The sequence below is a fragment of the Salvelinus namaycush genome, chromosome 5 (genome assembly GCF_016432855.1).
Source record: "Salvelinus namaycush isolate Seneca chromosome 5, SaNama_1.0, whole genome shotgun sequence".
In the NCBI taxonomy this organism is placed as follows: domain Eukaryota; kingdom Metazoa; phylum Chordata; class Actinopteri; order Salmoniformes; family Salmonidae; genus Salvelinus; species Salvelinus namaycush.
In genome coordinates, this window is record NC_052311.1 from 42907154 (window position 1) to 42974824 (window position 67671).

General features: G+C 42.9%; 8 protein-coding genes across 12 annotated transcripts in view; 3 read left to right on the top strand and 5 right to left on the bottom strand.

Annotated features, from left to right (window-relative positions):
* Positions 1–3710: 3710 nt before the first annotated feature.
* Positions 3711–16232, top strand: LOC120048284 (platelet-activating factor acetylhydrolase IB subunit beta-like). The gene is made up of 13 exons (XM_038994136.1): positions 3711–4029; positions 5308–5426; positions 6008–6243; positions 8442–8565; positions 8835–8956; positions 9681–9767; positions 9907–9996; positions 10578–10666; positions 13688–13907; positions 14038–14160; positions 14347–14512; positions 15333–15421; positions 15883–16232. The coding sequence occupies exons 1-13, from the start codon at positions 3934–3936 to the stop codon at positions 15969–15971; spliced, it is 1650 nt and encodes a 549-aa protein (XP_038850064.1). The 5' UTR covers positions 3711–3933; the 3' UTR covers positions 15972–16232.
* A 97-nt stretch (positions 16233–16329) lies between these two features.
* Positions 16330–23317, top strand: LOC120048286. The gene is made up of 5 exons (XM_038994138.1): positions 16330–17266; positions 17505–17920; positions 18536–18614; positions 20712–20855; positions 21814–23317. The coding sequence occupies exons 1-5, from the start codon at positions 17256–17258 to the stop codon at positions 21833–21835; spliced, it is 672 nt and encodes a 223-aa protein (XP_038850066.1). The 5' UTR covers positions 16330–17255; the 3' UTR covers positions 21836–23317.
* Positions 23318–25258: 1941 nt separating this feature from the next.
* LOC120048287 (COP9 signalosome complex subunit 7a-like) lies at positions 25259–34338 on the bottom strand. 2 transcript variants are annotated; one of them, XM_038994140.1, is made up of 8 exons: positions 34240–34338; positions 32738–32860; positions 32497–32572; positions 31393–31481; positions 30069–30271; positions 29561–29666; positions 28567–28736; positions 25259–25847 (listed from the first exon to the last, which is right to left on the bottom strand). In XM_038994140.1, the coding sequence occupies exons 1-8, from the start codon at positions 34336–34338 to the stop codon at positions 25808–25810; spliced, it is 906 nt and encodes a 301-aa protein (XP_038850068.1). In that variant the 3' UTR covers positions 25259–25807. The 2 variants fall into 2 exon arrangements, with proteins under 2 accessions (XP_038850068.1, XP_038850067.1); XM_038994139.1 differs by having other exon boundaries at positions 32738–32929.
* Positions 34339–39284: 4946 nt separating this feature from the next.
* On the bottom strand, positions 39285–41508 carry LOC120048288 (CD209 antigen-like protein E). The gene is made up of 4 exons (XM_038994141.1): positions 41399–41508; positions 40621–40772; positions 40424–40545; positions 39285–40096 (listed from the first exon to the last, which is right to left on the bottom strand). The coding sequence occupies exons 2-4, from the start codon at positions 40696–40698 to the stop codon at positions 39916–39918; spliced, it is 381 nt and encodes a 126-aa protein (XP_038850069.1). The 5' UTR covers positions 40699–40772; positions 41399–41508; the 3' UTR covers positions 39285–39915.
* Positions 41509–43646: 2138 nt separating this feature from the next.
* On the bottom strand, positions 43647–48349 carry LOC120048289 (CD209 antigen-like protein C). 2 transcript variants are annotated; one of them, XM_038994143.1, is made up of 6 exons: positions 47892–48349; positions 47222–47332; positions 45764–45895; positions 44984–45135; positions 44787–44908; positions 43647–44459 (listed from the first exon to the last, which is right to left on the bottom strand). In XM_038994143.1, the coding sequence occupies exons 1-6, from the start codon at positions 47974–47976 to the stop codon at positions 44297–44299; spliced, it is 765 nt and encodes a 254-aa protein (XP_038850071.1). In that variant the 5' UTR covers positions 47977–48349; the 3' UTR covers positions 43647–44296. The 2 variants fall into 2 exon arrangements, with proteins under 2 accessions (XP_038850071.1, XP_038850072.1); XM_038994144.1 differs by lacking the exon at positions 47222–47332.
* A 637-nt stretch (positions 48350–48986) lies between these two features.
* Positions 48987–52013, top strand: LOC120048290 (CD209 antigen-like protein E). The gene is made up of 5 exons (XM_038994145.1): positions 48987–49124; positions 49506–49754; positions 50258–50415; positions 50576–50697; positions 51509–52013. The coding sequence occupies exons 1-5, from the start codon at positions 49100–49102 to the stop codon at positions 51675–51677; spliced, it is 723 nt and encodes a 240-aa protein (XP_038850073.1). The 5' UTR covers positions 48987–49099; the 3' UTR covers positions 51678–52013.
* Positions 52014–53472: 1459 nt separating this feature from the next.
* LOC120048291 (COP9 signalosome complex subunit 7b-like) lies at positions 53473–58477 on the bottom strand. 2 transcript variants are annotated; one of them, XM_038994147.1, is made up of 7 exons: positions 58375–58477; positions 56873–56995; positions 56639–56714; positions 55535–55623; positions 54432–54538; positions 54255–54304; positions 53473–53861 (listed from the first exon to the last, which is right to left on the bottom strand). In XM_038994147.1, exons 1-6 carry the CDS (start codon positions 58471–58473, stop codon positions 54298–54300), a joined length of 501 nt encoding a protein of 166 aa, XP_038850075.1. In that variant the 5' UTR covers positions 58474–58477; the 3' UTR covers positions 53473–53861; positions 54255–54297. The 2 variants fall into 2 exon arrangements, with proteins under 2 accessions (XP_038850075.1, XP_038850074.1); XM_038994146.1 differs by having other exon boundaries at positions 56873–57064; positions 58375–58476.
* Positions 58478–63425: 4948 nt separating this feature from the next.
* The window catches only part of LOC120048292 (CD209 antigen-like protein C), a 4763-nt gene continuing 517 nt past the window's right edge, over positions 63426–67671 (bottom strand). The window contains exons 2-6 of one of the 2 annotated variants that reach the window (XM_038994148.1): positions 67004–67114; positions 65535–65687; positions 64755–64906; positions 64558–64679; positions 63426–64238 (exon numbers count right to left, since the gene is read on the bottom strand). In XM_038994148.1, the coding sequence (XP_038850076.1) occupies positions 64076–64238; positions 64558–64679; positions 64755–64906; positions 65535–65687; positions 67004–67114 (701 nt within the window). In that variant the 3' untranslated portion in view covers positions 63426–64075. The remainder of the gene's footprint in view (positions 64239–64557; positions 64680–64754; positions 64907–65534; positions 65688–67003; positions 67115–67671) is intronic. The other variant, XM_038994149.1, reaches the window with a different exon arrangement.

Genomic DNA, 67671 nt, shown 5'->3' on the forward strand with positions numbered 1-67671 from the left:
ATGTGTAACTATTTGTAATTTTGAAGTGTTTTTTGTAGATGTAAATACCACCACAATTCAAGAACGACCCATAAAGGGTTCTTCGGCTGTCCCAGAGAACCCTGTTTGGTTCTAGGTAGAATATTATCACCAAAGGGTTCTTAAAAGGTTATACGATGGTTAGTTGGGTAAGTTGGGTTCTACATCGGTTCTACATCTGATCTACATGGAGCCAAAAAGGGTTATCCTACAGGGACAGCAGAATAAGCTTTTATGGTTCTAGGTAGCCCCTTTTCTAAGAGTGTAGAAATTCAGTTCCTTCTCTTGCTCTCTCTCTTCCCTCTATCTTCTCTGTAGGCAATCGGGGGCAAGCACCCTGACTCTTCCGTTTTTGCTGCAGTTGGGGCTGATGGTTGCACCTGCCTGACTTCAGACTCTGCTGTAGCACTTGGTATGCTCTCCTTGCACAAGACTCTGCAGAACTTCTGCAACAACAGTGGCAACAACATAAGAATAGCTTCAATGACTAGGCCTACTATATTTACCGGTGCTGTAGACCTAGCTGACCCGTTTCCATGATTGAACACCATGAAAGACTTAACCCAAATGATCTTGTAATAATCATACAGATACAGAAATAAAGTTGTGTATCTACACTCTTATTGATATTTTCTTTCTCTGTCTGATAAATGGAGCCTTATGAAGACTATGCCCATGACGTATTGTGGGCTAGGGATAGGCTAGGCATTAGCCTTGGAAAAATGACAAAACGTTGATAGTGCCAGAAAATGCACAGCAGGACATAGAAGAGAAATGATGTCGAATGGAAAGCAATACCTCCACCTGTTTTCAAAAATGCTTTCACACATACAATGCCTATAGAAAGTCTATACCCCCTTGAACTTTTTTGGGGCATTACAAAGTGGGATTGAATTATATTTAATTGTAATTTTTTGCCATTGATCTACACAAAATACTCCATAATGTCAAAGGGAGAAGAAAATTCTACACATTTGTACAAATTAATAGAAAATGTATAACTAAACTATAGTTGTCGCATAAGTGTTTACCTCCTTCGTTTAGGCAATCCTAAATTAGTTTCGAAGTAACATTTGGGGCTACTCCCGAGTGGTGCATCTGTCTAAGGCACTGCTTGAGTGCCTTACTACAGACCCGGGTTCGATCCCAGCCTGTGTCACAACCGGCCGTGACCGGGAGTTCCAAAGTCCCAGTGTTGTCCGGGTTAGGGGAGGGTTTGGCTGGGGGGGCTTTACTTGGCTCATCGCGCTCTAGCGACTCTTTGTACCGGGCCGGGTACCTGAAGGCTGACTTCAGTCGTCAGTTGAACAGTGTTTCCTCCGACACATTCTTCTGGGTTAAGCAGCCGGGTGTTAAGGAGCGCGGTTTGGCGGGTCATGTTTCGGAGGACGCATGACTTGACCTTCGCCTCTCCCGAACCCGTTGGGGAGTTGCTGTGATGAGACAAGATCGTAATTGGATATGATGAAATTGGGGAGAAAAGTAAGTAAAATGTAACAAATCACATAAGTTATATGGACTCACTCTGTGTGAATAATAGAGGTTGAAATGATTTTTGAATGACTAACCCTTCCTCTGTCCCCCATACATACAACATCTATAAGGTCCCTCAGTCAAGTATTGAATTTCAAGCACATATTAAACTAAAAAGACCAGGGACCTTTTCGAAAGCCTCATAAAGAAAGGCAGTGATTGGTAGTGTTACGATCGTCGACGGAAGAATGGTCGGACCAAGATGCAGCATGGTATAGGTTAATCATATTTATTAATGATAACCAGCAACAAAACAAGAAAGAGAAACCAAAGAAACGTACAGCCTTGTAGGGCTCAACAGCAACAATACAAAAACAAGATCCCACAAACTAAGGTGGAAAAAAGGCTACCTAAGTATGATCCCCAATCAGAGACAACGATAGACAGCTGCCTCTGATTGGGAACCATACCAGGCCAACATAGAAATACAACATAGATTGCCCACCCTAGTCACACCCTGACCTAACCAAATAGAGAATAAAAAGGCTCTCTAAGGTCAGGGCGTGACAGGTAGATGGGTAACAATAACGAATCAGACATTAAATATATCTTTAAGCATGGTCCAGTTAATTATTATGCTGTGGATGATGTATTAAACTACTTAGACACATCAAAGATGCAGTCTTCCTTATGTCACTGTGAGGCCGTTGGTGATTTTAAAACAGCTACAGTGTTCAATGGCTGTGATGGTAAAAAAAATGAGGATGGATCAACAGCGTTGTAGTTACCTAATTTACAGAGTGAAAAGAATAATACAAATATACAGAAAAAAATATTCCAAAACATGCATATGTATGCAACAAGGCACTAAAGTAATACTGCAAAAAAAATACACTGCAAAGGAATAAACATTTTGGCCTAAATGCAAAGCCTTATGTTTGAGGCAAATCCAACACAACACATCACTCAGTAACTGCCTCCTTATTTTCAAGCATGGTGGTGGCTGCATCATGGTATGTGTACGCTTGACATCGACAAAGACTGCAGAGTTTTTCAGGATGACAATAAATGTGATGGAGCTAAACACAGGCAAACTCCTAGAGAAAAACCTGCTTCAGTCTGCTTTACCCCAGACTGGGAAAGGAATTCACTTTTCAAGAGGACATTAACCAACAACACAAATCCAAATCTACACTGGCGTTGCTTATCAAGAAGACAGTGAATGTTCCTGAGTGGCCAAGTTACAGGTTTGACTTAAATCTGCTTGGCAAGACTTGAAAATGGCTGTCTAGCTATAATCCCCAACACCTTGACAAAGCTTGAAGAATTTTGAAAAGAATAATGGGCAAATGTGGCACAATACAGGTATACAAAGCTCTTATGAGACTTACCCAGGAAGACTCACAGCTGTAATCACTGCCAAAGGTGTTTCTAACATGTATTGACTGAGGGGGTGTATACTTAACTAATCAAGGTATAGTGGTGTTTTATTTTTCTTCCACTTTGACATTATAGATTATTTCATGTAGATAGTTGCCAAAAAGGAGAATTAGTCTAAATCTATTTGAATCCTACTTTGTAACACAATAAAATGTGAAGAAATCCAAGGGGGGGGGTGTATACTTTTATAGGCACTGTAGACAGACTAGACATATAAATCATGTTTACTATGGAAGTTATTACAACTAATTATAACAAATGGTGCATATTGGCGTTACGGTTGAGCACTTATTTGTTATTGAATTAAATGGCTATTTAAATGTTTTATCTCACAAACTGAATTATTGAAGACCAAGTCCTATTCTCATACACTGAATATAAATGATTATTCAGTTATAACACCAAACATTGTTAGGCTAAAACAAAAGGCACATATTGGCACAGAAATTAAATCTTATCAAATCAGTCACTATAGGGGAGAAGTGAACGAGGGTAGAAATGAGGGAGCACATTTAATAAAAATGAAACGCTGCCTTGGTATTTGAATTTTGTAAATTAAGTTCCTCTCCATTCCACCTAGTGTCACTGTAAACCAGAGCAACGTCTGTAACCGTCCGGGAGACCAGAGAAGAAGTTAATAAAGCGCCTGTGCTTGTTTGAGATCTACTACATTGCAGTCAGACTGCGCAGGATCACTGATCTACATAGACCATCTCCTGGGAAAAACAACTGCTCGTTATGTGGTGAAGATTAGCGAATTTGCGCAGATCCTTGCTCAAACGTATCCCCTCAAACACGCTCACACAGGCTATCCACCATTGTTGTCATCAGCGATGAGACACGTCTATGGAAACGATTGACTGGACAGAGAAAGGACAACAAACTAGTGAAACACGGTAGAAACACTTAAACATGAATGTCGCATGACCCACAAGCCTAGTGAAACATTGTAGACATAATACTCTGGAACAGTTGTTGGCGCTTGTAGAATAAGGGTTTCAGATGGGGGAGGTGAGAAAACTCCAGAAGAAACTGAGACAGATTGAGAATCTGGAGATCAACATTTCTCAATCTCTCACTCCAGAAGAAAGAGTTAAGGTACAGCACACGACTTCACTTTTAATCTTCAGCCATAGTTTTAATATCAGGCGTGTCATGAGCGCACCGGTGCTTATTCCACAATCCCGAATAGATTTCCCTTGGTACTAATACTCCCGGATATGACTGTACTCGCTCCCAAGAGAGATCTTGATGTAGCACCTTAATCCTCCAATACAATCTTGCAGGTTACATTTTACATTATTACACTCTCGGTCGTGAGTGAGTTCAATTGAGGCCAACCTAGCTGGAGCACACCAAGACTGAACAGCTGATCATGAAATAACGTCACCCATGTGAGATAGAGAATAGGCTCGCTAGATCATAATCTTTAGAAATATAGTGGTAAACAACTTGCGTTCTCATTGGGTTTTGGCCGCGTTTTAGATCAACGTCATCTACACTGGCACTAATTGAATACATCAAATGTAAGCATAACAATGATACCCTTCTCTTGTGTCGAGATGTATCACGCCTTTATAATCTTGATTTCGTGTCATTGTCATTGGGGTTTTGGCAATCTGAATCACCATGTAAAGGGTAGGGAGGGGGTTGCGTTTATAGACCTTGGATTGCTGATGTTGGATTGCTGATGCTATGAGAGGATTTGAAGCCACCGGTCGGCCATATTGGCACTCCCTAGCAGGAGACTTCCATAGGAATGAATGGAATTCTACAGTATTTCAATTAAATGTTTCTAGGACAAAAGTACATGTATTTAAGTATTTTTGTTGTAGAGGGGACAGTAACATTAGTACTTGCAAAAAAAATACTGTGTAGATCTTTATTTAAAAATAATTATGTTTAGCTCACATATCATTTGAAAGTATACATTAAGGTGCCTGTAATAGAATAATTGTGTCAAAAACGAATGTAAACATTAATAAATACATTTCTGTAGCTTCCAAAATATTTTTTTACAATTGAGGAGTGCCAAGATTGCTGCGCGGTGGCTTCAATACAGCACCCCCTGTCAGTCATTCGGGGTTTATACAAATCGTTGGGGGGCACATATCAATAGTCTACCGTGGTCATTTTGTCTCCTTTCCTTCATCTGCTCTGATCTGGAAACATAGTACTATAATGGATGGATGTCTACTCACTGTCTTTTATCAGTCCATCTCTTCTCAGATCAGTCCAGATGAAGGAGGAGCGACGTTGGACTATTGAGACGTACCCAGGGAGATTTCTACGGTCATGCATGTTATTATTAACCTAAATTATGGGCTCAAACAAATCTAAGCCCCCCCCCCCCCCCCCCCCCCCCCCAATCTTCAGATCTCCAGGAAGGCGGAGCTCCGCACCAGATTGGCTGAACTTCTGCTGCAGCTTTCTGGCCCCCAGCAAACTCCGGGGATTGTGGGAGGAGGAAAACATGAGAAGATGAAAAGACAAGTGTAAGGAAAGAGAGAGAGAGGGAGGGAGAGCTAGAGGGAGATAGGGGAGATTAACATCCCTGTTCACAAGCTGTAACATTCACTTTGATGCTTTGATCTGGCTTGAGTCTAGCCGACATAGGTCAAAGTCAGTCAGTCATTCTTTCAAGGCATCCTAATGTATTGGAGTAGCAGAGGGGATAGTACGTCATGTAGCCATCACTTAGGGATTCTTTCCCCAGAGTTACGACTGGGCACACTCTCCCATGGCTTTGAAATACCAAGGGAAATGTCATTATCACAAAGTAGTATAAAGACACGATAATGAAAATGATAGTGATCATCTGTTAATCAAATATACAACGACAACATCAATCTGTTTTCCACGCCATGCTGTATATTTATGCACTTTGAGATTATACTTGTAATGAAGTGCTATAGAAATGTAATAAAGGATTGTCATTATTTGTAAGCTTGCTTGTGTGTCTATGGCTTAGCCTATGCACTGTTCTGTATGTCTGTGCACATGTTGCCCTGAATGTGACTGCACTGTCAATTCACTCTTGGTGTTTGGTGTGTTCTCTTTTTTTGCTCGGGCACAGTGAAGCCACCTCGGAGGCTCTTCCATCACACAGCCCCTCTGCTACCAAGATCCCCAAGGGAGAAGCAGAGCCAGCAGGCCGACAGAAGAAGACAGGCAGTCAGAAGGAGACGGTAACAAGGGGAGAGACAGGAAGAAAGGAGGAGACGGGAGGACGGAGAGAGACAGGAGCAGGGGGAGAGCAGTCAGAGCCCTGTCTAGCTGTGACCGACACAAGCCCCAAGGAAAACCAGGAAGGTGGGGTTATCTTTAAACTAGGGTTTGTTAGATTATGTCGACACATTCTCAAACTCATTGGTATCTCACAAATGTATTGTGATTGAAGGAAAGAAAATATGGAAACAGCTCGGTAGGCTCCCAGAAATTATATTACAAATAGTTAACGTTTGGATCTGTCCTTCCCTCCTGGGTTGTGTTCATTAGGGTCCACTGTGGGCACACTGTAGCAAAACGCTTCAGAACGACAAACCAAAACAACCATTTCATGAGTTCAGATCGTACCTACCTGTTTCAGACTGTTTTCTTCTGCTTCGTGCCTACTGAACACAAGCCTGATCTGTCTGTACTGTTTGTTTCCTAGAAACAGAATTAGTTTCATGCTCTAGAGCTGACAAATACGTGTATAGTAGTTATTGATCAACTAAGGTTAGAGAAGTGTTGAGTCAACCATGGCTATTATAGTCTCTCCCAGCGTCCCTGATCAGGCCTGTATTCACCAAGTGTCTCAGAATAGGCCCGCTGATCTAGTATTAGTTTAGCCTTTTAGGTCACACTGAATAAGATCGTATAGACAGATTCTAGATCAGCACCTACTCTGAGACGCTTTGTGGATACTTGCCCAATGTCCCTCCCTGTCTTATTCATTATGATATTAAAGGCAAAACGGGATCCTAGATCAGTGTCTGTTTTGACTTCATTTCCTCATAATGCCACCCCCTTTTATGCGCGGTGTAACGATGAATAAGGTCGAGCAACCTGTCGGTTCCAAGTGGAATAAAATCTTTGTTATTTTTTCCAATAGGAATATCACCGTTCTCCATGCACTGTAATTTACACATTGGTAAGAGCTATTGATAAGATCCAGGTAAAGTACGCCGCTTAGATAAGGGGATTGTAAATATGAATAGACAATTGTTTCAGATCTATTTGAACTTCTGATCGCTGGAGACCAATGTGAAACCAGTCATATGGCAGCAAACTAAAGCATATCGACATATCAACTTCCCCACAGAGACTTTTATAGAATGAAGGCCTTATAACTTTGCTAGAATAACATTTGGAGACCCAAGCTATAGGCTTCTGTAGCCATGCGCAAATGAGAGTATAGCGCCAAACCTAGAGAGTCGATTTATGGTTTTCTAGAGTGTTTTAATTATATCTACTTTTTTTCCTGTGTATTTTACAATTTGTATCATGTTAAATATTAGCCACTGTCAGTTATACCCACACATATTTTTAACGGTCACTTTAGTGTTTGTTTCCTTACATTTGGCATCATTCCATTACACGGTTAGTTCACCTTTTTCTTTCCTCTGTCACATTTGTGTGGTTGTTCCCTGAGGATCGCTAGTAATAGTGGATCATATTGGGCTAACGTATTGCAGGTTGTGCAGTCATTTGCGACATGTAGCCTATTGGAATCATTATGGACTGCAGACCATAAATGCAGTGCATGTAGCAGTTTAAACCTGGGGCGTGGCGCACGGTTCACAACGGCTGGACTGTTCTCAACACAGTTCCATGATTAGTGAGGGTTATTAGGGTCGATTTGGAGGACTACTTTTCAACCCCTATTGTACACTTTTCTCACCTTTCAATAGTTCATGGATTGATTAATTGAATATGGCAACTTTCAGGAGGAATCAAACCACTGTATTTTTGATTCACCAATATATTTTTTGTGTAAATGCTCTCCAAACCTTTTTTTTATTTTTTATTCATAAATGCTTTCCTAACCGTAAAAAGATCAAGAGTATTTTTAAGTCGACCAATTGGTGCTGAGAAGGAGACAACTATTTGTGTACTTACATAGCTTTCTTTCATTGATCCCTCATTTTCTGAATAGTTCTCTCAATATATTCTAGTGAGTCTGTCAAACTAAATTCTAATTAAAGGTACACCAAATTTAAAGGGATGGCTTTATATAAATGTACTGAAACCCCTATTGAATGAAAACTCCAGGGGAAATCTGTCGGCCATCAAGTGGAAGGGTTTTCAGCGGTTGATTTAAATGTATTCAGCGCACGCAAGGGAACCACGCCTGCAAAGCCTGTTACGCACCTGCACAAAGCCCGTTACGCACACACATCTGAATACCAACTACTGAGAAGTGCATAAGAAAGGCGTACAAGTCTGAATCTGTCCCTTTGTAAAAAAGTTCACGCAAGACTTGGGTTCTGGGTTCATGGTGATTATGATGGGTCCCTTTTTTTCAGATGCCGAGTTTACATCTCTCAAAGCATCATGGGAGAAAGCCAAGTTTCGCTTGAGGTCGCTGGAGGGTCACAGTGACATCGTCACCTGTGTGGTTGCTGTTGACAACCTGGTGATCTCCGGCAGGTAAGTGAGTCATTCTCCGATTTAATAATAGATCGCATAGCTGTGAATAATTCAATTAATTTCTTTCTCCCTCCTCCTCTCTCTGTAACTCTTGACATGCTAACTTTCTCCTCCTACACAGAGCCATTCTCGCCTGAACAGAGTTATTGTACTTGATCCTTGCCTGCTCTCACTCTCTGTCTCTGTCTGTCTCTCGCTGTCTCACTCTGTCTCACACTCATTTTATCTCTCTCCGTTGTTCTCTCCATCTCTCTCTATTTCTCTCTCAGTCGAGACACAACAGTAAAGGTGTGGCACGTTCCTACGGCAACCGAGCAGCGGAATCTGGGAGGTCACACTGGTGGAGTCACCTGTCTATCTGCCCCACCGCCTGAATACTGTAGGAGACTCGGTAGGGAATGGACACACACACACACACACCTATGTCTTACTATACTAACCCTAACTCCTAACCCTAAACCTTACCCCTAATTCTAACCCCTAAGCCTAAAATAGCCTGTATACAAGTGAGGACCGGTTTACTATTCGTGTGAGGACTGCTGGTACTCACAAATATAGTAAAACATGTACACACACACACACACACACACACACACATACACACACACACACACACACACACACACACACACACACACACACACACACTTATATTTCAGGCAGTGTAATTATAGTTTTAGTTCATCAGGTCAAATCCACAGAGAGAACTAGTAGCAGTAGACACTCTGAGTTACTCTCATTCTGACTGAAGGAGGGATCGTGCCACTACTTGAACTTCTCTGCCCTTTCTGTCTCTCCACCCACGCTCCCCCTCTCCGTATCTCTATCTCACTCTCCAGGTTTTTTCTCTGATTCCATGAGCTACTTTGGCATAAGTCAGGCTTACATTACCAAGACCAGAACTCGGGAACGTATCATATTAAATCAATAACAACATGGATGATAATTATATGCGTACTGACTATGAACTGTACAATGACAACAAATAAAATGATTATTATTCCCTCCCCCACATATTCTCTCAACGCCCCCTTGTCTCTTCCCCTCCTTTCCCCCCCTCTCCTCCCTACTGTCAATCTCTCTCTCTCTCTCTCTCTCTCTCTCTCTCTCTCTAGCCTGGGAACTGTCTCTGGGAGACAAGGAGAGGTTCATCCTGAGTGGTTCAGCGGACTCTTGTGTGAGGATCTGGGCTTTAAGCACGGGTGAGTTCACTACATACATACATACATACACAAACAGTCTGAGCCCTACAGCTTTGTCTGGGTGAGTGCCCTGTGTGCCTACGTAATTCCATGTGGGTGTTGTGGACAATTAAATCAGTGTTCCCCTCTCTCCATCCAGGCCAGTGTGTAAAGTCCATCTACACCTTTAACGCGGTGACTGCTCTCTGCTTTGTGCCTGAAGGCGATGGCTACATCATCACTGGATCAGGTTTGCGTGGATGCAGTTCCTGCGGGGGGGGGGGGGGGGGGGGGGGGGGGTGTACCTATATGTTTGTGTGTCTGTGACTGTGTGGATCAGGGGTGGATCAGGGGTAGGCAACCCTGTTCCTGGGGTGCCGCAGGTACTGAAGGATTTTGTTCCAACTAGCTAATTGATCAGTTCAGTGATTGCCTAAATTCAACACACCTGGTCTTCCATGTTGGTTAAATACAAAACATGGAAGTGCCTGTGGCACTCCAGGACCAGGGTTTCCTAACCCTGCAGTTGACAAAAAGTGTTGTCAGACTGACAGAGGCAGACAAGTGAGGAGACTCAGGCTCACAGGTATTTATGCAAGACATCAGTAATGTCTGCCAGCAACTGTCAACTGTTAACCTCTCTTTCGCTCCCTCTCTCTCTCTCTCTCTCTTGCTCTTTACCATCCCTCCCCTCTCTCTTTTCCCATACTCTCACCCCCCCTCCATCTCTCTCACTCCATCTCGCTCTCTCTCTCTCCCCCTTCACCCCCCTCTCTCTATCAACCTCTCTCCATCACTCACTCTTTACCCCCTCCCTCTCTCTGTCTGCAGATGGGGGTAAAGTCCAGGCCTGGAGCTGGCAAACCATGGACAACTGTCAATCAATCAACGCCCATGAGGAGGCTGTGACCTCCCTACAGGTGGCTGCCATAATCAAGAGCCAATAGTGTCACATTCTAGGCTTTTAAGCTATAGTGCTTCTGTAACTATGGTTGTGTTCAAACGGAAGAAAATGGACTGAAACTGGTCCAATAACAATTGCTAATTTCCTGCCCTAATGAACAAAAACTTGTTTTCATCAAGGCCTTGCTGAAATTAAAGCAAATATTTCCACACCTTTGCCAGATCTGTGTGTGCTTTAGCCAACTTAGTTGTTGTCACGCCAAACAAATTGGCTGAGGCAGAATCAAAAATGGCAGCCTGAAGGACCAAATATCTTGTTCCCCTTATATGCTACACACTTGTAGGCAGTGTGGAAATAAATTATTTAAAATCAATTAAGATATATAGATTCCAAAGAGGTTTAAAAGAGTATTCAGTGATCTTTTCCTCGTTACATCCAAATATAAATACATTATATTTGCGAGGATAGAGGATCAGAAATGGACTACAGTGGCTTGCGAAAGTATTCACCCCCTTGGCATTTTTCCTATTTTGTTGCATTACAACCTGGAATTAAAATGAATATTGTGGGGGTTTGTGATTTACACAACATGCCTACCACTTTGAATATGCAAAATATTTTTGTGTGTGAAACGAACAAGAAATAAGACCAAAAAAAATCAAAACTTGAGCGTGCATAACTATTCACCCCCCCCAAAGTCCTTACTTTGTAGACCACCTTTTACAGCAATTACAGCTGCAAGTCTCTTGGGGTATGTCTCGATAAGCTTGGCATATCTAGCCCCTGGAATTTTTGCCCATTCTTCAAGGCAAAACTGCTCCAGCTCCTTCAAGTTGGATGGGTTCTGCTGGTGTACAGCAATCTTTAAGTCATACCACAGATTCTCAGTTGAATTGAGGTCTGGGCTTTGACTAGGCCGTTCCAAGACATTTAAATGTTTCCCCTTAAACCACTCGGGTGTTGCTTTAGCAGTATGCTTAGGGTCATTGTCCTGCTGGAAGGTGAACCTCCGTCCCAGTCTCAAATCTCTGGAAGACTGAAACAGGTTTCCCTCAAGAATTTCCCAGTATTTAGTACCATCCATCATTCAATTCTGACCAGTTTCTCAGTCCCTGCTGATGAAAAACATCCCCACAGCATGATGCTGCCACCACCATGCTTCACTGTGGGGTTGGTGTTCTCGGGGGGTGATGAGGTGTTGGGTTTGCGCTAGACATGGCGTTTTCCTTGATGGCCAAAAAGCTCAATTTTAGTCTCGTCTGACCAGAGTACCTTCTTCCATATTTTGGGGGAGTTTCCCACATGCCTTTTGGCGAACACCAAACGTGTTTGCTTATTTTTGTCTTTAAGCAAGGGCTTTTTTCTGGCCACTCTTCCGTAAAGCCCAGCTCTGTGGAGTGTACGGCTTAAAGTGGTCCTATGGACAGATACTCCAATCTCCGCTGTGGAGCTTTGGAGTTCCTTCATGGTTATCTTTGGTCTCTTTGTTGCCTCTGATTAATGCCCTCCTTGCCTGGTCTGTGAGTTTTGGTGGGTGGCCCTCTCTTGGCAGGTTTGTTGTGCTGCCATGTTCTTTCCATTTTTTAATAATGGATTTAATGTTGCTCCGTGGGATGTTCAAAGTTTTTGATATTTTTTTATAACCCAACCCTGATCTGTACTTCTCCACAACTTTACCCTGACCTGCTTGGAGAGCTCCTTGGTCTTCATGGTGCTGGTGCTTCTTGGTCTTCGTGGTGCTTCTTGGTCTTCGTGGTGCTTCTTGGTCTTCGTGGTGCTGCTTGGTCTTCGTGGTGCTGCTTGGTCTTCGTGGTGCTGCTTGGTCTTCGTGGTGCTTCTTGGTCTTCGTGGTGCTTCTTGGTCTTCGTGGTGCTTCTTGGTCTTCGTGGTGCTGCTTGGTCTTCGTGGTGCTGCTTGGTCTTCGTGGTGCTGCTTGGTCTTCGTGGTGCTGCTTGGTCTTCGTGGTGCTGCTTGGTCTTTGTGGGGCTTCTTTGTCTTCGTGGTGCTTCTTGCTTAGTGGTGTTGCAGACTCTGGGGCCTTTCAGAACAGGTGTATATATACTGAGATCTATGAGAGATCATGTGACACTTAGATTGCACACAGGTGGACTTTATTTAACTAATTATGTGACTTCTGAAGGTAATTGGTTGCACCAGATCTTATTTAGGGGCTTCATAGCAAAGGGGGGAATACATATGCACGCACCACTTTTCTTTTTTTTTCTTTTTGAAACAAGTTCTTTTTTTCATTTCACTTCACCAATTTGGATTATTCTGTGTATGTCCATTACCTGAAATCCAAATTCAATTTAAATTACAGGTTGTAATGCAACAAAATAGGATAAACGCCAAAGGGGGATGAATACTTTTGCAAGGCACTGTATACATGTTTGGCTAAAATACTTTGTAAGCTGTTTTAATACATAGTTTAAATGTCCAATGCAGCTGGTTTATCTCAATATCAAATCATTTCTTGGTAACAATTAAGTACCTTACTGTGATTGTTTTCAATTAGCAAAGAGCCAATTCTGTCTGGGAGGGGTCTGAGTGGGGAGGGGAAAACTGAAAACTAGCTGTTATTGGTAGAGAGGTTTGGAACTGTCTTTCTTATTGGTCTATTAACTAATTTGATACCAGGCATGCCAAAACGCCATCCCACCAAAACAGGCTGACATTTTCAGCAGCCTTTTCAAAAAGCTCTTACACTAAAAGGGCATTATCATAATTTTGGCAATTTCACAGTATTGTTCCAACATCATAGTGTGGAAATATAAATAAAACACAAGAAAATCACGTTTTTGACTGCCCTGGGCCTTTAAAACTTACATTTGTGTAGTGTTACATGCTCAACACATTTAAGCCAAAGCAGTGAAAGCATCATCCCCACCTTTGTTCATTAACCATGTGAAACCACGCACGCAAGCATGCATGCACGCACAGACACACACATGCACACACACACACACCGTATCCATGCATTGTACTCAGCCACTGCATTCAGTCTCCATGACAACTGCCCCCTATCTATCCTCCACAGTCTCAGGGTCCCCTGGTGTTCAGCAGCTCAGCAGAGGGTGGGGTGTCTGTGTGGGAGGGGCTCTGCACCAACCGCGACCCCCTGCAGCTGTTACATCATTGGGACGCAACGGTAACGGGCTGCGGGAGTCAGGAAGGTCGTCTGACCCTCAGTCCCCGTGGTGACAGGCTCTTCGTTGCCTACGGCAGAGCCAACCTCAGGATTCTCAACTGGAGGACAGGTGAGAAGCGGTGTGTGTGCGTGTGCATGCGTGCACTATATAGAAGAGCCAGCTTAATGTGTTACCATGCTAGACCTTACAGATCTGTGTACTATCTGATGTTTACCGTTCCCCTGTCCAATCACCACAGGCACCGTGTCCAGGCTAACCAATCACAGCAGCATCGCTGGAGTAACAGATTGTGTACATCAGACAGGGGGACTCCTCATTGGCTCATGCTACGATTTGGCGAATGGGGAAAGCACCTTGAACTGTGAGTAAAGCTAACACAACTGGTTGTTCCCTGAATATTATGGTACAATTGCCACCCTATAGAGCCACGCTGTTCATAGAATGCATTGTTCCCTAAATTTATTTTGGTTTTCATCAACTTTTTCTATCTACTTTTCTCCTTCTTTCCCTCTCTCTCTCTCTCCTTTTCTCCTTCCATCTCTCCCAGTGTTCTCTCTACCTCAGTGCAGGTACCTGGCCTCGCTGACCTGGGCGGATGCTCCGAGAATCCTTTGCTTTGCGGCGTGGCTCACGGGCAGTGGGGGTCACCGCTGGGTCACCGGGGGTCGTGCCCTTACGGTGTGGGAGCAGCTCCCCAGCTCCGGGAAGCAGAGGTGGGCTCAACACCTTTCTCTCAGTACTCCTCTAGGTCAATGAATACTGATCTGATGTTTTAATGATTTTCAGTTTAATAGAACTCAGAAGTTCTTTATGGGTGCACCTGACAAAAAGTTCACTATTACTCATGTGCCCCTCACCTCACTTCTTCATGTACTTTACACTAAACCAATGTCAGTTGAATAATATTTTTTTGTCAGTTTTTGTAAAAGAGAGGGGTCTCCCTTCTTTTGTGTGTGTTTTTTTGTTTGTTTGTTTAACATATAGAACAGTGTAGAATAACGGAGAAGAGAGAAGAGAGTTTCTTCCGAAGTAGCGATGGAACTGGGATTTGATCCCATGCTTGTAGACTACTGACATATGAGTACCACAGTGGAAATAAGCCTTCAGGCTAGAGCAGCCTGACACCTTTTAATTATCAAATAAATTACATTTCATATTTGTGCTGAGGGGGTGGTGCTAATCACTAGACAACCCCAGGCCACAGTATAACAAGAATAATATGGGCTGTCGGTGTCTAATTAAGCAATAAGGCACGAGGGGGTGTGGTATATGGCCAATATACCACGGCTAAGGGCTGTGCTTAAGCACGACACAACGCGGAGTGCCTGGATACAGCCCTTAGTCGTGGTATATTGACCATATACCAAAAACCCCAGACGTGCCTTATTGCTATTATAAACTGGTTACCAACGTAATTAGAACAGTAAAAATAAATGTTTTTTAATACCTGTGGTACACTGATATACCACGGCTGTCAGCCAATCAGCATTCAGGGCTCGAACCACCCAGTTTCTAATGGTGATGTTGTCACAGGGGTGATGTCACAACGAAGCGAGACAACCGATTGGATGCCTCCCTGATGGAATCAGAGGGAGATTCCGAGGACGAGGAGGACAGTGATGGTGAGGAGGGGGGGGGTGACAGCGGGCTGAAACACACACACGAGTAATATACATAGATCAGAAAAACTCAAAGCAACACGTCTCAAAGGGTTTCTACTGCAAGAAGCCATTGGTTCAAAGAGTCTCCTTTAGCTTCAGCTGTAGACAAATCTATATAAATCAAAAAAGTAGCTGTCAGATTATATCTAAGTAACTTCAAGACTGATCGCTTTGATAAAGATATGGGCTCGATTCAATCCGAAGCGCTGAAGACCGACGCTACAGAGGGGTAGGAATGTAAAAGCGATGCATTCACGGCAAACGCTGCATGTGTCGGGCTCAATCGGAAGTGACCTATAGCGAAGGTCTTCAGCGCTACGGATTGAATCGAGCCCTAAAGATTGAACATGTCAACTTTTTAAAAGAGCATGAACTGGAAAGGGATGTTACGCGTTTAACTATGACTCCCCACGTTACTGTAGATTACGATGATGACAAAGAAGAGAACTACACATCCCAAGATGCACCAGAGTCGGGCTCAACGTCGTGGCTTCGCTGTGTTCTCCAGTGAGAGCCAGTTTCAAGCCACCTGCCACCACCAAGCCCAAGACGCTGTGCCTCACAGCATGAAGAGCAACAAAGGCGAGAGGAAGGGAGTGAGGGGGACAGAGGAGATGGATTAGAGAGGGGGGGGAGTGAAGTGTGACAGATTGAGAGAGTGGCGGAGGTGGAAAGAGAGCATACGGAGAGGGAGTGAGTGCGAGCGAGAGACCGATCATTTCCCATGTAAATGTTGTCGTTTCATGTATGCAATAAAGCTGTCATACTGTGACCTTCCTGCCTCCAAATATTTCTCCTTCATATTGTGTATCCCTGTGGTGGCACCTCGTTTATTATGAACACTAGGTATTCTGTTCATCACCCCACTCAACCTGCACTAGTGTAAATGAATGTATATTGATTGTCCTCCACCTCTCTGTCTCGTCTCAGTTTTTTCTAAACAGAACAGAATACTTTTTTCCTCTGCCCCCAAAACGAGAATATTAACGTCATTTTCTGTATCTTCATTATTTCCGTCCTCAGATACATTTCTTTTTTTTTTGCCGTCCTTTTAATTGAACGAGTTAAAAGCATAATTAGCATTTCAATCTTTCCTACAGTCTCCCTCCGTCCTCCTCCTCGCTCGCTCTCTCTCTCTCTCTCTCTCTCTCTCTCTGACTCTACATGTCTCTGTCGCTAAGGCAACCAATGCCTTTTCCTACTCGCTCTCTATATCTCCCCCTTTCTCACTGTCTCCCTCATTCCCTCTCTCTTCAGCCAGAGGTAGGCATGTTAACTGATATCTGTCTGAGTGAATGTGGTGTGCGTGCTTGTGTGACAGTGAGTTGTCTGCTGGTGGGTGGGTGTGTGTGTGTGTGAGAGAGAGATAGAGCGTGTGTTCCTGTCTGTTTGAGTGACAGCGGTTGTAGATATGAAGTCAATCTTTCTGGAGCTAAAAGTCGCACCATGTGGGATATTGGCCCCATGAATGCGTATGATGAATGTTTTGTGCACAGGCGTGTGCTTGCAAGTCTGATGTGCGAACTGTATAAGCATGTGGCAAAATGAAGCGCTCATTTTGGACAGCCAGGAGTGCCACTGCCCAGAAGAGAGAGAGAGAGAGGGGTGTGTGTGTTTTCCTGTACTGCCGTCTATGAGTGTCTGTTTACATTTTCAATATCAGTCAGTGTCAGAAGAGAAGTGAACCCTCTCTCTCTTTCTCTCTCTTTCGCTCTTCCTCTCTTTTCTTTTTCTTCTTTCCTCCCAGAGAGAGAGATGATCGGAGGAGTTGGGGCTCAGTGAACAGAACGAAGCGATGGAGAGATGGTAAGATGGAGCGAGTGAGTGGATGTTTAGACAGACACAGAGTCAGACCCTCTGGTTGTATGCATGTTGCATGAGGAGTCCAGTTAGACAGTGGACAATGCATTTGTAGTGTTAATCGTGCTCTATTTCTCTTTCTGTCTCCCTCCTTTTCTCTCCCACCTCTTTCTGCTTCTTTTTATTTCTCCCTCTGTCTTTCTCTTCTTTTCTCCTTCCTTTCTTCTCTCTCTCTCTCTCTCAGCTCCATCTCTCCTGTCAAACGACTGACCGCCCACCGCTGCCTTTTCTTCCTCCTGGTTGTCGCGGTGACGCGACCCTCAACCTGTAACCGTGACGACGAGGGCGAGGGGCAGGTGGAGGCCTTCTCAGCCCAGCTGTCCGTCACAGGACAGGTCACACCCACCCCTATTTGGTCCGTGGACTGGGGCCCCACACTAGCCCTGGAGGACGAGACGCATCACTTCCTGTCCAGCCAGGAAGCGGACCTGTACCACCATGGCCATGAAGTCCCCACGACAACCGCTGAGGCCTGGCTGCATCATCAGAGTGCACCGGGCAGCGTTTTGCCCCAGGAGCCCCTGGATCTGCTGGAGGCCCCGGACGCAGAGGGAGTGGCGGATGGAGGAAGTGAGGCGGAGGAGAGAGAGCCTGAGGAAGGTGGGCACCATAGAAATCAGTAAAGTTTAAAGAAAGAAAGGATTTGTGTTGGTGGGCATGAGAACAGAGTGTTTTGGAACAAAGACATCAGAAGAACTCTGAGGGCATCAAGGGAGTAACTACAATTCCCACTGGGCTGGCTTTGTGTGGATGGATGGCTGCGTCTTGGTGGTGGAGAATGCTTAATCAAGTTTTCTGAACTCACAAAAACACACACCAAGCGATGGAATGGACGACTTCATTGGCTCATTCTCCTTTTGAGTTTCTTTACAGACAGTATAGGAGTTCTCGAAAAGCAGAGCTGTGTTTTTTTTCTTACATCATTGCAGTTGACCTGGGTTATATTCATAAGGCACCAAACGGAAGAGAAATGACTGAAACAGGGATGGTCTACCTGGACTTTCCAATAAGAAACGCACATTTTTGTTTTCGATTGCAAAACATTTCAAAGCGTTTTCCGTTGCATGCTCTAATGCACATGACACTGGTTTTCTTCTATTGTGCTTCTATTGTGATTTGATTGTTCCTTCTATTGTGCTGATTTCCAACCATGTGAAAGGTAACTCCTCTGTGTGTGTGTGTGTGTGTGGGTGTGTGCGTGTGCGTGTTCTCCAGTGGACCCTCAGTTTTATGTCACAGTGACCATCTCCTCTCTGCTCATCCTGACTGCTGTCATCATAACAGCCAAACTCTGGTAAGAATCCCCCCCCCCTTCTTTTTCTTTCTACCCCTTCTCTGATACATAGTTTTTATGTACATCAGGGACCTTCAACAGTGTTATTTGTTTGAACATGGGAATGGTAAAACTCGGATCTACTGTAGATAGAGGATGAAAATACCTTCCCAATGTTTAAAGGCTTTCAGAGGTTTAAGGTGACGCAATTTCAACCACTTCGGGTCTTGATAGCCATGATGCTGTGTTGCTACATGCCGGTAGCATCTAAACAGTTTGTGGGTTTTCCCTTTTGTTTTCATATCATCTTTGATGTACCATTCACCTATAAAATCAGCTAGGTGTGTGTGGTGCATACTCCAACGTGAAATGAAAACTCTGACCTCTGGGATGTAGAGGAGGGCTCGTGCTATTCGTTTCAGTTGTTTGACAATGGAGGTCTCTTCTTCCCACCTGCTCTTTCACTTTTTCACTCCTATTCTCCCATTTGTCTCTCCATCTCTTTCTCTGTCTTGCCCTCTTTTTGTCTCTTTCCCCTGCTCTATTTTTCTTACCTTCTGTCACTCTTAATTTATCTCCCTCCTTCCTGTCTCCCCTCTCTCTTTTCAACCCCCCTCTCTCTCTCTTTCTCTCTCGTTCTCTTTCTCTCTCTCTTTCTCATCCCCATTCTTCACTTTAATTTAGCTTCATCACCTTTCAGTAATACTGGGTTCAGGTTGATCCTTGATCGTCACACAGTATTCTTATCTTCTTCCCCAGTCTCCTATTACTCCCAGCACTGCCCGGGCCAGCTCCAGATCCTCAGATAATCCCTCTGCTCACTGTGTGCCGATACACGATAAGCCCCAGCTCTCTCTGTCGCTCCCTCTCCCTCTCTCTTTTTTTTTCTTTCTCTCTCCCGCTATCTCTCTCTTTCTCTCCACTGTAGGCTGGTTGAAGGTGTGTGTGCTGGAAACAAGTGTTGTTGCAGTGGTTAATTGGAGCAACAGTATTTCTCTCTCTCTCTCTGTCTTGTGTAAGTGTGGGTTTTTGTTGCAGATTCAGTATGACTGTAAATATACATATTGGGTAAATTGTGGTGAGGAATGGGGGGAAGGTTACAGTGGGAATGGAATAGGTGTTTGACGGATAAAAGTAGGGGATTGAATAGAGGCGAGACAGTGTAGAATTGAATAGAATTCTGTTGATTGTCATAATGGAAAAGCAATCGATGTTGGAGAACGTTTCACCGTGTGTGTGTGTGTGTGTGTGTGTGTGTGTGTGTGTGTGCGTGTGCGTGCGTACACACACATGCATGACTGGAACTGCATGTCTGTGATCTACAGTGTGTGACTGTGAAAAAGGCTTTGTTGTGTGTGAGTGCTCTAAAGAGCTGTGTGTATGGTGTACCTGTGACTCTCACTGTGCCAACAACATCATAACTCATACACGTAATTGGAATGATGTTTCCCCACATCAGCCCTGTATCCCCTTCCTCTCACACTCTCGTTTCATCGCTCCCCCTTTCTTCCTTTTCATTTTTCCCCCCTATCCCCCTTTCGGGAAGGTAGCCTAGTGGTTAGAGCGTTGGGCCAGTAACCCGAAAGGTTGCTGGATCGAATCCCCGAGCTGACACGGTCAAAGTCTGTCGTTCTGCCCCTGAGCAAGGCAGTTAATCCACTGTTCCCCGCCGCCAAAGACGTGGATGTCGATTTAAGGCAGCCCCCCCGCACCTCCCTGATTCAGAGGGGTTGGGTTAAATGCAGAAGACACATTTCAGTTGAAGGCATTCAGTTGTACAACTGACTAGGTATCCCCCTTTTCCTTTCTCTTTACCTCTCTCACACCCTCTGATTCCTTCACCTCTTCACCCTCTTTCTTTCTCTCTCTCTACCCGCTATTTCAACCTCGACCACCACCCTCTCTCTCTCCCTCCCTCCCTTTCTTGCAACCTCTCTCCTCTTCTCCCTCTCGTCTGACAGCGCTTTAATGAGTCAAATGAGTGCATTAACTCTCTCTCAGAGGCGGTGTAATGTGTTCGCCGTTGCTAAATGCCTATGTCATTCCCTCTTTTCCTCTCACTCAGTCTCGCTCTCCCGTCTCTCTCTTTAACTCCGTCTCTCTCTCTCTCTCTGCCAGTTACGACCGCAGCTGTTCCCAGCACCCGCCCCCGCTTTCCCGTGGCGTGGCCCCCCCCCTCTCTCTAGCCCTCCCTCGTTCCCTGGCTCTGGAGGACAGCCGGCAGACACTGCACGGCACCCCCTCCTTTACCGACAGGGAGAGGTAATGAGTCGCCTCACCAGCTCACTGGAGAGAGAGGGAGAGTGTTTGTGTGTATTTGTGTGGAGTTGTTAGTACATTGATTTGTGTGTGTGTGTGTGTGTGTGTGTGTGTGTGTGTGTGTGTGTGTGTGTGTGTGTGTGTGTGTGTGTGTGTGTGTGTGTGTGTGTGTGTGTGTGTGTGTGTGTGTGTGTGTGTGCGCTTTTGTGTCTGAATCAATTTATGTCTGCGAATGTCTGCATGCGTGGATGCATGTGTGTGTTTGTTTCTCAGTGAGTGGATGATGTGTCAAGGAGTGCATGCTCCCTCTCCATGTGTGGTGTATGAGCATCATAATGGTATATGTGCATAATTAGGCGTCAGTGTTAGTCTCTGTGGAGTACACAGGCCTGAAGTGTTATGGATGTGAGATGTATGTGTGTTTTAGAACTTCCTCTCCTATGAGTCATACAGCTCTGGAAGCAGTGAGTGCAGAATCCATGAAATGATGTTTTTATAGCCAGGGATTTAAAGTTAATTTCAATCAGGATAATTGGACTCTACTCCAGTTCTCCTCGTTTCTCCTCTCCTTCTTGTCCTTTCTACCCCCCACCCCCGCTCCAGTTCTACTTGTCTCTCTTTCTTTCCCCTACTCTAGTTTTCGTACTTTTCTTTCACCTACTCCAAATTCTCCCTACTCTGGTGTTATATAATACTGATAACGTATTATGTTCTAATTCTAGAAGTGCTCTTTTCCCTCTCCTCCTCCCTTTTCCAGTTCTACCCTTCTTCTGTCCCTTAACCCTTTTTCCAGTTCTACCCTTCTCCTGTCCCTTAACCCTTTTCCTCTGCCCTCTCTCTCTCTCTCTCTATTCCCCTTCTTCTAGTTCAGCATATATATTCTCATCTCGCTCTCCCTTTCTCTATTTCCCTTACTCTAGTTCGGCACATACCATATCATATCTCTCTCTCTCTCCGTCAGGATCCCCGTGGTGAACCTCTAAGGTGGCCGCTTTTGAATTGATACACATTTCGACGGGATGCGACGGAGAACATCGACACCGCCAGAGGGTGTGCCCACCGTGGCCCACCGCGTTCTTCTATTTATCTTTGACTGTGAAAATCAGGAAACCAGGTATCCAGCCATGGCAAAACCTACTTTTCCCTCCATCCCTTCCCCCTGAAGGAGAAAAGCCCGATCTCATCCCGTCCTTCCTGCTGCCATCCTCCTACGCCTCTTTTCTCCACTTTCCTATGGCTCTCTGTCACTGTCGACTGACCAAACCTTCCGATCTGTTTTATATTCCGTTCTGTACTGCCCCAGGCTGTAGCAGCAACACACGTACAGCTCCCCTCCACTTTATCCTCTTTGACTAATTCACAAGCAAACAGTGTTAGATATCAATAGAACGTTTTATTCCCGGCGGTGCCAAAACCGCATAGCTATATGGGGCTGTTTGGAATATTTCATACAGCTATCTTGTGTAGCTGAACCTTGAACTATTTATGAAATAGTGGACTTGGTTGTTGAAACTTAGTTGAAAGTGAAATATGTGTGTTATCTGAAACTGAAATGTAGGTGTTCAGCTAGCTGGTGAAGGGTTAAAACAATCCCCGTTTCCTAGGACTGAAGGGGGTATTTCACAAAGCTGGTTGGCAATGTTGTCGCCAGCAGCCAATGTGCTTAACACGACACGGTCCAAAAATCACTGTTTACTCCCGCTTGGAATGCAAATAGGCCCACTGCAGCTTCCACATTCGCAATGTGTTTTCTGGGTGTTTTTTATTCCCAAAATGATTCTCTTCATTTGTTCCTTTAATTTTCTCGCTTCTTTGCCGGTTCTCTTTGTTGTGCCTTTGTGAGCGTGTTATTTTGTCTCTGGAGCATGGGGATGAGCAGTGTTTATATAGTACTGCTCTATATAGGGTTGTGAAATTCTGTAATTTTCCCAAAATTCCCAGGTTTTCCAGGTTTTGGGTCAAGATTCCTGGAATTAGGAGGGAAGGAAATACAGGAATTTCCCAACTGGGATTTCTGGAAAACCAGGGAATTTGCGGAAAGTTTTCCTTGTTGTATATGAAGATAGTGGTGCAAACAATGTGCAATACGTGTTTGCATATATTGCAATCAGTACAATCAAACGATACATGTGGTACAATCAATGGTGGTTGCAGGTTAACATAATGGGTATAAATGATTCAGTCCAGAATTAATGACTCATTTTTACCATCATCTGTTGTTTCTATCGAAATTCTGCTCTGACTTCAAAGCGTACACTACTGTTTACTGTAGGATATTAGGGTAATGTACCTGTCCAACTCTTCCACCAGCTTTGAGAAATGACCCTCTGGACTTCCACTACACTAGTACACATAGTGTTGTGACATCATACGTGACTCGTGTCGTTCTGCAGTCTAGTGTTCCTTGGTTCTCAGTAGCATTCCTGTAGACGTGTGGTTCCACTGTATGATGGAAAAACAATAAAAACTCAACACTGGTGTTTTAGCACTGTGTCCGACTGGACTTTACTGGCCAGTGGCTTTGGGTCAAGATAGAATTGACAATGTGCGAGGGCCAGCCTTACAGGAGAACAGTGGATGTATCTCAACTGTCCTGAGTTGCCTCCTTTCCTTCATCCGTCCTAGGTTGAAGATACCCAGGTTACGACGACCTAATAATTCCATGAGGAGACTTATGAAAAATCAACAGATTAATGGGACAGATGCTGTCGCTAACTAGCATCCCTGATCCCTTCGTTTAGAATCCTACCTCATTTATGCAAAGACATATGGGATATTATAATTATTATGTCTTAAACTTTATCTCCAACCTAGCATCTGTACTAAACTTTAGGATGAGAAGGAGAAGAGAGATTGTCATAAAAGAGACCAGGAAATACACATGGGAGCCATGTGTTCTAATTGTGTCATTCAAATCCATTAACTGCGAGTTCCATTTGGCTTCTAGTGCAGATCAGAGCCATATATTTAGATATCAGAGCCATGTATTAAAATATAAATATATGGCACTGGTGCAGTTATACTTCCTGATAATGACAATCTCTTCTTCTCTATTTTATCCTAGGTCAGGTAATGCTTGTCAGGTCTACACTACATCATCCTAACCTAATGTGTTTTCGAATCTGTAATACGATACAGGAGAGCAAGCCACTTTACACTGTTGAGACATACCCATAGAAAATCCTACATTTACTGGAAGTATTAGAAGCTGCGGTGTGAGAGAGCCCAGACAGAGTCTGCTGTTGCTTTTTCATTTCCTCTGGGCATTTTAATGATCAATCAAGGTAATTGATTGGCTGAAGTCCACTCCAAAGTTAACTGCTGGCTGATTGAGTCCAACCAGCAGACACTGTAGCGCTCCGTAGTCTGTGTGTTTAAGGAAGGACACACAGTTAGGTATACACATGTAAAGTCACATCTGAAGTTTTACGCACACACAAAGTATCCCTCTCACAGCCACGCGCACATAAACACACTTTTTTTTAACGTAACCTTTATTTAACTAGGCAAGTCAGTTAAGAACAAATTCTTATTTACGACGGGCGATGCTGGGCCAATTGTGCGCCGCCCTATGGGACTCCCAATCACGGCCGGATGTGATGCAGCCTGGATTCGAACCAGGGACTGCAGTGACGCCTCTTGCAATGAGATGCAGTATCTTAGACCACCTCGCCACCTAGGTGTACAGCTGCTAGAATTCACAGCTCCCATCTGGTAGGAACCGAGCAAACTGTGAAACAGTAAAGCTCAATTACACTGACTGAAATTAACACGGCTATTTATAGAGGGGGAGAACGAGAGAGAGACGGAAAGGGGGAGAAAAAAAGTTGGGAAGAGGGAGGAAATGGGGTTAAAACGGAATAGGATCATTTCCCTGTCTCTCCATCCCCCTTTTCTCTCTCTCTCTGTGGGTTCCATGGGAGTTAATAGCTACCATTAACGTCATGCAGGATAGGGAGAGAGGGTTTTTAGAGAAAACAGAGGGAGGCTGAGGAGAGAGAAATAAAGCGAGCGAGCAAGAAAGAGACACGGACAGGATGAACGTGAAAAATGAAATTTGGAGCGTGTGATTGGGGGGGAGGGAGGGCAGACAATTCCAACAGGCAATTTTGACGGTGAAATAGAAGCTTTGGGCAAAATATACCGATATCAAATATGAATGCCCTATGTGTGTCTGTCTGATGTGTGTATGTGGCAGAGAAAATGAGGCTGAGAGACGGAGAGTGTGTGTAACCAAGCCGACTGATCACAAGGGTAGTTCCAGCGCTCTAATATATTAGTCTCTTTGGGGATAACCTAATTAAGGGTCTGACCTAACACAGATATCCCCCTTCTGTGAGTTAACATTTAGCTAGTGATGCAACCTCCAGTTGCACTTTGAAGTATGCCCAAAAAAACAGACTAAATGAATAGAGGGGGTTCAATTTATTACCAACAATTAATATCCTGATTTTATACATGTCTCAACTCAATCCTCAGCAGAAAAAAAATACAAACAAACAAAAAGTGTAACACAGAGTACACACATCAAATACACACATTCAGTTTCACTGCTTGTGGCTCTGCTTCTCCTGATAAAACAGACAGCAGCGAAGCTCTGCCCAGAGAAGATTATACTCTCTCTGTCCGTCTCTGTGTACATGTTAGAATGGGTTTGGGTCTGTGTATATACACAGTGCAGATAGTCCGTCTGTCTGGTTGTGTGTACACACCTATCAGAATGGGTGTCAGTCACTGCAAGTGTGTCTGTCTCACTCAGTGTCTGTATATACATATATATATACAGTGTGTGTGTGCATGGATGTGTGTGTAAATCTTAGTGTGTTGTCTGTGCATTGGTCACATTATCGGTCTATGAGTCTGTGTGGGTCTATGTGTCTGTCAACCTGTGTGTCAGTCCATCCATCTGACAGTGGATCAGTGGGGGTGTTCCGGGTCTCTCTGCATCTCTGCCTTCAGTTGGACTTGGACCAGATCTTCCCACTTCCACGGAGCCTGAGACAAAAAAACAAACAAAAAACAGACAACAGTTATTACATTACCCAAAAATGATGTCTCCAACAAGCGGCCGTTTCTTCTAAAGGCCGGGTATCTCTTCACGTTGCAGCAGATAAACGCCGGTCTCTAATAGACGTAGGCGGGTATCAAAGTGGAATTTCTCGTCAAGGCAGATTGCCGCTCTGCTCCGAGGTCATTTCACACACTGCACCTCGCGCTAGATCAGTGTTTCCCAAAACTCATCAGTAAGCTTTGATTATTTGAATCCGCGGTGTAGTGCTAGGGCCAAAAAACCTGAAGATTCACCCCTTGGGGGTCCCCAGGACCGAGAAACAATACGCTAGATGATTGATCATTGCATGTCAGTGTGGGGGGGAAAAAGTCCCCTAAATCACAAAATTATTTTTTACAAATATATGAATGACTGCGGCTGGTCTAGCGTGTAAGACCACCGCCTGCAGCACACATACACCAACCCAATGTGGCTATGAATCCCGACCCCACCCTCCATCTCCCCGTCTCTGTATCCCCACTCATTTCATGCAGTCTGAATAAAATCTACAGGTAGGAGCAGACCAGCATATTATATAACAGGTAGCGCATGTTCACAGTCCCCATTTCAAACGGCTTTTAAAGGCTTATCTCCAATACACGCCTGTCTTCAATAAACAGAAGAGGGGTATGAGGAAGCTGTCAGCTTGACGTTTCAACGTCAGTCATCTGTTCGCATCCTGTACAACAGGGGCAATACTACGATGCAGGCTAGATCTACTCCGGGTTTTATAAAGCTAGTCAGCTTCAGTTAGCTTCACATTCCAGCTCAGACCTTTATTCATTTTACGAAGGTGCAAGGTGGATATTGATCGTGCACCCGCCGCTTACTCGAGCTGAGTTTGTAACTGCGTGTTCAAGTCGAACGGCAAACTCTTTAATAAGACAGTGCTAAAACGTAAATCCATGGGCCAGTCAGTGTCACATTTTCATTTGTGCCGAAATCATAATGAAAAGTTATCTTGCAAATTCAGCAGGCTATGGTGGGAAATAGGCTGTTAGAAGTTCCGTCTTTCTTTTATTACGTATCGGAATGCCGTCTTTGGTGTGCTTGTCAAAGAACAAGCGCCTTTTACCCACTAACGTTACTATCGATAACATATTTTGATTAAGTCGTACAAATGTTTTACTGTGCGTGCTGTTTAAAATGCATCCTGTCATTACTAAATGTGTAATGTGCTAGGTATTTTAACATAAAAATATATATTTTTTTAAAACATTTGATTAATAAAATATTTAAATCATTCATCTTCCTCAAATGAAGGGGGTGACGACGCAATATTTACGGGGGGAGGCAATCTGATTTCATTGGTCCTTAACTCGCGGCTCAGACACTATATTCAAATAAAATGAGTTAGCCCTAGTCTGTCCCAGAGCAGGTTAGTTCTGAAGGATTCTTTGCTATAGAAATATAGCCACATTCGTGTCACCGGTTATCCCGAGTTGAACTCAGAGTTGACCAAAGTTACCTCGCTAATTTCTCAAACCAGATTCGTAGTATAGGGCGCTGGATAAATCAGTTAGCCAGCTAACTTGCCTAAATATTCTGGGGGGGAGACTGGCTAACTCATTGAACCTGCTTTGTATTATATGCCAATTTCCCAAATCAAGCAAATCAATTCCTGGCTGTTTTAGTTCAAATGTATGATAGTTGTAACACAACACCGTTATGAACAAGGTCTGTTAATGATGGCCTTTGTCGCCTTTGGTTCAACTCATTAAGCCACATATTATTGCAGGGATGTTTCAATTACAATGTTGGCAAACAAATTACTATATTACTGTACTACTCCTACCACGAGAAGGCGGTTTACAGTAAATACTGTGAATGCTTTTCATGTGAGGCAATCCAAATCTCCAGTTAAACTGTTTTCAGTGAATAAAGTCCAATGCCACCGAGAATCTTAAATAATTTCTACATTTTTCTTTCACTGCCAAAATGTCACCTAGTAAATGAATTATAATCACTCTTAACTGGAACAGAAAAACTCATGTAATAAAAAATTAACATTTCCTTTTAACACCTGAAGCTTTTTTTATTTATATATTTTTTATTAACTTCAGTGACATTTAAAAAAATCCAGGACAGATGAAGAATTAGTGTTGTAATTGGCCCAGAAGAGAGAGGGCCACAGGTACCACTGAGTACCGCTACAAAGCACAGCCTCTCAGGCTAATGAAGATACGCTATGCAGACACACACACACACACAGTCACTGTTCCCACTTCCACTGGCAGCTGGCGTTTAAATGGATGTTTGTTGTACAAACAACCAAAATATTACTGTGTTCGAGTTGAAGATGCTGCGAAATGACATGAAATGGAGTGGTTGCATAATCGATTCCGTGCCGTTTGAATTCGTCTGAAGCGATTGGAATGTTTTTGAAATACACACAAATGTTTCTTCTTGCCTCGGCTTGAACCACACCTCTGCCGTGACCCTGGAAGGACGAGGTCATAAGACACCTAGGACTGAAACAGGTATTACCTGGACGTATTTTTTTTTTTGCCGCAAAATGTTTAAAAAGTGGTTTCTGATGCTTTCCCTAAAGAACATGACCCTGAGGATAGCCCACCAACATCAAATGGTAACGCCTATCCCAAAAGAATAGACACACAAACAATGAAAATATGGGATTGACCTAAGGAACATCACCTTACTTACCCTTTGACCTTTGAACTCTTCTTGCCTGGTTGCCGTGGTTCCTGAGAGGAGGCGGGGTCTCGTGGCTCGGCCGGCTGGTCTGCATCCTGATTGGATGAGGCTCCAGCGGCGGCGGGGCCGGACGACGGAGAGGCGGAGCTGGCCTTTAGCGTTTTCTGGAGGTTTGACACCTGAGAGAGAAGGAAAGGTAAACTAATGAAGTTTAGGACAGAACAGAAGTGCCTGAATCAAACTAAGGCCGACTCGGAATGTACTGGGCTGTCTTGGATATTTTCTTCTCACAAGGTCCTTTCCAGCAGCTATGGTGGATGCATAACCAGGCCAGCCCAATACAGCTTGGCTTGGCACTGGTTTGGCTCAGTAGTGTGAAAAGCTTAAGGTGTTGTTATTATTTCTAATAAGAAGAGGTTGGAGAGTAACTTCTACCTCAAGCTGGAGAAGACTGACTCGGAGGACAGAAAAGCCACCTCTGGTCTACAGCCTAAATAAAGACACTGGACAGAGCTCTAAATTGGACACTGAATTAGGTCATTGAGTAATGAGTATAAGTTTTGCTTATGGCTTCACCTCTACCAGAGAGGAAGAGGAGAAGCGAGAGGGTTTACTCCAGCCAAAACCTGTCCACGAAAATAAGACAACGAAGTGAGGAATTTTTGTATTGAGATTAAGTGGTGTCAAATTTAGTCAACAAAACATTTAATTGCTAATTTGCTATTGTAATGGTTAAGTTGTTTACAAATGCAATGATATAAGTGGATGCACGTGCCATTTCAGCATGTGGCAAAACTACTTTATAACGGAGTTGTGCCTGTTGTTGATACGCGTATCTGCCCTCTCATTAGCTAGAATAAACCCACCTGATCTCACCTCCTCCTGCCTGCCTTCCATCTTTGAGGACATGTATTTCCATTGTTAGAGCTGTCACTTGACTATATTGTCAATATAATAGATGATCTTTGACGCTACCCAGAGAAAAGTGGCTACTGGTACTAACCTCTGTCTCCACCTGAACTTTGACCTTCAGCTGGCTCTCTCTGTATTGGTTGGCTCTGGTTACCTGCTCCTCGATCCCACACAGGACCGCCTCACATCCTGAACACCTGAGAGACAGATAATTATTTAGACACTGATATGACTGATCATACTATCTATTTTTATCCCATTCTATACATAATTTATTGCATCTATCATGTCCACTGTTTTTATTTTATTGTTTTACAATTTTAAATTTGTCTCATTTAGAAAGCGTATTGGTCATTATTATGCATCCACTGTAAGAAATGTGTTCTATAAATAAAGTTTAACCTCGTCCTATACACACACAAACACCTGGGTTGGAGTCAATTCCATTTCAATTCATGAAGTAAACTGAAATTGTACTTCCAATTCCATTTTTGGGGGGGGGGGGGGGGGGGTTCAGTTTACTTCCTGAATTGAAATGGAATTGACTCAAAACCCTGACACATGCACAGCTCTTTCACACACACATATCACTAACTAACCACTCCTGCAGTGTGTTTGCTATGTTGGGCAGCTCGTTGGGCCCCAGGTCTCGGCCCACGCTGCAGTCCACCTCCACCTGCTGGTTCCTCTGGTCCAGCTTGCCCTGAATGATGTCACAGTAGACCGCCTCAATCAGCAGGTCCTCCAGCTCCCGCACATTCTTCAGCTCCAGCTGCTGCAGGAGCAGGGAGTAGGGCAGGCACTGGGGGAAGAGGGAGACAGAGAATGTCAAATTCTATTATGTTGGGTCAATAGAAGTGAAAAGGCACAGGGAGAGAGAGAGAGAAAGATGTTGAATTTGAGATGCTCTTTATGATGTCAGTGAGGAGGGAGTCGAGTGAGGGTGGTGGGGACAGAGGGCAAGAAAGAATGAAAACACATGAAAACATGAAATGACCCCGGGAACCAATATAACATCGCTCAGAGATATAACGATATAACATTTTAATGGGTGAATCTTTGCGTTAAAGTGTGCCCATACAGACATTCAATGTGGCACACTTATACTATGACAATATACAAAAAATAAGACGGAAAGAGAAGGACGAGACGAGAAATGGGGGAGAGGGAGAAGGGAGAGTAATAGAGAAAGAGAGAAATGAATCAATAAATGATTTATTAGGGAGAGTGGAGAGAATGAGAGATGGGCATAAAGCAAGGTAGAAAGAGAGACGGGAGAGGGAGAAAAAATATGAAATGGGGTGGCGAGAGAGCCAATCTTAGAGTTAGATGAATAGACAACAGAGAGCAACGAATACATAAAGAGACAGCGAGCTCAACGAAGAAAGGACAGGATACTTAACACAGTATCTCAATGATTTAAATCTCAGCTGCTGTCATTCTCATCTATGTGATATCAATAAAGTTAGATCACATCACAGACAGACTCTTAATAAAGTCCTTCACAACACAGAGTCATTTACCTTGTTAATGTGTCAAAGTTACAAAGCAAGTTGTCTCGTAACCACACTTGAGCATATCATTCAAATCAAAGTTGAGCGAATGACTTGCTATTTTTGGTACTGAAGCTTGCTGAGTATTGTTAGGACTACAATTGTAGGTAGGCTATTAGAGTCCATGGAAATACGGCACAAAATTATTACTTGACCTGCAATTCTTTAATAACAAAATAAACAGAAAAACTAGACAAGGTAAGTCCAGAGAGCGTTACCTTCAGATTAAATGGCAAACGGATGATGGCTATCGTTATATTACATATCATTGTCAACTATTTCCATAATTATAATGTGAGTGACCCACATTGAGCATACTAAAGCTAGCAGAGTAAGGAATTTAAAACCAGATGAATGGGTGGTACTCTACCTTGAGATTGGATGCCAGACTGATGATGGAGAGGTGACGGAGTTTGTTCCTCTGGGCTGGGGTCAACTCTGGGAGAGAGGCTGCCCTCTCTGAAAGAATAGCATACCACAAACAGACAAGGAAAAGAAACAGACAGCGAGAGAGCAACAGAAAGGGACACATCATAACAGGGACCTTTCATAACAGGGACACGTCATTACAAACACAGGGTTACAGGCTCTGTCCAGGCAAACTGCTGCTGCCTTTTAAATTCCACAAGGGAATACAACGAAAAAGTCATTTGAGTGTGTGTGTGCCTGCATATGTGGTTGCTTTAAAACAAAAAAATTGAGTATTGACAGTTTTTCCTCTGTGCTCCATTTTGCAATTCTAAAAAGCACTATGAAAGTGAATAAGATGTGTTGACATAACAAGATTTGGATTTCTCTCTTCCGTTTTGCTCGTCTCTTATTAAGTCTTGTTACTAAATGTGTTGCTAAAGAATGACAAGTCCTTTACATATTCGTGTATTTCAAAGGATATTCAGGATTTCATTTGGCAGTTTGTGACAATGCAACCAATTACAACCAATATGAATGTCTAACAAAATGCCTGAGAGTAGTCTGTCCCTGGTTGAGTTCCAATAATCTCTCCTTCCTCCTGAAGTGTCACTATTCCCACAAATGTAAAAGCATTGGATTGGTGTTGGCAGGCTAGAGCAATGGAAGTCAACTGTTTCAACAGGGACCCCATTTTTTCCAACCAGAATTTCTGGGGAACCCATTTTTTCACCAGGAATGCTAGAGGGAGTTTCCATATACCCGTTATTTAATTCCAAATCCACAAAGGAAAGTGAACAAGTGCATACTTCTAGAGAAAGGAGAGGTTATTGGGGACGCAACCTCTGCCGTGCCAAACATTGTCACTTGGCTCCTCGTATAGGATCAAAATAAAGTATTGTGGTTGACTCTGTAAATTACAGGGGGCTGTGACAACCTACAACAGTGATGAGAAGCCTGGCCTGCAGGGCCGATTGGCAGGGAGAGAAATACTGCTAATAATAAAACAGCTCCAGGGATATTAGATGACTTCTTTACACAGCAGCGCTGCCTGCCACTATCATACCTTTATAGTCACAGTAGGTTCCATAGGCGAAGAGGTTGAGTAGCTGAAACACTGGTGCGTGCGGGCCTGTCTCCAGCTTGGGGTAGAGTAGACGGGGGGTGGGGGGGGGGGGGGGGGGGGCAGATAGAGGGGGCTTGTTATGGTCTTTAGCTATACCACCTCCAGTGAGAGCTGTGCCTTGAGAATGGCTGTGACGGTGTGCTTGTTTGTGGGTGTGCTTACATGTGAGTGTGTGTGTTACCTCTCTGACGTTGGGCAACTCAAGGATGTCTGAGAACACGTAGAGGCCTGGTGTCTCCAGCAGAGAACTTATGGCCTGGGCCAACGCCGGGCCGGAGAGAGAGAGGAGCTGCTCTACCTCCATCTGAGAGAGAGAGAGAGCGAGAGAGAGAGCGACAGAGAGTGAGAGAGAGTGTGCAGGTGAGAGTATGAGCTAAAAAGACAGAAGGCAAACAGAAGTGAGTAGGAGAAAGACAAAATGAGGATAAGAGAAGTAATAACAGATAATGCAAGAGCGTGAGAGAAAGGGGGAAGAGAGGAAAGGAAAAAAAGAGACAGAATGTCTTGAATAAAATAGTTGGCTTTCAATGAAGAGTTAATACTGCATATCTTACATTTGAGAGGCTGAACAGCTTTTTTTTAATAGCAAGACAACTTTAATACTTTATTAATGTATGCCTGTAGCTCTGTCTAACCAAAACAATCATATGAATAGCCCTTGTGGCAAGACTCCAAGTCAGTAATTCAATTTTCACTCTCATAAACTGATGTGTAGGCAAGTGTTTTGAAAATCACCCTTCTGGTCAAAGCTAGTCAGAGACACAGATTATTCTTTTACATAATTAAATGGGAATTTGCTTAATATGAAATTGGCCCTACTAAAAGCACTGAGAATGTATTATTTGAGATCTAACCTATTTGTATTTGATATGCTGTGCTATTTGGTGAGAATAATAGGAAGACACAGCAGTACTTACAAATAGCCTAGCTAGCTACATTGTAATAACCTTCCTAGGCTGGGCACTAGGACACTCCATGCCATTGTCAGATAATCATGACTTTGGACACTTGGCTACTATTTCACAATGTAACTATTTAGGTAGCCAATCAACGTTACCCTCAACTAGTCGGCTACTATAGGCTAACCTGGGCACATTCAGTAGGGCACAATGCTGTGTAAAATATTGACTGACATGGTAAAATAAGGAATCATGTCAGATCAATTCTATCTGCATCGTTCGACCTACTAAACTTGGCCCTAGTGTGGAGTGTTTTGAGTCAAGCTTATTCAATGCTGAGTCCCAGGGCAGGGACCGATTTTCTGACTAATACTAATGTTAGCTAACGTCACAGTCATGAACAACCGATTGCATGCTAGCTTAGAAGCGAGCTAACGTTAGTTCACTAGCTCTTTATGGCAAATTTTCAAGAGAAATGCTACTTAAAAACGGGCCCAAAGGAGCACAAACTAAACAGATTGCTAAAGTTTGACCAAATGCTGTAGCAAAACTAGCACATAAGAGCTAGCTTACTACAGTATGACTATGAGGAGTCATGCTAGCTGCTGCTAAAGTTACCACTACATGACTGTAAAGCGGTAACGTTAGGCCTCTTTCCTGTTTTTCGGTTATCTACCCACTCAACTCTAACGTAGCTAAGTGGTGCAAGGGCAACCGTGCGATTACCTTTATTTAAAAAACTAGTTTACAAATATGTTCAAAGAAAATAAAAGCAACAAATAACCTTATTGGTAAGCAAACTCAAGTTGATAGCCTGTCCCCCGAATCGCTCAGTTCCGCGGTCAGCGCACGTTTGACAACAAAGGAGAACATCACTGCTCATTGGACGAAACGTGAAAAGGAGGAGGGGAGTGTTTGTCTTGACTGACAATGGACTGAGCGGACCAGATGGTTGCTTTTAAAATAGTGCCATCTTGTGGCAAAATATTATCTTCTCGATGTGGATTATCGGCGATTGACATCGAACGTTATTGTGCATTACCGCCACCTACTGTACTGGAGTGTGGGCCAGAGATAGGGAGAAACTAAATAGATAACCAATTATTTGAGACTATATCTAATGACGTTCTACTCAATATACTATTTAAACTAATCCCCTTTTCCTTCACACTAGATCTCAGCCTCTCTCATTCCCTCTGATACTACCCACACTGTAGCAATACATGCTCCACGGTCTCTGTTTCCTGGCAATAATCACATTTTCCTGTTGAATGCTTTCCTATCACATTTAAGGTCTTATTCAACCGGCTGTGTCCCACCCTTAATATTGTAAAAAAATTGCCTCCTCTCTCCTGTCCCTTCCTGCCGTCCTCCCCTCCCTGACTTTCCTCTGTACTTGAAATAAATGCCTGCCCTTAGTATCTCTATTCCACTGCTCCTGCCATCTCTGCACCATCACTGTCCATATCAGGCTTTTTGCCTATGCTTTGCTCATTAAAACTACAACATCAACATCCCAACTACAAGTGTTTGTTTAGCCAGTACATCAACTGCCTCGTTCCCTTCCACCGCCACATGGGCTGGGACCCAAGTAAGTCGTATCTGTTTACCCATTTTTCTAATCCTGCCATGGGTTTGTTGTACCTCATAAAGCAGGTCTTGTCTAGTCTCTCCAACACTTCTAGATCAACTACTGGAGACGGGAGTAGCCATGGTGGATTTACAGGAACAGCTAACGTTGGACTAAACTCCCTTCTGTACAGTCCCATCTCCTTTGCCTGGTTATTGCCCACCCAAAGCTCGTGTTCTGTATTCGCTCATGTTCCCAGCATGCCTGTGAAATCCCTTTCGCAGGATGAGACACCCCATGTCCCTGTAGGCTGACCCAATAATTTATTGCCAGCTGCGGTCTCCTAATCTGCAATGGCATATCCCCCATCTCCACCTGTAGTGCAGCCACTGGGGAGGTCCGAAACGCCCCAATACATATTCTGAGTCCTCACCCCTGTATGACATCTATCCTTTCCAATGAGGTCTGGGCTGCCGAACCATACACTATACTCAAATCAAATTTATTGGTCACATACACATACACGTGTTTAGCAGATGTAGCGGGTGTAGCGAAATGCTTGTGCTTCTAGCTCCGACAGTGCAGTAATATCTAACAAGTGATATCTAACAGTTTCACAACATCTACCCAAAATACACGTACATCTAAGTAAGGAATGGATTAAGAATATATACATATACGTCAGAGCGGCATTGGACTAAGATACAGTGATATAGTATAGAATACAGCATATACATATGAGATGACTAACGCAAGATAGGGAGACATTATTAAAGTGGCTAGTGTTTAATTTCCTTGAAGTGGCCAGTCAATCCTAGTCTATGTCTATAGGCAGCAGCCTCTGATGTGCAGGAAATGGCTGTTTAACAGTCAGTGGTGTAGTATAGAATACAATAGGGTATATACATATGAAATGGGTGATGCAATATGTAAACAGAATTAAAAAGTAACTAAGATACCGTAGAATAGTGTGGAGTGCAGTTTAAACATATGAGATGAGAAATGCTAGATACGGAACATTATTAAAGTGGCCAGTGATCCATTTCTAAAAGTGGCCAGTGATTCCTAATTTATGTCTATAGGCAGCCGCCTCTGATGTGCTAGTGATGGCTGTTTAGCAGTCTGATGGCCTTGAGATGGAAGCTGTTTTTCAGTCTCCCTGTCCCAGTTTTGATGCACCTGTACTGACCTTACCTTCTGGATGATAGCGGGGTGAACAGGCAGTAGCTCGGGTGGTTGATGTCCTTGATGATCTTTTTGGCCTTCCTATGGCATCGGGTGCTGTAGGTGTCGAGGAGGGCGGGAACACCAGTCTTAACTTCAACAGTGAAGAGGCGACTCCGGGATGCTGGCCTTCCTGGCAGAGTTCCTCTCTCCAGTGTTTGTGTTCTTTTGCCCATCTTAATCTTTTATTTTCATTGGCCAGTCTGAGATATGTCTTTTTCTTTGCAACTCTGCCTAGAAGGCCAGTATCCCGGAGTCACCTCTTCACTGTTGATGTTGAGACTGGTGTTTTGCGGGTACTATTTAATGAAGCTGCCAGTTGAGGACTTGTGAGGCGTCTGTTTCTCAAACTAGACACCCTAATGTACTTGTCCTCTTGCTCAGGTGTGCACCGGGTCCTCCCACTCCTCTTTCTATTCTGGTTAGAGCCAGTTTGCGCTGTTCTGTGAAGGGAGTAGTGTACAGCCTAGTACAAGATCTTCACTTTCTTGGCAATTTCTCACATGGAATAGCCTTCATTTCTCATAACAAGAATAGACTGACAAGTTTCCGAAGAAAGTTCCTTGTTTCTGGCCATTTGGAGCCTGTAATCGAAACAACAAATGCTGATGCCCCAGATATTCAACTAGTCTAACGGCCAGTTTTATTGCTTCTTTAATCAGCACAACAGTTTTCAGCTGTGCTAACATAATTGCAAAAGGATTTTCTAATGATCAATTAGCCTTTTAAAATGATGAACTTGGATTAGCTAACACAACGTGCCATTTGAACACAGGAGTGATGGTTGCTGATAATGGGCCTCTTTACGATAATGGGCCTCTGTATGTAGATATTCCATTAAAAATATGCCTTTTCCAGCTACAATAGTAATTTACAACATTAACAATGTCTACACTGTATTTCTGATTCCTCAATGAGGAATGCCCTGCCCCCACTCCTTCCCCATCAGACTGCGCATCACATTTTGCACCTTCTTACACTTTCACACCACTCTCTCAATGTGTTCTGCCCAGGTTGAGTCAAGTGTCAAAGTATACCCCAAGGACCCTGAAGGCCCCCACCCTCTCCAAGTTTCTCCCATATAACCTCAAGCATACCTTGTCTCCCACCTTCCTCCTAGCAAAATTAAACACTGTCTGAGTTTTCTCTACAGAGAACCTGAATCACCACAATTAAAACGTATTCAGGATCGGTGGGTCCCCTGCGGGACGGTTGGGCTAACATAGGCTAATGCGATTAGCATGAGGTTGTAAGTAACAAGAAAATTTCCCAGGACATATACATATCTGATATTGGCAGAAAGCTTAAATTCTTGTTAATCTAACTGCAGTACAGGAGTGCCAAGTCCAGGAAAAAAGGCTTCTCAACAGTTTTTACCACCAAGCCATAAGACTCCTGAACAGGTAACCAAATGGTTACCCGGACTATTTGCATTGTGTGCCCCCCCCCCCCCCCCCCCCCCCCCCCCCCGACCCCTCTTTTACGCTGCTGCTACTCTCTGTTTATCATATATGCATAGTCACTTTAACTATACGTTCATGTACATACTACCTAAATTGGCCCGACCAACCAGTGCTCCCGCACATTGGCTAACCGGGCTATCTGCATTTTGATTTGATTTGCACTGTCCAATTTACAGTAGCTATTACAGTAAAATAATGCCATGCTATTGTTTGAGGAGAGTGCACAGTTTTGAACATGAAAAGTTATTCATATACAAATTAGGCACATTTGTGCAGTCTTGATACAACATTTTGAACAGAAATACAATGGTTCATTGGATCAGTCTAAAACTTTGCACATACACTGCTGCCATCTAGTGGCCAAAATCTCAATTGCACTTGGGCTGGAATAATACATTATGGCCTTTCTCTTGCATTTCAAAGATGATGGTACAACAAAAAAAATTAAACGGTTGTTTTTTTCTTTGTATTATCTTTTACTAGATCTAATGTGTTGTATTCTCCTACATTCCTTTCACATTTCCACAAACTTCAAAGTGTTTCCTTTCAAATGGTACCAAGAATATGCATATCCTTGCTACAGGCAGTTAGATTTGGCTATGTCGTTTTAGGCGAAAATTGGGGAAAAAGGGTCCGATCCTACGGCCACCACTCTACCTCATCAATTGCTTCCTGTACCTTCCTGACTGTGTATGGCACATTTCTTCCCATCTTTCATAAGGCCCCATCATCTCTAAATAACGACCTACCATTATCCGGCCGTACCGGAGAGTAAACATCATTGATTTTGATTGAGAACAACAGAGGACTACTCACGCTCCCCTGCGGTGTATCGTTATCCACCAGGTAGCTGCCTGATAGAGACTTCCTCACGCTCACCAAACAGGAATTCCTTTATCCAGTTGTACGTTCTTCCTCCTCCCCCAATAATATCAATTTCTATTAACAACCCCTGCAACTACAACAGTCTCCTTGTTCACCTGAGCCTTCCTGACCTCTGCTACTAAGCAGAGCACTGGGTCCATATTTCCCCTACTCTTCCTGAACCCACTCTAATGTGGCGATAATAGCCCCCTGATCTCCAGGAAGTAAGTTAGCCTCTCCGTAATTAAACGTTCCATAATCTTACATACATGTGATGTATGTAGTTGGCCGATAGTTTGTTGGCCTAGTTGGGTCCTTCCCTGGCTTCCTGATTGGTACCACTACTGCTTCCTTCCAGCTGCCTGGTAGTTTCCCTTCCTCCCACCCTCTGTTGTACAACACCAAGGCAAAATATTATGTAAGAAACAATGTTGTCTTAAAGAAATTAAAATACGATTTCTGGATTAGAAATACCAATTAAAAACATACTTTCAGCAAATAAATGTGTTTAAATGTGTAAAAAATTAAAACATGAAAACCCATTCCTTTTTCAGGCTACATCATTGAGCAATAAAACAATGGATGAGCAAAGACACAGGAGAAACCAACAGACGTTCGCCAAAGTCAATAAAAAAATAATATATTCCAGTAAAATGAAAATGAAAAAACCCAGACACAAACCAGAAAGAGACATCAGAGGAAGAGTAATTCATTTGAAAATACAGTTTTATTGACTCTCAGGAATTAATTTTCATGGTTAGTGCAGCAACACAGAATATTTTGGAGATTTATGTACAGGTCACACACGTTAAAAAAAAGCACTCAGATTGCTCAAAAGTATCACAGCAATCAGTTTGGCAAGCAGCAGAGTTGATTAGAGCTGATTAGAACTGATTTACTAAATTGAGTGCATTCATTGAAATTCTCCTTGCAGAAGGTGCCAGATTTGCTAAATGTTTGCATCTATTATTTTGAGTAGGGAATGAACATTTCATGAAACTAGCTATACCACAAAACTATCTTTATCTCCTCTTGTCATTCTATATCTTTGCCCTTCTCATAACCTTTCCTGTCCCGTTTTGTTTTATGGTTTCTGAAAAATACAAAGTAATATGCACACTTGGCAGTGTAGTTGAGTAAATCTGACCCATAACCTAGTTTAGTTTCCAGTTCTGACGTTTCCAGTAAGAATAATCATTTCACTTTTATAGCGCTTTTCATTGCACTAAAACATCTCAAATCGCTTGAAAGACATAAAAAGGATAAGCTATTTAAGAAAACATTTCCATCATTCATGAATGCATGGACGGTAGATCTAGATAATTGGGAAATTCATGGCTTAGTTGAAGTCCTGTGATTCAGTCCAGCCGGATGGCATCCATCTGACAAATGCGTTTGTAGATGTGGTCACACGGTACGTCAAACCAGGTCTGCGAATGGCTGTCCAGGGTGGCACAGTCCTCCCATGTGATCCTCCTGACTGATGATTGTCAGGCTCAGAGCTATACTCATTCCAATACCTGAAAGAGAGACAGAGAGAGAGGGAAGGAGAGAGAGAGATAGAGAGAGAGACAGAGAGACAGAGAGACAGAAGGGTAGAGGCAGAGAAAGAGAGAGAGGGTAGGGGAGAGGGAGAGAAGTAGAAAGGCCAAAAACAAAAGGAGGGAGGCAGTTAGGGAAAGGGGTAGAAAAAGAGGAAACAAGAGAAAAGAATGAAAGAAGAGGAAGAAGGAAAATACAAATTGAGAAAGGGAGCAAGGGAACGAGACAGTGTAGAAAAGTAACTATTTGCCTCCTCTCATTATAACACATGTGATATTGGATTATTTAAAATGGGATTCACATACTTATTTGTCAGTGTTGTGTTGTCCACCCATCTCCAATCCCCTTCCTTCTCTATATCTGATAGGCCAATCCAGAAGTGGTAGTCAAACCCGCCAATCCTCCGGGCCTCTTTTTCCAGAGCGTCCTTACAAGCAAACAGTTATGGTTACAACGAGGGGAATACACATACACAAATACACACACACATACACTATCTTACATGCTGTTCTTTGCTGTGCAGGATGGTAAGGTGGCTGCCCAGGGATGTACAACTGTCTCTGCTGCTCGGCCAGTCCATCTTGTCATTACTGAAGGAGTAACATTTCTCATCTACATGAATCCAGTCCTCAGGACACTCCCTACACTTCCTTACTGTGAGGAGAGGAGAGGAGAAAGACAAGAGGAGGAGAACAGGAATAGAGAGGTAAAAGAGATGAAGAGGGGAAGATGAAAAGGACAAAGAGAGACAGATGAGTGAATATGCATGGGTCATTAATGTCTTATGAATACTGTACGGTGTACACTTTAAAGTAAAACGGTAAATTATACGTTCATTTTGGGGTATTATCACAGTATGATACTGTGAAACGTTTTACTGCAGCATACTGTAAATTGTGATGCATTGTGGGAACATTTTGTGGGCGGGGAAAGAATTGCTCTATTTTGAATGGTACTCGCATTTCTGTCCCACAGAATACAGTATTGTACTGTATTCTTGGAGCACCAAAAACCTTTTGACCACTAGTAGGTGCATGGCATTGTTGTTTCTGGCTCTATTTCTGTTTCACCCTTTAGTGAGAGTGCTGTACCAACTTAACTGTAGTAGTAGTAGTAGTGCCGCATCAATTTAAAATCTAGAGTTGACAAATGCCTGTTAGTAACTGTTAACTTCATGGCAACCCCTTTACAGTGTACCATTTCTTATGTGAAATAATGTAATAGTGAATGACAGTTGTCTAAAGTATCTATCCACTCTGATAACACTTAGCCCCCTTTACCTGTCTTTGAGCAGCTCTGGGCCAGTTTGGAGTAGTCATCACAGAGATAGACATAATGTCCTCGAACTGAGTTCAGCTTCAGGGTCAGAGCTGCTGTCTCCAGGGGAACACTAGGTAACGGCCTGCTAAACACTGAGAGAGAGAGAGAGAGAGAGAGAGAGAGAGAGAGAGAGAGAGAGAGAGAGAGAGAGAGAGAGAGAGAGATTGAGAAAGAGAATGAAAAAGCAGAATAGAGACCAAATTGAGAGGTCAGATTGGGACAAATTGGTGTTTCTTTAAAAATTGTGAATGCTTTCAGTCCTGACCCCTCCTGTCTCAGCCTCCAGTATTTATGCTGCAGTAGTTTAGGTGTCGGGGGGCTCGGGTCAGTTTGTTATATATGACCCCTCCTGTCTCAGCCTCCAGTATTTATGCTGCAGTAGTTTAGGTGTCGGGGGGCTAGGGTCAGTCTGTTATATATGGAGTATTTCTCCTGTCTTATCCGGTGTCCTGTGTGAATTTAAGTATGATCTCTCTAATTCTCTCTCTCTTTTCTTCTCTTTCTTTCTTTCTTTTCTTTCTTTCTTTCTTATTCTTTCTTTCTTTCTTTCTCTTTCTTTCTTTCTTCTTTCTTTCTTCTTCTTTTCTTTCTCTTTCTTTCTTTCTTTGCATCTGATTATTTCCCCCCCCCCCCCCCCCCCCCCCGACCCCTCTTTTACGCTGCTGCTACTCTCTGTTTATCATATATGCATAGTCACTTTAACTATACGTTCATGTACATACTACCTAAATTGGCCCGACCAACCAGTGCTCCCGCACATTGGCTAACCGGGCTATCTGCATTTTGATTTGATTTGCACTGTCCAATTTACAGTAGCTATTACAGTAAATAATGCCATGCTATTGTTTGAGGAGAGTGCACAGTTTTGAACATGAAAAGTTATTCATATACAAATTAGGCACATTTGTGCAGTCTTGATACAACATTTTGAACAGAAATACAATGGTTCATGGATCAGTCTAAAACTTTGCACATACACTGCTGCCATCTAGTGGCCAAATCTCAATTGCACTGGGCTGGAATAATACATTATGGCCTTTTCTCTTGCATTTCAAAGATGATGGTACAACAAAAAAATTAAACGGTTGTTTTTTTCTTTTGTATTATCTTTTACTAGATCTAATGTGTTGTATTCTCCTACATTCCTTTCACATTTCCACAAACTTCAAAGTGTTTCCTTTCAAATGGTACCAAGGAATATGCATATCCTTGCTACAGGCAGTTAGATTTGGCTATGTCGTTTTAGGCGAAAATTGGGGAAAAAGGGTCCGATCCTACGGCCACCACTCTACCTCATCAATTGCTTCCTGTACCTTCCTGACTGTGTATGGCACATTTCTTCCCATCTTTCATAAGGCCCCATCATCTCTAAATAACGACCTACCATTATCCGGCCGTACCGGAGAGTAAACATCATTGATTTTGATTGAGAACAACAGAGGACTACTCACGCTCCCCTGCGGTGTATCGTTATCCACCAGGTAGCTGCCTGATAGAGACTTCCTCACGCTCACCAAACAGGAATTCCTTTATCCAGTTGTACGTTCTTCCTCCTCCCCCAATAATATCAATTTCTATTAACAACCCCTGCAACTACAACAGTCTCCTTGTTCACCTGAGCCTTCCTGACCTCTGCTACTAAGCAGAGCACTGGGTCCATATTTCCCCTACTCTTCCTGAACCCACTCTAATGTGGCGATAATAGCCCCCTGATCTCCAGGAAGTAAGTTAGCCTCTCCGTAATTAAACGTTCCATAATCTTACATACATGTGATGTATGTAGTTGGCCGATAGTTTGTTGGCCTAGTTGGGTCCTTCCCTGGCTTCCTGATTGGTACCACTACTGCTTCCTTCCAGCTGCCTGGTAGTTTCCCTTCCTCCCACCCTCTGTTGTACAACACCAAGGCAAAATATTATGTAAGAAACAATGTTGTCTTAAAGAAATTAAAATACGATTTCTGGATTAGAAATACCAATTAAAAACATACTTTCAGCAAATAAATGTGTTTAAATGTGTAAAAAATTAAAACATGAAAACCCATTCCTTTTTTCAGGCTACATCATTGAGCAATAAAACAATGGATGAGCAAAGACACAGGAGAAACCAACAGACGTTCGCCAAAGTCAATAAAAAAATAATATATTCCAGTAAAATGAAAATGAAAAAACCCAGACACAAACCAGAAAGAGACATCAGAGGAAGAGTAATTCATTTGAAAATACAGTTTTATTGACTCTCAGGAATTAATTTTCATGGTTAGTGCAGCAACACAGAATATTTTGGAGATTTATGTACAGGTCACACACGTTAAAAAAAAGCACTCAGATTGCTCAAAAGTATCACAGCAATCAGTTTGGCAAGCAGCAGAGTTGATTAGAGCTGATTAGAACTGATTTACTAAATTGAGTGCATTCATTGAAATTCTCCTTGCAGAAGGTGCCAGATTTGCTAAATGTTTGCATCTATTATTTTGAGTAGGGAATGAACATTTCATGAAACTAGCTATACCACAAAACTATCTTTATCTCCTCTTGTCATTCTATATCTTTGCCCTTCTCATAACCTTTCCTGTCCCGTTTTGTTTTATGGTTTCTGAAAAATACAAAGTAATATGCACACTTGGCAGTGTAGTTGAGTAAATCTGACCCATAACCTAGTTTAGTTTCCAGTTCTGACGTTTCCAGTAAGAATAATCATTTCACTTTTATAGCGCTTTTCATTGCACTAAAACATCTCAAATCGCTTGAAAGACATAAAAAGGATAAGCTATTTAAGAAAACATTTCCATCATTCATGAATGCATGGACGGTAGATCTAGATAATTGGGAAATTCATGGCTTAGTTGAAGTCCTGTGATTCAGTCCAGCCGGATGGCATCCATCTGACAAATGCGTTTGTAGATGTGGTCACACGGTACGTCAAACCAGGTCTGCGAATGGCTGTCCAGGGTGGCACAGTCCTCCCCATGTGATCCTCCTGACTGATGATTGTCAGGCTCAGAGCTATACTCATTCCAATACCTGAAAGAGAGACAGAGAGAGAGGGAAGGAGAGAGAGAGATAGAGAGAGAGACAGAGAGACAGAGAGACAGAAGGGTAGAGGCAGAGAAAGAGAGAGAGGGTAGGGGAGAGGGAGAGAAGTAGAAAGGCCAAAAACAAAAGGAGGGAGGCAGTTAGGGAAAGGGGTAGAAAAAGAGGAAACAAGAGAAAAGAATGAAAGAAGAGGAAGAAGGAAAATACAAATTGAGAAAGGGAGCAAGGGAACGAGACAGTGTAGAAAAGTAACTATTTGCCTCCTCTCATTATAACACATGTGATATTGGATTATTTAAAATGGGATTCACATACTTATTTGTCAGTGTTGTGTTGTCCACCCATCTCCAATCCCCTTCCTTCTCTATATCTGATAGGCCAATCCAGAAGTGGTAGTCAAACCCGCCAATCCTCCGGGCCTCTTTTTCCAGAGCGTCCTTACAAGCAAACAGTTATGGTTACAACGAGGGGAATACACATACACAAATACACACACACATACACTATCTTACATGCTGTTCTTTGCTGTGCAGGATGGTAAGGTGGCTGCCCAGGGATGTACAACTGTCTCTGCTGCTCGGCCAGTCCATCTTGTCATTACTGAAGGAGTAACATTTCTCATCTACATGAATCCAGTCCTCAGGACACTCCCTACACTTCCTTACTGTGAGGAGAGGAGAGGAGAAAGACAAGAGGAGGAGAACAGGAATAGAGAGGTAAAAGAGATGAAGAGGGGAAGATGAAAAGGACAAAGAGAGACAGATGAGTGAATATGCATGGGTCATTAATGTCTTATGAATACTGTACGGTGTACACTTTAAAGTAAAACGGTAAATTATACGTTCATTTTGGGGTATTATCAACAGTATGATACTGTGAAACGTTTTACTGCAGCATACTGTAAATTGTGATGCATTGTGGGAACATTTTGTGGGCGGGGAAAGAATTGCTCTATTTTGAATGGTACTGCATTTCTGTCCCACAGAATACAGTATTGTACTGTATTCTTGGAGCACCAAAAACCTTTTGACCACTAGTAGGTGCATGGCATTGTTGTTTCTGGCTCTATTTCTGTTTCACCCTTTAGTGAGAGTGCTGTACCAACTTAACTGTAGTAGTAGTAGTAGTGCCGCATCAATTTAAAATCTAGAGTTGACAAATGCCTGTTAGTAACTGTTAACTTCATGGCAACCCCTTTACAGTGTACCATTTCTTATGTGAAATAATGTAATAGTGAATGACAGTTGTCTAAAGTATCTATCCACTCTGAATAACACTTAGCCCCCCTTTACCTGTCTTTGAGCAGCTCTGGGCCAGTTTGGAGTAGTCATCACAGAGATAGACATAATGTCCTCGAACTGAGTTCAGCTTCAGGGTCAGAGCTGCTGTCTCCAGGGGAACACTAGGTAACGGCCTGCTAAACACTGAGAGAGAGAGAGAGAGAGAGAGAGAGAGAGAGAGAGAGAGAGAGAGAGAGAGAGAGAGAGAGAGAGAGAGATTGAGAAAGAGAATGAAAAAGCAGAATAGAGACCAAATTGAGAGGTCAGATTGGGACAAATTGGTGTTTCTTTAAAAATTGTGAATGCTTTCAGTCCTGACCCCTCCTGTCTCAGCCTCCAGTATTTATGCTGCAGTAGTTTAGGTGTCGGGGGGCTCGGGTCAGTTTGTTATATATGACCCCTCCTGTCTCAGCCTCCAGTATTTATGCTGCAGTAGTTTAGGTGTCGGGGGGCTAGGGTCAGTCTGTTATATATGGAGTATTTCTCCTGTCTTATCCGGTGTCCTGTGTGAATTTAAGTATGATCTCTCTAATTCTCTCTCTCTTTTCTCTCTTTCTTTCTTTCTTTCTTTCTTTCTTTCTTTCTTTCTTTCTTTCTTTCTTTCTTTCTTTCTTTCTTTCTTTCTTTCTTTCTTCCTTTCTTTCTCTCTTTCTTTCTTTCAGTCACTCAAAGGACCTGAGCCCTAGGACCATGCCTCAGGACTACCTGGCCTGATGACTCCTTGCTGTCCCCAGTCCACCTGGCCGTGCTGCTGCTCCAGTTTCAACTGTTCTGCCTGCGGCTATGGAACCCTGACCTGTTCACCGGACGTGCTACCTGTCCCAGACCTGCTGTTTTCAACTCTCTAGAGACAGCAGTAGCGGCAGAGATACTCTGAATCATCGGCTATGAAAAGCCAACTGACATTTACTCCTGAGGTGCTGACCTGTTGCACCCTTGACCACCACTGTGATTATTATTATTTGACCCTGCTGGTCATCTATGAACATTTGAACATCTTGGCCATGTTCTGTTATAATCTCCACCTGGCACAGCCAGAAGAGGACTGGCCACCCCTCATAGCCTGGTTCCTCTCTCGGTTTCTTCCTAGGTTCTGGCCTTTCTAGAGAGTTTCTCCTAGCCACCGTGCTTCTACACCTGCATTGCTTGCTGTTTGGGGTTTTAGGCTGGGTTTCTGTACAGCACTTTGTGACATCATGTAAGAAGGGCTTTATAAATACATTTGATTGATTGATTGATTGTTATAACTACTGAACAGCCTGGGCTGCCAGAGACTGAGAGTCCTGGGAGGGAGCAAATTTCACAGTTCTGGACTTTTGTTCCTTTTGGATTGCACAACTGCCACAACTATCGTTACCATTCTGCATGCCAAAAAAGGCATGACGAGGAAGAGTGGGGGAGAGGGGTGGTGCTGGGTTGGAGAGAGAGAAAAAGAGACATACATACAGAGAGAGAGAGATGTTAACTCACAGAGCACGCTCAGAGCGATGTTGGCACAGATGGAGGCCAATAGACCAATCACCACAAAGAGGGCGGTCTGACCTCTGAGACACTCTGACCCCCTCTTCAGCCCCTGGGCACCTGATCGGACAGATTACAGCTCAATGGAAAGAGTGACACATTTACATTGGAGTCATTTAGCATTTAACTATAGGTACAAAAAATAACCACATATAACAGTCATTGCAAGTCAAACCTTCTTCAAAATAACATTAATCTGTCAAATCAGTACCAGTAAGAAAAGACAAGTGCGAGTGTGACAGGGCTTTTTTTTTCATCTGTCATTCACCTTTCATGCTTCAGAAGTTTTTCCTGCCCAGACAAGTCCTTTGACTATGAACATTACCACTCTAATCTATCTGCAACTGCCTACAATTTTACAGTGGGCTAACATGGAACCATAACATTGTAAAAAGGTGACAATCACTTCAAAAAGATTTAAAATCATTTGTTCTAAAGGATTCCAAAGGAACAGATGATAGCCAATAAACTGAAAGACTGTCTGTAAAACTCACACTGACTATTCCCTAAAGAGACACCATGTCCTTAGAGTTATGGTCAATCTCACACTTATGCACGTACGTTAGTACGCATGCTAGCACACACACACGCACACGCACACGCACCCGCACACACTTACTGTGGTTGTTTAGGATAGGCTTGTTTCCTCTGGAGGATATATCCTCAGTAAACTCGTGTAGACTGGTATAGTTCTCTACCTCCATGATTGAAGTTTCAGTTCTTCACGTGCTCTTCTCACCACAATCCCTGTTTAACTTACTTATACCAACTATTGCAGAATCTCCCGACTTTGTAACTAACGGTAAATAAAGTCACTGCTGGGAAATAAAGTTTGTAATTCCAAACAGCTGAGATGGGAGTTGATTTCGCAATTCTGTTCCATCAAATTGTTTTATCAGTATTTATTGTTCTTCCTCCAGAAATTCACTGGCAGTTCTTTTAGTATTGCATCAAACCTGCTTACTCTTGGTCTCTCTCTGTCTCTGTCTCTCTCGCTCTCCTTTTGCTCTCTCTCTCTTTGTTTGGATAAATGCTGAATCTGTCCAGAAGGACTGTGTGATAGGGGGATGAGGCAGGAGAGCGTGTGAGTGTCAGTGTGTGTGTGTGTGTTTGAACAAAAACTCTCAAGAAATTGGAACTGAGACAAGAGTCTGGCGGGAACTGGAAGGAGGGTCCATCATACTGTGTGTGTTTGTACGGAAAGTACTGGATTAAGGAAATAACATAATCATGCTGTGAAGTAACGTCTTTGACTCTGTTTCTCTATGTGATTTGGTGTGTTAGAATCTGGCCAAAATGACTCTGTAACGTGCTGGTGAACTGGAGCCTGGGGGGACGATAGCATGCCAAGTTAAACAACTAGACATCTTACGGGAAGAGGTTGGGCAGCATGCTGTGTATGTCCTTATGTGTGTGTGTGTGTGTGTGTGTGTGTGTGTGTGTGTGTGTGTGTGTGTGTGTGTGTGTGTGTGTGTGTGTGTGTGTGTGTGTGTGTGTGTGTGTGTGTGTGTGTGTTTGCATATACACGTGGATTTGACGCAGCTGCTCATTTGTGAAAACAAAACAAGTAAACCCATGCTGTTACAGAGCATTCAGCTTAAAGTGCAATGTCATGCTTTTGTTGTAAACCTCTCTGTCAACCTCATGAAAATGCACGGTCATGTTTAGTGACAGAGAGAGAACTTTGATCGCTCAAAGTCAACCAATTGCCTACACTCACAAACACACGCCGCGTAGGTATATAACACCAACTCTGAGTGGAAAGAGAGACACATTCGATTTATGAACGGTTAACTGATCGTGTACCAGTGATATTACACAGGGAACATGGAGAACTACCATTCTAAGCAAGGTAAAATACACTTTCGGTCTACACCACTGTGTGTGTGTGTGTGTGTGTGTGTGTGTGTGTGTGTGTGTGTGTGTGTGTGTGTGTGTGTGTGTGTGTGTGTGTGTGTGTGTGTGTGTGTGTGTGTGTGTGTGCGTATGTGCGCGTGCGTATGTGTGTGTGTGCGTGTGTGTTCATATTTGTGTGTATCAAATTTGGGCAAGTCACTTTGTTACAATATTTAGGTTAATTGAAATGACTTATAAAAATACATCCTGTATGTAGAACTGTTGCTGGAATATGAATTATCACCTCAATTCTAGTCAGGTTAAACTGTCATCTGACTGACATGTACAGTATACTGTATAATATAACTTGAGCTCTCTCTTTGATCAATCCAATCAGGTTCCCAGGGGGGGAAGAAGTGGGCAGGACTTCTGACGTGTCAGACCATCCTCCTTGTGCTGATTGGCCTCTTGGTATCCATCAGCACCAATCAGGCAGCTGCAGAACCCCTGTCAAATGCCACTCAACCTGTGGAGACCCCTGAGGAAGAGTTGGCCTCCCTGAGGTTGAATCTGAGTACTGTGCTGCGTCGCTACAGCCGTCTACGTGATGAATATGACAGCCTGGCACAAAACTGCTCTGCCACAGGTTAGCACTAGCCAGAAAACTCTATGTACGTGTTTGAAAATAACTCCATTGCCACCAGAAGGCACAGAATCACTGATGGACAAATGACTGATCTCCTAAATAACTGCTCATTATGTGATTGTGGGTAGTGCTTCTTTGTTTAAACGTATCCCATCAAATATGCTGTATACTGTATGTTCCCAGATGGTTAGGACAGGGCCAGGAGGTCACATGGTCAGGTTCATGTGATTAGTGGCCCTAATACCATTCCCCAATCTATCAAGTTCTCTGAATATTTCCATAATGTATTGCAGCAACATTTTCATAAATCTAAGGACATTCCACCTTTGACACAGGACATGAACCCACAGCTGGGTATAGTAAATACTAAATCTATCATACAGTACAAAGGTAGAATTATATCCAAATCTCTTTCTTTCTCTCTCTCTCTCTCTCTCCTTTTCTCTCTTTCTGTCTTTCTTTCTTTCTCTCTCTCTCTCCCTCTCTCTCATTCTGGTTTATAGTGGTGAATTTCAAAGAGTGTCCTGAGGGATGGCTTCATGTACTGGTAAATGAAAAATGTTACTACTTCAGTAACGACAAGATGGACTGGCCGAGCAGCAGAGACAATTGTACATCAATGGGCGGCCACCTTAGCATCCTGCACAGCAAGAACGTGCATGTAAGAAACTGTGTGTGTGTGTGTGTGTGTGTGTGTGTGTGTGTGTGTGTGTGTGTGTGTGTGTGTGTGTGTGTGTGTGTGTGTGTGTGCGTGTGTGTGTGTGTGTGTGTGCATTTGTGTGTGTGTGCTCTTCTCATCGTAACCACGTGTTTGTTTATAGGAAGCCCTGGAAAAAGAGGCAAGTAGGATTGGTGGGTTTAATAACTACTTCTGGATCGGCCTATCAGACAGAGAGATGGAGGGGGACTGGAGATGGGTGGACAACACAACGCTCACAAATAAGTATGTGTCACGAGAATTTTCTATCCCAATGATAATAACTGACAATCAATAGCTCTGACAAAAGTCAAAGACTCAGCTTATGCAAAAAGATAGTACAGTTTATTCACGAGAACAGTCTGAAGTCCATTATACAAAGACATCCATTTTATAGCTGCGCACATACTTCCACACAAACAGTAGGTATCCTACGCACATACATACACACAAACAGTAGGTGAGTTTTATCCTTCTCCATAGTTCTCACCACTGTGTATCACTACCCAGCCGACAGTTCCATTCCCCCGAGATTAGGGAAACCTTGAGAAGTACTCCCTGTCCTATCATAAGTTTCTCAGAGGCCTAGCCAGGTCGGTTCAAACACAGTTTAATTGTTCTCGGGGTTTTTTCTTCGGCACATACATACAAGTTCAAACCCTAAGCTACACCTTGCTCAGACAGTATGTGTTTTCCCACTATACAGATACATTGTTTACATCTAATTCTGACTAAAACTACACACATCATCAGATTATACTTTTATGATTCTAATCAATTTCATACAATTCTAAGGTTTCATAGTGGAATTATTTAATCATTATCTTTCAACATTTAAATTATTTTATCAGTATGTAGGGTCTGCAACCCATTCAACAATCTCAACATGACACGTACAACATCGACTCAAAATATCTCAGTTGCTCAAACCTTTTTTCTCCACTATTTGTCCGCTCCTTTTTACTTTTTTTTCTGTCTTATCTCTCTCCCTCTCTGTGACTTCAATTCCATCCTGCCCGTCATATTTTCTCTCCCCCTACCTCCCTTTCCCCTATAGCTTCTGGAAACAGTACAGCTTGGAGCCTGATAACAACGTCTCCGGTGGGGTTGACGGTGAGGACTGTGCGGTCCTGGAGAGTAACACTCATGCCTGGTCCGACGTGCCCTGTGACTTCACCTACCGCCGCATCTGTCAAATGGATGCCGTACCCATTACGTCCGCTTGAATCAGCGGGTGAAAGACACCGCTGACCATGAAATTAACTTAGAGCGGCAGGGATTCAATAGAAGGCTCATTGTAGGGTTGCACTGTTGACAATGTGCATTTTAAATGCAATTTCCCCCATGTTTTAGGAAATCAAATTCAGTGTAAACGCAGTGGTAATAAAGTGTAAATTCCCTTTTAAAGTCAAATGCAATGTGCATTTCTACAACGTGCATTTAATTGAATTCCAGTCACGGTATGTATAATCAGTCAAAACAAATGAAGTGACAGTTGGTATCTACTTGTGTTGGTGTCTACCCACCACTGAAGGTATTTCAATAAAGCTGCCAATCAGTCACCCCTCAGTCACTGCTTGTTTTTTTACTCTTGTTTAATTCAATCATTTAAACACAATCGAACATTTTTATCTTACAGTCCTATAACACAACAACAATAACCCCTGTATTTTCTCTGTTACTAATTCAAACAATTCAGCAGAACTTTGGAACGAGCCTGATCACGCAGCAGTCTGCTCACACCACCTGAAACCGTAAGAAACTATAATATTAAGATGCTATCCCATTCTCTTAATAAAATATTCGGTAAATAATGGACTCTAAAACAGAGTGCTATGCAATATCCACTGAGTATACCAAAAAGTTTGGAACGCCTTCCTAGTATTGAGTTGCACCCCGTCAGAACAGCCTCAACTTGTCGTGACATGGACTCTACAAGGTGTCGAAAAGCGCTCCACAGGGATGCTGGCCCATGTTGACTCCAATGATTCCAACAGTTTGGCTGGATGTCCTTTGGGTGGTGGACCATTCTTGATATCAGTGGCGGTCGGTGCCGTTTAAGATGAGGGAGGATGATTCTTTTTTATGAACATGGCCTAATTTCTATTACAGCATATTGGATGACTGTCATTCATATTCCATTCACCCAGTTCAATGTAACATTGATAGGTTTAGGCTACTACATGATCCTCAAATTTTCCCTGTACCCATCATGAGGTTGCTACAACAGCTCGAGATCATTTTTGTTAATCAAGGTGACAGACAGTGGCACATTCAATACTGCCTTGCACACTCTTGCCTGCATCTAGCTGATCTAAGGTGTAATCATTAGTCCAACAGTTGCAAATGAGAGTTTCTATTGGACGAATTCAAGTATGTTTATCCCCGTTTCGTTCTGTTTGCTTTCATTTAAGAAACGTTTTTCAACAGAATCAACGGAATGAATACTCCCCTGATCACACGCAAACACAGTTCACTTTCATAGCAGCCACATAAAAACAGCATGATCACTCTGCGCGTTGTATATATATATAACTCCTTCTCGGGACTATCTACGCGCTCTCCTCCCTTTGCTTGTGGACTTCAGTGCACAACACATCAGATGTCTGTGACCAGAAAAAAAAAACAAAGCTAGGAAGACAGAAGCTAGCTGTCCTCCGGCTACACCATGGTGCTAACCTACATAGTGCTTCTGAGGCTACTGTAGACCTTCCTTTCAGAACAGTGTGTTTTAATCAACTATTTATTGACATGAATATATTTAGTATAGTTTTATCTAAAAAGGATTTTTTTAAATTATGTTTCAATATACACTCAGGAGGATGGTCCTCTCCTTCCTCCTCTGAGGAGCCTCCACTACGATACACACAGGAAACTGTTGACCGTGAAAAACCCAGGAGTGTTGCAGTTCTTGACACAAACCGGTGCGCCTGGCACTTACTACCAGTACCCCGTTCAAAGACACTTACATTTTGTGTCTTGCCCATTCAGCATCTGAATGGCACACGTACACAACCCATTGTGGATTTAACAAGTGACATCAATAAGGGATCATAGCTTTCACCTGGATTCACCTGGTCAGTCTATGTCATGGAAAGAGCACGTGTTCTTAATGTTTTGTAAGCTCAGTGTACAGTAATACAAAAGTGACAGTAGCTATACATATTTATATACAGTATTTGTTCAATTGTAGCTCAATCATAGGTCATAAAGCATGACAATATACACTTGTGAAATCTATTATCAAATATCACATGAAAACCTCTTCTTTCTTGCTTCTTTTGTCCTTTTGGTTTTTCTTTTTTATCAGAATAGAATAGCTAAGACAAAATAGTAGACACATTGTCCATTGACAGGGATTCCGATCTGTACGATATCACTAGTTTCTGTAGAATCCTTTTGGTTTGGGGCTGTAACAGAGGAAAACAGAATGGTTCGCACTGTAAATAACCATTCTCACACAGTATTTCTCAAATATGGGAGGTGCAACAGATAGCCCAAGGCAACAAAAATGTAGTTGGCAAGAGAGGCAAAAAAGTTTAGGCTTCTACCTTGAACACGCGTCACCTTGAACAACTCTGCACATTCAAGGCCAATATACAGACTTTTTGTGTGTGTGTGTGTGTGTGTGTGTGTGTGTGTGACACGCGTCACCTTGAACAACTCTGCACATTCAAGGCCAATATACAGACTTTGTGTGTGTGTGTGTGTGTGTGTGTGTGTGTGTGTGTGTGTGTGTGTGTGTGTGTGTGTGTGTGAGTGTGTGAGCGCGCGAGCGTGTGTTCGCAGGAAATTACACTCACTCTTTGCAGTTGCAGAATCTGCGTTTGCCACGTCTGGGCATCATCACCCGCTGAAAACCGACAGAAACACACACATGAAAGCTCAGTAACACTACCAACAAGACACAGCAAAATGTAAGAGATAGTGAGTACATTTTTAAGCTAAAATAAATATCTGATTAAATCACCAAACTGTACCTGTCTGTGGCGTCGGATGAGGATGACAGTGAGGATGAGGAGGAGGACGAAGATGACGGCTGCGGCACAGATGGTGACGAACAGCCACACGTCCATGGGGACTCGCTCTGTCCGTCAGAACAACATCAAGAGAAATAGAATCAGAAAGAATGAAAACACATGAAAACATGAAATGACCCCGGGAACCAATATAACATCGCTCAGAGATATAACGATATAACATTTTAATGGGTGAATCTTTGCGTTAAAGTGTGCCCATACAGACATTCAATGTGGCACACTTATACTATGACAATATACAAAAAATAAGACGGAAAGAGAAGGACGAGACGAGAAATGGGGGAGAGGGAGAAGGGAGAGTAATAGAGAAAGAGAGAAATGAATCAATAAATGATTTATTAGGGAGAGTGGAGAGAATGAGAGATGGGCATAAAGCAAGGTAGAAAGAGAGACGGGAGAGGGAGAAAAAATATGAAATGGGGTGGCGAGAGAGCCAATCTTAGAGTTAGATGAATAGACAACAGAGAGCAACGAATACATAAAGAGACAGCGAGCTCAACGAAGAAAGGACAGGATACTTAACACAGTATCTCAATGATTTAAATCTCAGCTGCTGTCATTCTCATCTATGTGATATCAATAAAGTTAGATCACATCACAGACAGACTCTTAATAAAGTCCTTCACAACACAGAGTCATTTACCTTGTTAATGTGTCAAAGTTACAAAGCAAGTTGTCTCGTAACCACACTTGAGCATATCATTCAAATCAAAGTTGAGCGAATGACTTGCTATTTTTGGTACTGAAGCTTGCTGAGTATTGTTAGGACTACAATTGTAGGTAGGCTATTAGAGTCCATGGAAATACGGCACAAAATTATTATTTGACCTGCAATTCTTTAATAACAAAATAAACAGAAAAACTAGACAAGGTAAGTCCAGAGAGCGTTACCTTCAGATTAAATGGCAAACGGATGATGGCTATCGTTATATTACATATCATTGTCAACTATTTCCATAATTATAATGTGAGTGACCCACATTGAGCATACTAAAGCTAGCAGAGTAAGGAATTTAAAACCAGATGAATGGGTGGTACTCTACCTTGAGATTGGATGCCAGACTGATGATGGAGAGGTGACGGAGTTTGTTCCTCTGGGCTGGGGTCAACTCTGGGAGAGAGGCTGCCCTCTCTGAAAGAATAGCATACCACAAACAGACAAGGAAAAGAAACAGACAGCGAGAGAGCAACAGAAAGGGACACATCATAACAGGGACCTTTCATAACAGGGACACGTCATTACAAACACAGGGTTACAGGCTCTGTCCAGGCAAACTGCTGCTGCCTTTTAAATTCCACAAGGGAATACAACGAAAAAGTCATTTGAGTGTGTGTGTGCCTGCATATGTGGTTGCTTTAAAAAAAAAAACTTGAGTATTGACAGTTTTTCCTCTGTGCTCCATTTTGCAATTCTAAAAAGCACTATGAAAGTGAATAAGATGTGTTGACATAACAAGATTTGGATTTCTCTCTTCCGTTTTGCTCGTCTCTTATTAAGTCTTGTTACTAAATGTGTTGCTAAAGAATGACAAGTCCTTTACATATTCGTGTATTTCAAAGGATATTCAGGATTTCATTTGGCAGTTTGTGACAATGCAACCAATTACAACCAATATGAATGTCTAACAAAATGCCTGAGAGTAGTCTGTCCCTGGTTGAGTTCCAATAATCTCTCCTTCCTCCTGAAGTGTCACTATTCCCACAAATGTAAAAGCATTGGATTGGTGTTGGCAGGCTAGAGCAATGGAAGTCAACTGTTTCAACAGGGACCCCATTTTTTCCAACCAGAATTTCTGGGGAACCCATTTTTTCACCAGGAATGCTAGAGGGAGTTTCCATATACCCGTTATTTAATTCCAAATCCACAAAGGAAAGTGAACAAGTGCATACTTCTAGAGAAAGGAGAGGTTATTGGGGACGCAACCTCTGCCGTGCCAAACATTGTCACTTGGCTCCTCGTATAGGATCAAAATAAAGTATTGTGGTTGACTCTGTAAATTACAGGGGGCTGTGACAACCTACAACAGTGATGAGAAGCCTGGCCTGCAGGGCCGATTGGCAGGGAGAGAAATACTGCTAATAATAAAACAGCTCCAGGGATATTAGATGACTTCTTTACACAGCAGCGCTGCCTGCCACTATCATACCTTTATAGTCACAGTAGGTTCCATAGGCGAAGAGGTTGAGTAGCTGAAACACTGGTGCGTGCGGGCCTGTCTCCAGCTTGGGGTAGAGTAGACGGGGGGTGGGGGGGGGGGGGCAGATAGAGGGGGCTTGTTATGGTCTTTAGCTATACCACCTCCAGTGAGAGCTGTGCCTTGAGAATGGCTGTGACGGTGTGCTTGTTTGTGGGTGTGCTTACATGTGAGTGTGTGTGTTACCTCTCTGACGTTGGGCAACTCAAGGATGTCTGAGAACACGTAGAGGCCTGGTGTCTCCAGCAGAGAACTTATGGCCTGGGCCAACGCCGGGCCGGAGAGAGAGAGGAGCTGCTCTACCTCCATCTGAGAGAGAGAGAGAGCGAGAGAGAGAGCGACAGAGAGTGAGAGAGAGTGTGCAGGTGAGAGTATGAGCTAAAAAGACAGAAGGCAAACAGAAGTGAGTAGGAGAAAGACAAAATGAGGATAAGAGAAGTAATAACAGATAATGCAAGAGCGTGAGAGAAAGGGGGAAGAGAGGAAAGGAAAAAAAGAGACAGAATGTCTTGAATAAAATAGTTGGCTTTCAATGAAGAGTTAATACTGCATATCTTACATTTGAGAGGCTGAACAGCTTTTTTTTAATAGCAAGACAACTTTAATACTTTATTAATGTATGCCTGTAGCTCTGTCTAACCAAAACAATCATATGAATAGCCCTTGTGGCAAGACTCCAAGTCAGTAATTCAATTTTCACTCTCATAAACTGATGTGTAGGCAAGTGTTTTGAAAATCACCCTTCTGGTCAAAGCTAGTCAGAGACACAGATTATTCTTTTACATAATTAAATGGGAATTTGCTTAATATGAAATTGGCCCTACTAAAAGCACTGAGAATGTATTATTTGAGATCTAACCTATTTGTATTTGATATGCTGTGCTATTTGGTGAGAATAATAGGAAGACACAGCAGTACTTACAAATAGCCTAGCTAGCTACATTGTAATAACCTTCCTAGGCTGGGCACTAGGACACTCCATGCCATTGTCAGATAATCATGACTTTGGACACTTGGCTACTATTTCACAATGTAACTATTTAGGTAGCCAATCAACGTTACCCTCAACTAGTCGGCTACTATAGGCTAACCTGGGCACATTCAGTAGGGCACAATGCTGTGTAAAATATTGACTGACATGGTAAAATAAGGAATCATGTCAGATCAATTCTATCTGCATCGTTCGACCTACTAAACTTGGCCCTAGTGTGGAGTGTTTTGAGTCAAGCTTATTCAATGCTGAGTCCCAGGGCAGGGACCGATTTTCTGACTAATACTAATGTTAGCTAACGTCACAGTCATGAACAACCGATTGCATGCTAGCTTAGAAGCGAGCTAACGTTAGTTCACTAGCTCTTTATGGCAAATTTTCAAGAGAAATGCTACTTAAAAACGGGCCCAAAGGAGCACAAACTAAACAGATTGCTAAAGTTTGACCAAATGCTGTAGCAAAACTAGCACATAAGAGCTAGCTTACTACAGTATGACTATGAGGAGTCATGCTAGCTGCTGCTAAAGTTACCACTACATGACTGTAAAGCGGTAACGTTAGGCCTCTTTCCTGTTTTTCGGTTATCTACCCACTCAACTCTAACGTAGCTAAGTGGTGCAAGGGCAACCGTGCGATTACCTTTATTTAAAAAACTAGTTTACAAATATGTTCAAAGAAAATAAAAGCAACAAATAACCTTATTGGTAAGCAAACTCAAGTTGATAGCCTGTCCCCCGAATCGCTCAGTTCCGCGGTCAGCGCACGTTTGACAACAAAGGAGAACATCACTGCTCATTGGACGAAACGTGAAAAGGAGGAGGGGAGTGTTTGTCTTGACTGACAATGGACTGAGCGGACCAGATGGTTGCTTTTAAAATAGTGCCATCTTGTGGCAAAATATTATCTTCTCGATGTGGATTATCGGCGATTGACATCGAACGTTATTGTGCATTACCGCCACCTACTGTACTGGAGTGTGGGCCAGAGATAGGGAGAAACTAAATAGATAACCAATTATTTGAGACTATATCTAATGACGTTCTACTCAATATACTATTTAAACTAATCCCCTTTTCCTTCACACTAGATCTCAGCCTCTCTCATTCCCTCTGATACTACCCACACTGTAGCAATACATGCTCCACGGTCTCTGTTTCCTGGCAATAATCACATTTTCCTGTTGAATGCTTTCCTATCACATTTAAGGTCTTATTCAACCGGCTGTGTCCCACCCTTAATATTGTAAAAAAATTGCCTCCTCTCTCCTGTCCCTTCCTGCCGTCCTCCCCTCCCTGACTTTCCTCTGTACTTGAAATAAATGCCTGCCCTTAGTATCTCTATTCCACTGCTCCTGCCATCTCTGCACCATCACTGTCCATATCAGGCTTTTTGCCTATGCTTTGCTCATTAAAACTACAACATCAACATCCCAACTACAAGTGTTTGTTTAGCCAGTACATCAACTGCCTCGTTCCCTTCCACCGCCACATGGGCTGGGACCCAAGTAAGTCGTATCTGTTTACCCATTTTTCTAATCCTGCCATGGGTTTGTTGTACCTCATAAAGCAGGTCTTGTCTAGTCTCTCCAACACTTCTAGATCAACTACTGGAGACGGGAGTAGCCATGGTGGATTTACAGGAACAGCTAACGTTGGACTAAACTCCCTTCTGTACAGTCCCATCTCCTTTGCCTGGTTATTGCCCACCCAAAGCTCGTGTTCTGTATTCGCTCATGTTCCCAGCATGCCTGTGAAATCCCTTTCGCAGGATGAGACACCCCATGTCCCTGTAGGCTGACCCAATAATTTATTGCCAGCTGCGGTCTCCTAATCTGCAATGGCATATCCCCCATCTCCACCTGTAGTGCAGCCACTGGGGAGGTCCGAAACGCCCCAATACATATTCTGAGTCCTCACCCCTGTATGACATCTATCCTTTCCAATGAGGTCTGGGCTGCCGAACCATACACTATACTCAAATCAAATTTATTGGTCACATACACATACACGTGTTTAGCAGATGTAGCGGGTGTAGCGAAATGCTTGTGCTTCTAGCTCCGACAGTGCAGTAATATCTAACAAGTGATATCTAACAGTTTCACAACATCTACCCAAAATACACGTACATCTAAGTAAGGAATGGATTAAGAATATATACATATACGTCAGAGCGGCATTGGACTAAGATACAGTGATATAGTATAGAATACAGCATATACATATGAGATGACTAACGCAAGATAGGGAGACATTATTAAAGTGGCTAGTGTTTAATTTCCTTGAAGTGGCCAGTCAATCCTAGTCTATGTCTATAGGCAGCAGCCTCTGATGTGCAGGAAATGGCTGTTTAACAGTCAGTGGTGTAGTATAGAATACAATAGGGTATATACATATGAAATGGGTGATGCAATATGTAAACAGAATTAAAAAGTAACTAAGATACCGTAGAATAGTGTGGAGTGCAGTTTAAACATATGAGATGAGAAATGCTAGATACGGAACATTATTAAAGTGGCCAGTGATCCATTTCTAAAAGTGGCCAGTGATTCCTAATTTATGTCTATAGGCAGCCGCCTCTGATGTGCTAGTGATGGCTGTTTAGCAGTCTGATGGCCTTGAGATGGAAGCTGTTTTTCAGTCTCCCTGTCCCAGTTTTGATGCACCTGTACTGACCTTACCTTCTGGATGATAGCGGGGTGAACAGGCAGTAGCTCGGGTGGTTGATGTCCTTGATGATCTTTTTGGCCTTCCTATGGCATCGGGTGCTGTAGGTGTCGAGGAGGGCGGGAACACCAGTCTTAACTTCAACAGTGAAGAGGCGACTCCGGGATGCTGGCCTTCCTGGCAGAGTTCCTCTCTCCAGTGTTTGTGTTCTTTTGCCCATCTTAATCTTTTATTTTCATTGGCCAGTCTGAGATATGTCTTTTTCTTTGCAACTCTGCCTAGAAGGCCAGTATCCCGGAGTCACCTCTTCACTGTTGATGTTGAGACTGGTGTTTTGCGGGTACTATTTAATGAAGCTGCCAGTTGAGGACTTGTGAGGCGTCTGTTTCTCAAACTAGACACCCTAATGTACTTGTCCTCTTGCTCAGGTGTGCACCGGGTCCTCCCACTCCTCTTTCTATTCTGGTTAGAGCCAGTTTGCGCTGTTCTGTGAAGGGAGTAGTGTACAGCCTAGTACAAGATCTTCACTTTCTTGGCAATTTCTCACATGGAATAGCCTTCATTTCTCATAACAAGAATAGACTGACAAGTTTCCGAAGAAAGTTCCTTGTTTCTGGCCATTTGGAGCCTGTAATCGAAACAACAAATGCTGATGCCCCAGATATTCAACTAGTCTAACGGCCAGTTTTATTGCTTCTTTAATCAGCACAACAGTTTTCAGCTGTGCTAACATAATTGCAAAAGGATTTTCTAATGATCAATTAGCCTTTTAAAATGATGAACTTGGATTAGCTAACACAACGTGCCATTTGAACACAGGAGTGATGGTTGCTGATAATGGGCCTCTGTAATGGGCCTCTTTACGATAATGGGCCTCTGTATGTAGATATTCCATTAAAAATATGCCTTTTCCAGCTACAATAGTAATTTACAACATTAACAATGTCTACACTGTATTTCTGATTCCTCAATGAGGAATGCCCTGCCCCCACTCCTTCCCCATCAGACTGCGCATCACATTTTGCACCTTCTTACACTTTCACACCACTCTCTCAATGTGTTCTGCCCAGGTTGAGTCAAGTGTCAAAGTATACCCCAAGGACCCTGAAGGCCCCCACCCTCTCCAAGTTTCTCCCATATAACCTCAAGCATACCTTGTCTCCCACCTTCCTCCTAGCAAAATTAAACACTGTCTGAGTTTTCTCTACAGAGAACCTGAATCACCACAATTAAAACGTATTCAGGATCGGTGGGTCCCCTGCGGGACGGTTGGGCTAACATAGGCTAATGCGATTAGCATGAGGTTGTAAGTAACAAGAAAATTTCCCAGGACATATACATATCTGATATTGGCAGAAAGCTTAAATTCTTGTTAATCTAACTGCAGTACAGGAGTGCCAAGTCCAGGAAAAAAGGCTTCTCAACAGTTTTTACCACCAAGCCATAAGACTCCTGAACAGGTAACCAAATGGTTACCCGGACTATTTGCATTGTGTGCCCCCCCCCCCCCCCCCCCCCCCGACCCCTCTTTTACGCTGCTGCTACTCTCTGTTTATCATATATGCATAGTCACTTTAACTATACGTTCATGTACATACTACCTAAATTGGCCCGACCAACCAGTGCTCCCGCACATTGGCTAACCGGGCTATCTGCATTTTGATTTGATTTGCACTGTCCAATTTACAGTAGCTATTACAGTAAAATAATGCCATGCTATTGTTTGAGGAGAGTGCACAGTTTTGAACATGAAAAGTTATTCATATACAAATTAGGCACATTTGTGCAGTCTTGATACAACATTTTGAACAGAAATACAATGGTTCATTGGATCAGTCTAAAACTTTGCACATACACTGCTGCCATCTAGTGGCCAAAATCTCAATTGCACTTGGGCTGGAATAATACATTATGGCCTTTCTCTTGCATTTCAAAGATGATGGTACAACAAAAAAAATTAAACGGTTGTTTTTTTCTTTGTATTATCTTTTACTAGATCTAATGTGTTGTATTCTCCTACATTCCTTTCACATTTCCACAAACTTCAAAGTGTTTCCTTTCAAATGGTACCAAGAATATGCATATCCTTGCTACAGGCAGTTAGATTTGGCTATGTCGTTTTAGGCGAAAATTGGGGAAAAAGGGTCCGATCCTACGGCCACCACTCTACCTCATCAATTGCTTCCTGTACCTTCCTGACTGTGTATGGCACATTTCTTCCCATCTTTCATAAGGCCCCATCATCTCTAAATAACGACCTACCATTATCCGGCCGTACCGGAGAGTAAACATCATTGATTTTGATTGAGAACAACAGAGGACTACTCACGCTCCCCTGCGGTGTATCGTTATCCACCAGGTAGCTGCCTGATAGAGACTTCCTCACGCTCACCAAACAGGAATTCCTTTATCCAGTTGTACGTTCTTCCTCCTCCCCCAATAATATCAATTTCTATTAACAACCCCTGCAACTACAACAGTCTCCTTGTTCACCTGAGCCTTCCTGACCTCTGCTACTAAGCAGAGCACTGGGTCCATATTTCCCCTACTCTTCCTGAACCCACTCTAATGTGGCGATAATAGCCCCCTGATCTCCAGGAAGTAAGTTAGCCTCTCCGTAATTAAACGTTCCATAATCTTACATACATGTGATGTATGTAGTTGGCCGATAGTTTGTTGGCCTAGTTGGGTCCTTCCCTGGCTTCCTGATTGGTACCACTACTGCTTCCTTCCAGCTGCCTGGTAGTTTCCCTTCCTCCCACCCTCTGTTGTACAACACCAAGGCAAAATATTATGTAAGAAACAATGTTGTCTTAAAGAAATTAAAATACGATTTCTGGATTAGAAATACCAATTAAAAACATACTTTCAGCAAATAAATGTGTTTAAATGTGTAAAAAATTAAAACATGAAAACCCATTCCTTTTTCAGGCTACATCATTGAGCAATAAAACAATGGATGAGCAAAGACACAGGAGAAACCAACAGACGTTCGCCAAAGTCAATAAAAAAATAATATATTCCAGTAAAATGAAAATGAAAAAACCCAGACACAAACCAGAAAGAGACATCAGAGGAAGAGTAATTCATTTGAAAATACAGTTTTATTGACTCTCAGGAATTAATTTTCATGGTTAGTGCAGCAACACAGAATATTTTGGAGATTTATGTACAGGTCACACACGTTAAAAAAAAGCACTCAGATTGCTCAAAAGTATCACAGCAATCAGTTTGGCAAGCAGCAGAGTTGATTAGAGCTGATTAGAACTGATTTACTAAATTGAGTGCATTCATTGAAATTCTCCTTGCAGAAGGTGCCAGATTTGCTAAATGTTTGCATCTATTATTTTGAGTAGGGAATGAACATTTCATGAAACTAGCTATACCACAAAACTATCTTTATCTCCTCTTGTCATTCTATATCTTTGCCCTTCTCATAACCTTTCCTGTCCCGTTTTGTTTTATGGTTTCTGAAAAATACAAAGTAATATGCACACTTGGCAGTGTAGTTGAGTAAATCTGACCCATAACCTAGTTTAGTTTCCAGTTCTGACGTTTCCAGTAAGAATAATCATTTCACTTTTATAGCGCTTTTCATTGCACTAAAACATCTCAAATCGCTTGAAAGACATAAAAAGGATAAGCTATTTAAGAAAACATTTCCATCATTCATGAATGCATGGACGGTAGATCTAGATAATTGGGAAATTCATGGCTTAGTTGAAGTCCTGTGATTCAGTCCAGCCGGATGGCATCCATCTGACAAATGCGTTTGTAGATGTGGTCACACGGTACGTCAAACCAGGTCTGCGAATGGCTGTCCAGGGTGGCACAGTCCTCCCCATGTGATCCTCCTGACTGATGATTGTCAGGCTCAGAGCTATACTCATTCCAATACCTGAAAGAGAGACAGAGAGAGAGGGAAGGAGAGAGAGAGATAGAGAGAGAGACAGAGAGACAGAAGGGTGGAGGCAGAGAAAGAGAGAGAGGGTAGGGGAGAGGGAGAGAAGTAGAAAGGCCAAAAACAAAAGGAGGGAGGCAGTTAGGGAAAGGGGTAGAAAAAGAGGAAACAAGAGAAAAGAATGAAAGAAGAGGAAGAAGGAAAATACAAATTGAGAAAGGGAGCAAGGGAACGAGACAGTGTAGAAAAGTAACTATTTGCCTCCTCTCATTATAACACATGTGATATTGGATTATTTAAAATGGGATTCACATACTTATTTGTCAGTGTTGTGTTGTCCACCCATCTCCAATCCCCTTCCTTCTCTATATCTGATAGGCCAATCCAGAAGTGGTAGTCAAACCCGCCAATCCTCCGGGCCTCTTTTTCCAGAGCGTCCTTACAAGCAAACAGTTATGGTTACAACGAGGGGAATACACATACACAAATACACACACACATACACTATCTTACATGCTGTTCTTTGCTGTGCAGGATGGTAAGGTGGCTGCCCAGGGATGTACAACTGTCTCTGCTGCTCGGCCAGTCCATCTTGTCATTACTGAAGGAGTAACATTTCTCATCTACATGAATCCAGTCCTCAGGACACTCCCTACACTTCCTTACTGTGAGGAGAGGAGAGGAGAAAGACAAGAGGAGGAGAACAGGAATAGAGAGGTAAAAGAGATGAAGAGGGGAAGATGAAAAGGACAAAGAGAGACAGATGAGTGAATATGCATGGGTCATTAATGTCTTATGAATACTGTACGGTGTACACTTTAAAGTAAAACGGTAAATTATACGTTCATTTTGGGGTATTATCAACAGTATGATACTGTGAAACGTTTTACTGCAGCATACTGTAAATTGTGATGCATTGTGGGAACATTTTGTGGGCGGGGAAAGAATTGCTCTATTTTGAATGGTACTGCATTTCTGTCCCACAGAATACAGTATTGTACTGTATTCTTGGAGCACCAAAAACCTTTTGACCACTAGTAGGTGCATGGCATTGTTGTTTCTGGCTCTATTTCTGTTTCACCCTTTAGTGAGAGTGCTGTACCAACTTAACTGTAGTAGTAGTAGTAGTGCCGCATCAATTTAAAATCTAGAGTTGACAAATGCCTGTTAGTAACTGTTAACTTCATGGCAACCCCTTTACAGTGTACCATTTCTTATGTGAAATAATGTAATAGTGAATGACAGTTGTCTAAAGTATCTATCCACTCTGAATAACACTTAGCCCCCCTTTACCTGTCTTTGAGCAGCTCTGGGCCAGTTTGGAGTAGTCATCACAGAGATAGACATAATGTCCTCGAACTGAGTTCAGCTTCAGGGTCAGAGCTGCTGTCTCCAGGGGAACACTAGGTACACTGAGAGAGAAGAGAGAGAGAGAGAGAGAAAACACTGAGAGAGAGAGAGAGAGAGAGAGAGAGAGAGAGAGAGAGAGAGAGAGAGAGAGAGAGAGAGAGAGAGAGATTGAGAAAGAGAATGAAAAAGCAGAATAGAGACCAAATTGAGAGGTCAGATTGGGACAAATTGGTGTTTCTTTAAAAATTGTGAATGCTTTCAGTCCTGACCCCTCCTGTCTCAGCCTCCAGTATTTATGCTGCAGTAGTTTAGGTGTCGGGGGGCTCGGGTCAGTTTGTTATATATGACCCCTCCTGTCTCAGCCTCCAGTATTTATGCTGCAGTAGTTTAGGTGTCGGGGGGCTAGGGTCAGTCTGTTATATATGGAGTATTTCTCCTGTCTTATCCGGTGTCCTGTGTGAATTTAAGTATGATCTCTCTAATTCTCTCTCTCTTTTCTTTCTTTCTTTCTTTCTTTCTTTCTTTCTTTCTTTCTTTCTTTCTTTCTTTCTTTCTTTCTTTCTTCCTTTCTTTCTCTCTTTCTCTCTTTCTTTCTTTCAGTCACTCAAAGGACCTGAGCCCTAGGACCATGCCTCAGGACTACCTGGCCTGATGACTCCTTGCTGTCCCCAGTCCACCTGGCCGTGCTGCTGCTCCAGTTTCAACTGTTCTGCCTGCGGCTATGGAACCCTGACCTGTTCACCGGACGTGCTACCTGTCCCAGACCTGCTGTTTTCAACTCTCTAGAGACAGCAGTAGCGGCAGAGATACTCTGAATCATCGGCTATGAAAAGCCAACTGACATTTACTCCTGAGGTGCTGACCTGTTGCACCCTTGACCACCACTGTGATTATTATTATTTGACCCTGCTGGTCATCTATGAACATTTGAACATCTTGGCCATGTTCTGTTATAATCTCCACCTGGCACAGCCAGAAGAGGACTGGCCACCCCTCATAGCCTGGTTCCTCTCTCGGTTTCTTCCTAGGTTCTGGCCTTTCTAGAGAGTTTCTCCTAGCCACCGTGCTTCTACACCTGCATTGCTTGCTGTTTGGGGTTTTAGGCTGGGTTTCTGTACAGCACTTTGTGACATCATGTAAGAAGGGCTTTATAAATACATTTGATTGATTGATTGATTGATTGTTATAACTACTGAACAGCCTGGGCTGCCAGAGACTGAGAGTCCTGGGAGGGAGCAAATTTCACAGTTCTGGACTTTTGTTCCTTTTGGATTGCACAACTGCCACAACTATCGTTACCATTCTGCATGCCAAAAAAGGCATGACGAGGAAGAGTGGGGGAGAGGGGTGGTGCTGGGTTGGAGAGAGAGAAAAAGAGACATACATACAGAGAGAGAGAGATGTTAACTCACAGAGCACGCTCAGAGCGATGTTGGCACAGATGGAGGCCAATAGACCAATCACCACAAAGAGGGCGGTCTGACCTCTGAGACACTCTGACCCCCTCTTCATCCCCTGGGCACCTGATCGGACAGATTACAGCTCAATGCAAAGAGTGACACATTTACATTGGAGTCATTTAGCATTTAACTATAGGTACAAAAAATAACCACATATAACAGTCATTGCAAGTCAAACCTTCTTCAAAATAGCATTAATCTGTCAAATCAGTACCAGTAAGAAAAGACAAGTGCGAGTGTGACAGGGCTTTTTTTTTTCATCTGTCATTCACCTTTCATGCTTCAGAAGTTTTTCCTGCCCAGACAAGTCCTTTGACTATGAACATTACCACTCTAATCTATCTGCAACTGCCTACAATTTTACAGTGGGCTAACATGGAACCATAACATTGTAAAAAGGTGACAATCACTTCAAAAAGATTTAAAATCATTTGTTCTAAAGGATTCCAAAGGAACAGATGATAGCCAATAAACTGAAAGACTGTCTGTAAAACTCACACTGACTATTCCCTAAAGAGACACCATGTCCTTAGAGTTATGGTCAATCTCACACTTATGCACGTACGTTAGTACGCATGCTAGCACACACACACACACACGCACACGCACACGCACCCGCA

Excerpts from the sequence above, each read along its gene's own strand:
- LOC120048284 (XM_038994136.1), top strand. The coding sequence starts at position 3,934 with ATGGGGGAGGTGAGAAAACTCCAGAAGAAACTGAGACAGATTGAGAAT. Across the intron at positions 8,566-8,834 it reads AACCTGGTGATCTCCGGCAG|TCGAGACACAACAGTAAAGG; the intron begins GTAAGTGAGTCA and ends TTTCTCTCTCAG. Across the intron at positions 9,768-9,906 it reads GATCTGGGCTTTAAGCACGG|GCCAGTGTGTAAAGTCCATC; the intron begins GTGAGTTCACTA and ends CTCTCCATCCAG.
- LOC120048286 (XM_038994138.1), top strand. Across the intron at positions 17,921-18,535 it reads GGAGAGAGAGCCTGAGGAAG|TGGACCCTCAGTTTTATGTC; the intron begins GTGGGCACCATA and ends CGTGTTCTCCAG. Across the intron at positions 18,615-20,711 it reads ATCATAACAGCCAAACTCTG|TTACGACCGCAGCTGTTCCC; the intron begins GTAAGAATCCCC and ends TCTCTCTGCCAG.
- LOC120048287 (XM_038994139.1), bottom strand. The coding sequence starts at position 34,338 with ATGAGCAGTGATGTTCTCCTTTGTTGTCAAACGTGCGCTGACCGCGGA. Across the intron at positions 32,573-32,737 it reads AGTTGCCCAACGTCAGAGAG|CTGGAGACAGGCCCGCACGC; the intron begins GTAACACACACA and ends CTCTACCCCAAG. Across the intron at positions 28,737-29,560 it reads AAGTTCAGGTGGAGACAGAG|GTGTCAAACCTCCAGAAAAC; the intron begins GTTAGTACCAGT and ends CTTCTCTCTCAG.
- LOC120048288 (XM_038994141.1), bottom strand. The coding sequence starts at position 40,698 with ATGGACTGGCCGAGCAGCAGAGACAGTTGTACATCCCTGGGCAGCCAC. Across the intron at positions 40,546-40,620 it reads TGCACAGCAAAGAACAGCAT|GACGCTCTGGAAAAAGAGGC; the intron begins GTAAGATAGTGT and ends TTTGCTTGTAAG. Across the intron at positions 40,097-40,423 it reads AACACAACACTGACAAATAA|GTATTGGAATGAGTATAGCT; the intron begins GTATGTGAATCC and ends TCTCTCTTTCAG.
- LOC120048289 (XM_038994143.1), bottom strand. The coding sequence starts at position 47,976 with ATGGAGGTAGAGAACTATACCAGTCTACACGAGTTTACTGAGGATATA. Across the intron at positions 45,136-45,763 it reads CCAGAGCTGCTCAAAGACAG|TAAGGAAGTGTAGGGAGTGT; the intron begins GTAAAGGGGGGC and ends CTCTCCTCACAG. Across the intron at positions 44,909-44,983 it reads TGCACAGCAAAGAACAGCAT|GACGCTCTGGAAAAAGAGGC; the intron begins GTAAGATAGTGT and ends TTTGCTTGTAAG.
- LOC120048290 (XM_038994145.1), top strand. The coding sequence starts at position 49,100 with ATGGAGAACTACCATTCTAAGCAAG. Across the intron at positions 49,755-50,257 it reads ACAAAACTGCTCTGCCACAG|TGGTGAATTTCAAAGAGTGT; the intron begins GTTAGCACTAGC and ends TCTGGTTTATAG. Across the intron at positions 50,698-51,508 it reads AACACAACGCTCACAAATAA|CTTCTGGAAACAGTACAGCT; the intron begins GTATGTGTCACG and ends TTTCCCCTATAG.
- LOC120048291 (XM_038994146.1), bottom strand. The coding sequence starts at position 58,473 with ATGAGCAGTGATGTTCTCCTTTGTTGTCAAACGTGCGCTGACCGCGGA. Across the intron at positions 56,715-56,872 it reads AGTTGCCCAACGTCAGAGAG|CTGGAGACAGGCCCGCACGC; the intron begins GTAACACACACA and ends CTCTACCCCAAG. Across the intron at positions 54,539-55,534 it reads GTCTGGCATCCAATCTCAAG|AGCGAGTCCCCATGGACGTG; the intron begins GTAGAGTACCAC and ends TCTGACGGACAG.